This window comes from Myotis nattereri, assembly GCF_964212035.1.
Source record: "Myotis nattereri genome assembly, chromosome: 11".
NCBI lineage: Eukaryota > Metazoa > Chordata > Mammalia > Chiroptera > Vespertilionidae > Myotis > Myotis nattereri.
This window is the reverse complement of record NC_138086.1, coordinates 27625936-27698024: the sequence shown is the minus strand read 5'-3', so window position 1 is coordinate 27698024 and position 72089 is coordinate 27625936.

Genomic DNA, 72089 nt, shown 5'->3' with positions numbered 1-72089 from the left:
AAGAAAGATAATTTGAAGGAAAAGTAGATTATGGAAAGCCTTTAAAATATGTAACTAAATTTCTTTTTTTTAAAAAAATAAAATAAAAACTGCTTAAGTTGAAGAGGAGAAAACATGACCAGTGACCTAAATATTTAATAGCAATAAATAGCATTGGTGAGGCATGTGCTTGAGGAAGCAGGAAAAAATGATATCCAAAGAACGCAAGGGTACAAATGGCCACAGAGTTAATCTTGCAAATGGAAGGAAAGGAGTTAAGGATGAGAGAAGATTCAATTCATTTTGGAGAGTTCAAGGAACAGGGTGTTTAGTAAACCTCCTAAAGGTTATCTATTGAGTCTGAGGAAGGCAGGGTTTGGCAAAGAACTCCAGGAACAATGGAGATTAAGAACTCTATGTCAGGGAAAACCACTTAAAGTCAGAAACTGTAATAACTATCAACAACTTCAACTGAGCGGGCATCGAGTCATCTCATAGACCAGAATCTTTAACTGGATTTCAGTTTCAAATCAACCATCCTCATTGCCTGAATCATGGTCTGTCTCTGGATTTAGTCCAAGCTTGACCCAATCTTCCAACCATGAGTTGTTTTAAGTATCTTCCCTTTGACAACCCCAAACCCCAGTGTGGGTTCATAAACCCACTCCCAATGTTTAGTAAGTTTCTAAATTCTCCAAGAGTAAGCTTTCCCATCATGGTAAAAACACCTGCTCAGCAGATCCATTTCAAGAATTAAATGAAATAATATTCACAGAGGGATTTAAACCAATACTCTCAGTTCATAAGTAAAAGCATAAAATTGTCTCTGGCTAGGGTGAAAGCAGGAGTGGGAAGGGAATTACTTTTACAGTTTGTAAAATTGTTGAAGGTACAATAGCTCTGTTTGAACTGTTGTTTGACTATGTTCTGTTATTTAGAAAGTACATTCTTGAATTTCTTAAGCTCACAGCAATCACATAGATTTTCTCTACTTATTCCATACGACAACAAATCACGAAGTCAAAACCTTGCATTCAAGTAAACACCACTTTTTTACTCTGTACAAGTTTATAACACATTTGGTAATAATTGTTTCCTGTTCACTAACATTAGTCAGAAATGAATCCCCAGTTGCCAGACAGTGGCAGTGTGCATATTGGGAAGGGGGCATGTGCTATGTATTATGTGTTCTGTTTACAAATCCTGTTATACAGAACAAATAGCCTTGGACTATTTGATTAACTACTAGTACACTTTTGAAGGATGAGAAATAGTAAATGGCCTTATGAATGATGACTCAAATGCTCTGCATTTCTAGGTTATATGATGAAAAACAAATAAATGGGAAAAGGGAGGATTGTGAACCTAAAATAATGTTCATGGGACAATTTAATGACCAAATTAAACAAACCTACCAAGTGAAATAGGCCTCAGACCCCCAATTATCAATTTATCTAAGTGAGGGGTTCACTCTCATATTTGGGTGACACTGAGTGAGCTGGGCAGCTGAACGAATCACACAGACCACCTACTTGAATAGCTTTAGCTGCCAGTGGCTGGTCCTATTGTTTTTTCCTCCTGAGTCACTGTATGTGTGTGTTTTCTTTTTTAATGTAGGAACTTAGGGGCACTCTATGGGAGAGGTTTTTATTTTGAATTTGTTTCATGCCCAAAACAACATGCTTAATTATCCAAGATGGTATCTTCCTTGGGATTTCTGGCGTCTGAACAGCAGACACATCCCCACTGCACCCACTCCATTTCCCAAGCAGACCTGTGTGTATTGAAACCACCGTGTTGGTCTGAAGTCCTGCAAAGACAGGGTTTCTGAGGCTAACTTATCTGCACCCTCATCCAGGAGAGGGTTTGCCCCCCCTGAGATTGATTACTGTCCTCCAGCAGTGCGACTCCAACGACTCTTTCAATTCTAAACGTGGCTAGGATTCTAATTTCATTTCTCTTAGGATCCATAGAATGCTGATTGGGAGGTTGAGATGGCTTCACTGACTTCTGCCTTACGTCAGTGTTTTCCCAACTGCTCTATCTCTTTTGCGAGCATACTATCTGGGCTTTGTGTCAGCTGGCTTTCTGTGTCACTATTATCACTATTATCGTGACGCCCACCCCCAATATCCTGGTCTGGCTCAGCGTCCCTCTGTGACCCTTCATCCGTGCAAGCTTGACAATTAGATTCAAATTGCTATCTGCATCTCCATTTCAATCGCAATCTTGAAAACATACAGGCATGAACTAATTCCCTCAATCTAGCTCATATTTACCTACCAGCTCATTAAGAAGTGGCTTTAGCGTTAAAGCAAGAGCTCATATATTAGAGAAGGAAAACAATTTACTTGCAAGTTCATTTGGGCATTTTCTCCAACGTCAGAGCAAAGGTCTGTCCTTGGGATATAAGGGTGTTTTCTCGCCAGCCCTGGTCTCTCTGGCTGTCTGATTCCTCAATTAACTGAAACTTCTGTGCTGGTGATTTCATCCTGGACTTATTTAGTGGACAGGCTAGAAATAGTCATCCGGTGGCTTACGTGCTGGCTGTAGAGCATCACTTTAATTGCTGCCTGAGTATTCCTGCAAGAAGGGCTCTCTGGAGAGGGTGTGCTGGAGATGTATAACAATTTGCAAAGGGTAAGGAGGGGTATTTTGATGCTTTCCATTGGAGGCCCGGAATCTAAAACAAAATTACAAAAGCAGACACATATAAATCAGATCTTGTATTAGGCTCTGTGTTACGGAGCAGAATTCAGTGCCTGGGATTTCTGCCTAAAGTCTCAGTTAAACATGGTGTGTTTTTCTTTTTTTATTTAAAAACTTCATGAGATTTATGATATAGCTTGTTCTGCTTACAAAGTTTCCTCTGCCGGTGGACATCAGAAAAGTAAAATGTATTGTGAATTTTCTTTCTGATTTTCAAAATTAGAACATTATGAAAAGTAAACCTACCCTCCAAGAAAAAGATTTTGGAGAATCATTCCTACCTGACCAACAAGAACTACTGTCCTCTTTATTTGGCCATTCAACAGATAATTTTCTTTTAGTGGCCTTCAGGGGATAAAGTAATGAACAATATAGACTTGTTCCCTATTGTCAAAACCCTTACAATATAGTTGGAGATACCTGTGAACTTTTATTAGCATTGAAATTTTGTTGCATATCTTCCTGCATACATATGTGAGCACGCAATAAATACACTCACCTACATATGCATGCAAACTTTAAAGGTTTTAGATCAGATGGTAGACATCAATCCATTGTCTCCCTGGGGCCAGACAGAGGATGGAACAGGTAAGAGAAGCAGGTTGGGGGTAAGTGAACATGTGTGCAAGCTGCATGGCTGGTAGGCCTTGGACAGGTGCTACTTCACCATGCAGCTCCAACTGAGGTGGGAATGTGGACACAGAGTCGTCAGATATGCAGAAGTGTAAAGCTACACTGGAAATCTGGTTTTTGTGTGTATTCTCTCAATTTTTAAATGTTGGCTCAACATCATAAAATACTGAAAAGTGAGCAAAACACATCTGTGTATGGACAGATTTGGCCTGTAGACTCCCACTTTTATGACCTTTGGCATTGACTGTCTTAAAACATTTTCAAATAAAGATAAATATGGACATTTTTCTATGACATTAGATAATCTTCTAATGCGTAATTTTAATGGGTACTTTAGATTTAGTTTTGTGGCCATACTATAATTTAATTAAACAATCCTGATTTGTGACACAGGTCACTTCCAATTTTTCCCTCTAACAAACAATGGTGCAATGAACGTCCTTTTATATGTGAAACTAAAATTTATATGGACTATATTTTAGGATAATGTATGAATAAATTTAATATTTATTTTTTCCAAATAGTATAAAAAACAATTTACACTTTCTCCAAAAATTTGAAAATCTAATTGTATCATCTACTAAATATTTCTGTAAACATAGGTCTATCTGGGGGGCTTTCCATTCTATTTCTTGGTTTTATCTGTTTTATCCTTGTACCAGTAATATTATTTTCCCTATTGTAATTTTATAATATTTTCAGAGCCTCTAATTATGCATTTCCCCATTTACTAGTGTATTGTTTTCAATTATCTTTAATATATTTTCAACCTATTTTAATATAAACATCAGACTTTTGTAAGTCTCTTTATTCATATGGAATTTTTATTAAACTGTTATAAATTAGTGGGAAAAAATGAACAACTGCTTAGTAGTAAGTCTTCCCCTACAGAAATGTTTTCTACTCACTCAAGTTTTTTCTTTTGTCCCTCTTTGATGCCTTGTAGTTTTCTTCATATATATCTAACATGAAATTTTTATAGACCTGTGTTTATGTGTATATATTTCTATATAGTTTGCTAAGATTGACCTGACTTATTTTTAGTTGCCCAGCGAATATATTCTGTCACTGTGTTTATAATTGTGTTGTATACATATGTCCATACTTCATATGGACTAAAGAGGATATGTTAATAAAATGAAACTATTAATCTGAATTTGGCCACCTCTACATAATGTATATAGGATGTATTCATATATGCAAGCTATTATTTAACATCTGGCCACTTTCCATGTACAAATCGTTGATATTTTAGTTAAAGATTATGCTTATTAATTTACTCTAAATTATGCCCTGAATTTATCCTGTGTAGAACTGAGAGTTTTCCAAAATAATAAAAACAGCTTATAAATCTGCAAAGTGCCGCTTCCCAATTAAAAGAACTATTTCACTCTGTAAGTTAGCTGAGATAATACAGGATCTGGTCCCACTCATAAGTTGGTTTTATCACATAATTTAAGCTACTTATAAATAAAAAACATCATATCCAAAATATTTAATATATTTCTTTAATCACACAAAGTTGTAAAATAACCTAATAATTATGGCAAATATTTGAATAAAGACAATAAAGCAAAATGTGTGTCTTTGTTGGAAAGGAGCAAAGGCACTTTGGTGAATATCATATAACCAAATAAATACCTTTATATTGAAAAAGGAATTGATGTGACTTATCTAGTGTGGCCCAGGAAGATTGAAATAGTATTTTTAATTCAAACATATAGTATTAATTAGATTAAAATGCAAAAACAACTTGAAAATAACTTTGATACATAAAATAACCACTAAAGGTCAGTAAGCACAGACACAAAATACATTACTGACTCTTCTGAATCAGAACTGATGTTTGAGCTCTGACACTTTTGACTATAAAAATGGCAGGTTTATTTTTGTTTTCGAATGTCCCCACCTTCTCCCCAAGGCCTGTCACTCTGTGATGGGGAGGTCAGGGAAGGGGGTGGTGCCCGCAGCAGGTACACTCAGGGAGGCAGAGAGCATTTGAAATAACGAGGTCCTGATTTCACCTTTCATTATTGAGTCTCCTTGCATTGACATGGCATCTCAACAGCCACATGGAAGCAACCTTCAAACAAAACAGTGGAAACGTGGTCACACTGTTTTTTAGCACTGAGTACATGTGCTGATTGAGTGATTTTTAAAAAAGAATAGTTTATTGCTATTTAGGGAGAGAGAAGAAGGGAGAAGAGAGAAGCATGGATGTGAGAGAATGACGTCTATCAATCAGGGATTGAGCCCGCAACCCGGGCATGTGCCTTCACTGGGAATCAAACTAGTGACCTTTCGGTGCATGGGACGATGCCCATCCACTGAATCATACTCGCCAGGGTGTGACTGAATGAATTTTTCACTTTTCAGTTGGTGGTTGTGACGACTATGCAGATTGATTTTGTGAGTGCTTTTTTCTTTTGGAAAAAGAAATCGGGTATGGAAAGCATCTGGATCTGCATTTTCCCGCATCATACTTATTGCTCTCTGATTTGGGTTGTATTTTCTTGATCACTGAAATTTGAAATAAGAATTCTATGGCTGACGTATCTGAAAACATTTCTTTATTGATGAAATAGGATCAAAACCGTGCCCACCCCATCCTCATGTTCTTCTTAGAGTGGATTTATTTAGGTGACAGACAGAAAGCTACTGAGCTAGCGTTGGCTGCGTTCCCATGGATGGTCATCCCAAGCACTTCTCCAGGTGCCTGCCAAGGACTGTGGCTACATCTTCAAGGGAGTCTGTGCACATCCATGGGCTTACATTACACTCTACTCTCTTCAAGGAGCTAGTGCTGAGAAGAGCTAACATCCTAAAAAATGTATACAAAGAACAGGCCGGGTGTCATAGGTGATGCTATTGTTATCCCTCCTTTCAGAGATAAGGAAACTAAGGCACATAACGGTTAAGTAAGTGTCCCAGTGCCAGCAAGTGGTGCAGAAATTGGAAGCCAAGGGACTCTAAAGCAAAGCTCTTGCTCCTGATTATGTAAACGTCTCACTTGTAGGAGCATGGTATGCCTTTCTCTCTATCTCCTCTCTCCTGTGTGTGTGCTCTCTCTCTCTGTTTCTCTATCTCCCTATCTCTCTCTCTCTCTCTCTCTCTCTCTCTCTCTCTCTCTCTCTCTCTCTCTGACTCTGTCTCTCAATACAGTTATAATTCACATCTATAAATGAAAACATCACACAGTAAGCTACGCTCATGGTAAGCTCATCAATATCTCTCATAACTGTGATGGTTAATTTTATGTATCAACTGGATTAGGCAATAGTACCTGGTTACTTATTCAAATACAAATGTAGATGTTGCTAAGATGCTATTTCGTAGATGTGATTAACAGCTATGATCAGTTGAATTTAAGTAAAGGAGATTTGTCTCAAAAATGCATGTGGGCCTCACCCTATTAGTTGAAGCTATAGGAGCAAAACCTGAGGTTTCCTGAAGAAGAAGAAATTCAAAACTCCTGCAACTTCTGCCTGAGTTTCTAACCTGCTGGCCTGCTCTACAGACTTCAGACTGGCTAATGCCCACATCTGTAGGAGCCAATTCTTTAAAGCTAATCTCTTTAGATCAGTGGTTCTCAACCTTGGCTGTACATTAGAATCACCTGGAAATGTCCTTAAAATCCTGATTTCTGGGCCTCATCCTCCAGAAATTCTGTTTCTTTGTTACTAATGTTGTGGCCCCACCCCATAACAAAGAAACAGAATTTCCGGAGGATGAGGCCCAGAAATCAGGATTTTAAAAAGATTCCCAGGTGATTCTAATGTGCAGTCAAGGTTGAGAACCACTACTTTAGATAGGTGATGGATAGATAGATGATGATAGATGATGATAGATGGTGATAGATAGAAAGATAGAAAGATAGGCATCCAGTCAATCTTTATTATTTGTGGTATGTTCTATAAAGTCCAGGCAAACACTAAATTAGTGAATACTGAACCACTGCTCCTAGTTGACCTACAATGTCTGGTTCCTGCAAGCCTCTTTTGTCCACTAACTAATATATAACTTTATTTTATGTATGTGTGTTTCTGTTTAAAGACATCTTATTTAACATATATTATTGATTCATTAACATTGAACTCACAGCCAACATCCCTATAGCTCAGGCCTGAATGAATGATGCTTACCTCACGCACATATTTTCTCCATAGGACACATCACAGCTTTCTTGTGCTTAGGAACACTAGACAGCACTAGGCTTGGGGACCATTTTAAACATCAAAAAAAAAAAAAAAACCCACACCCAATAAACCAATAAAAAAGCACCAAATGTGAAAAACATGGCATTAAATGGCCCACAAAAAGGACACAAGAAGGCAGAGCATCACCTTGTTTAACCTGGGAACATATATGTCAGGTGACTCACATTGTCAATGCTCCATGCATATCTGGAAATGACCATGAAGGCACAAGTATTCATTTGGGAGTTCCCAACACATTTTAGCAAGTAGATGAATTCACACAAAAAAACCCCACACAATATCAATTATATGTACATAGCCATATATCCTCTTAGTTCTATTTCTCTGGAAAATCCTGATTAATACAGTGACCATATCAACACGACTCCAAATAAATTTGCATTTTTTTTAGTTATGAATAAGCAAATTCAGACAGAAAATGAAATTAAAATCTTGTGACTGATGTCAATGGCATCATTGAAAATTGATTGTGCGTGCAATTCTATCAGGTTGACATGGTGGAGGAAGAGCTCACATCAGAGAATAAGAAAATCAAGCAAAGACTGTTAATCTGTGTAAATATCTTTGAAAAAAATATACCCCCTTCTTGACCTCTTGAAAGATAACCCAAGCCTGGCAACATCCTTAAATGGAATAATTATGATACTCATCTCAACAATTTGTTGTAAAAATGAAATATGATCATGACAATGTGGTAGGGAGCAGTCTCAAATTTAGAGGTCAAATAGTGCAGTGCATGTACGTTCTGTGGTGTTGGAAATGCAAAATAGAGTCTGGGAAAGGTGGAAGTAGGTGACTGAAAGTCAGAAAGAAGCGAAGTTATGGAATACTTATGTGTCTTTTTTAGGAAACTCAGGCTTTAAGCTATAGTGGACGGAGATCCAATAACATTTCTAAAAGAGAAAGCACACGGATGAACTTGTATTTGAAGTAGGTCTTTGAAACTGTTGGGCAGGAGTGTGGCTTTGAACGGCCTGGAGTAGGAGCAGGGAGACCAGAGCCTAGATCACAATGACCCACAGCAAATAGCAGACCTCGGGCAGGAATGATAGGGATGGGAACGAGCTGCTGGATTTGAAAATGTGAGATTGAATGTGGGGGATGAAGGGGCAGGAGTCAAAGATAACATCCACATTTCTATTTTCAGTGTGAACGCTAAATGCAGACGCACTTGAGCTCCTCCCTGAAGGCCATGAGACCATGGGAGACATCGCTGATGCACATTTTTCACTGAGAGCTTGCAGGACAAGACAGATTTTACTCTTACCAAGTACACTGCTTCTCAATTAGGCATCCAGCTTTGTATAAGTTTGTTTTTATCACGTATTACACTGAGATAGAAAGAGCCCGTAGGTCTTGATGACCTAAGTTTGAATTCCACTTCCCCCATTCATCATTGTGTGACCTTGAATAAGTAGCTAGTTTAACCTTCATCTCTTTAATATTAAATCAAAATAAAGATCAATTAAATAGGAGGAGATACATAAAGGCAAGATGTAAAAAATAAAATATCATTAAGTCCTTAAAATTAATTTACTCCAGAATGGAGTGTTCCCTCACCTGTGTATAACTAAACGTGTAAAATATAGAGTCAGTAAAGTGGTCAAGAGAATCAGGTCTCAAATAAGACTAATGAAGTTCAGATCCTGACTATAATTTCCGACCTGTGTGATTTCCAAAAAGTTACATAACCTCTCCATGTCTTAATTGTCTCTTCTATAAAGTGAGAAAATGGTATCAAACTCTTAGATTTAAGTCCCTTAAACTTAAGGTGCACTGATTAAGTGTTATTATTTTGAATATATAAATGTGTGTCTCTCTCCATATGTAAAACATGTACGTATATAGATATATATTTGGCTGAACCATACAAAATTGTCAATATTCGACCATATTTAGAGAGTAAATGGCAATGACATATAGTTCGATTATATATATGTACTAGAGGCGTGGTGCACAAAATTCATGCCTGGGGGGGCATCCCCTAACAATCTGGAACAGCTGCCTCCTAACTGCTCGCCTGCCTGCCTAACCACCTCTGCCTTGGCCCCCACTGCTGTGGCTTTGTCCAGAATGACATCAGGAATGACATCTGGAAGATTGTTCGGCTATCCGGTCTAATTAGCATATTATGCTTTTATTATATTATAGATACTTAGTTACTTTATCATCTCTCTTTTGCTGGTCTGCTCAGGCAAGCATAGGCTTCAGGACAGAGTTGATTTGAGGCAGACATTACCATTGGGTTCTTATTCACACCTATGTAACCTTGGACAATCTCTCTAAATCTCAATTACCTCCTTTACAAAATGAAGACACTTCAAAAGTGTTTTATGTTAAATGAGATAATGCATGTAGAATATATAGAATATAGCCTAGCAGATGGTGGGCACTCAAAAAATGTTAACTACTAGTACACAAATTGTTAATTTTTCACTTAAATTCCATTTTCTACAGATGATCATGTTATATATTGTCATGCGACTTATTGCCTTGCCTTCCCTTCCCTCCTCTACCTTCCCTGACCTCACCTTCTTTTTCTTCTGTCTCCTTCCCCTTTCCCCCTTCCCTTCAATTTCCTTTCTTCTTCCATGAGAGACCACGTTGACTGACTACATCTGAACGTGTGTTTTTTTTTTGCATAGATCTGTTTATCAAAGAACCCTTCCTAGAAGATGATACATTGTATTATGGGGGGAGATATCTGTGTCTTTATTTTTGTAAGTATGATTTACATATACAATAATCCTTCTCATTCTAGAAGGAAAAAATACTAATACAATAGTAACCTATGCACCCTTATTTTTTCCCCTACCTATTTGCTTGTAAAAAAAAAAAAAAAGCAATAAAATAAAAGTATTTGAACTCTTGGGATCTATAGAGTGTGATACACAGTGCCTGAAGGAGAGAAGGACTTAATTGAAGTCTGAATGTGTTTAAGAGAATACTGAAGTGGCCCCAGAGAGAGCCATTTGGTTATGAATAAAAAGAAGGAATGCAAATTTAAGAGGCGACCTGGAAATAGTCATCACAGCACTAACTGATGTGCCCTTGCCTTTGCGCAGTTCATTCATTTGCCCTACCCCCGTCCACTGGCACGCTGTGTGTCACTGTGAGTGCAGTGGCAAATGTACCCCCTTGAGGGGCTTAGCGGGTTTGCATCTTCAATGGCTAGGACCATGCGAGGTAAGCCTCAGATGTGCAATAAATGGTGTGAAGTTATTAAAATGAATAAAAGGGGGACTGGCCATTGTTTTGAGAGAAATTGTCTCCAGGCAAACCTTCTGTCCCCGAGTTCTGAATGGCAAGGGCAAGTCCCTGGTTTCAGAATGTGCAAAGGCCACAATGGGTAAGCCACAGTGCAGCCCCCCAAGGTGAAGAAAGAAGCAAGAGAGGGCTCCTCTGAATGGTGTCTACAGCAAATGAAAGAAGTTCTTAGTGTGGCTTACTGCCGTGCTAACACAAGCCCCTGAAGCTACTCTAGAGGGGACTGTGAACCTGGTCTTTAGGGAAAAGAGAAAGAAGAAAAAGAAACAGAACAACAACAACAACAAATAAAACCAAGTACCTGTAGACAATAAGAAATTGTGTCAAGGACATTGAAGGTACATTTTCTCAAGTAAAAGGGCAAACCTTTTTTGTTGGGTTTATTCTGGTTTTGTGTATTTTTGTTTGTTTTGCTCAATATACGTAATTTTTTGCTCAATTTCACATAATATTATGGATAGAATTAAGTTAATAAATGAATAAAGTAATGAATGTACTAATAGACAAATTTAGTTCAATATAGGATGATGTTATACTTCATATACAATGACAGTGATTTTAAACAGACATAAAACTTCTATTCACTTTATAATCAATTGCAAAGGTTCCTATGGATAAGGGTGTCCTAGATACATTTTATTCTATTTTATTTTTTAAAATATTTTTATTGATTTTTTACAGAGAGGAAGGGAGAGGGATAGAGAGTTAGACACTTCAATGAGAGAGAAACATCAATCAGCTGTCTGCCTCCTGCACACTCCCCACTGGGGATGTGCCCACAACCAAGGTACATGTCCTTGACCGGAATTGAACCTGGGACCCTTCAGTCCGCAGGCCGATGCTCCATCCACTGAGCCAAACCGGTCAGGGCGGCCCAGATACATTTTATGTTGTTACGCAAGTTTTCCTTATTGAAACTACTCAAGAACAGACCTGCCCCAAGGATTAAGGAAAACATTATTTGACATTTTCTGAGCTGAATATCCCTGGACATTCACACCACATTTTTAACAAGATAAACATTGTCAAAATTATAATCAGGCAAATCATGGAAAGGCAAAAATAGCTGATTCTACTTGGCTAAACATATATTAATGGATGAACCAAAGACATGAGAAAAAAGGAGTCCTGTGTCTGGCTGGAGTTGAACAGTTTACAATAAATTGAGCTAGCCTGCCAGAATGACTTTGCAAATGGGTAAATAGACTGTGCTTTCCTTCTATATTAAAGAGAGGTTGTAGCTTAGAATCTATTGATAATAGGATTGAGCCTATATGCACATTTTTATGGAATTAGGGGATATAAAAGTCGAAGTATAAAGAATTTAGTCTTTGAGGGGAAAATGGATTACCTAGACAAATTTAATGGGTAGGATATTTAATAGTTATTTAAAAGGAAACTGCCAAAATGGGGAAGTGCTTGGTATTTCCACAAACATAGCTTCAACTTAAACAATACTTATGCAGTCCGTTCAGAGCCTGCTGAAAAGAATGACCCCTCTCCATAGTCATCACTCCCTAATTATGACTCATAAATCAGTTGATTATATTTCTATGTACTTCTGGAATGGTGGGGTGGGGGGGAGAAAGGCACTTAGTATAGTTATTAAGGATTCATCCATTTATATCAAAAAGAAAAAGTGAGGTCATCTATTCTCAAGATCCCATCCCCCCCAACCTTATGTTAAATAATATTTATGTGATATGTATGTTACCTAATCCTATGTAATAGCAATAGAAAAACTATTAGAATATTTTCTTTGTCTTACTCACTGGTTAAAAAATTACCTCAGTGTGAAAGCCAGTCTTTGCCAAATGAATATGGAAAATATCAATGCAACCATACATGTCCTTCATCCAAAGAAGTTTGCAGAGAAACTGAGTTCCATGTAACTTAGCAAATCTACCTAATATTGGCCCTCTCAGTGGAATGCTACATTGGGAACTTAAGGAAATACTTCCATTATCATAAGTCCTGAATATAAGATAAACAAAGTTAGACTTCATTGGAACTGTCTCTAAGATGCTGATCTAGGTCCTTTTTTGAAAACATCCTCAGAAGACTGAAATGTAATCTTGTCTTAGGATAGTACAAACTCCATTGGTTTCTTCAATGTCATGACTTAGGATATTGCAGTCATCAGAAGTGCCTTTCCAACTTAATTCTAGCAATCTCTAAAATCCTAGTAGCTCATCAAAAATAAAATGGTTGAAACACACGTTCTAACAGCTGCAGATTCCTTCTCAACGCTGCCTGCTGCAAATCTGAAATCAGGGTTTCCAGCACTACCATGATGCTGGACCAGCCTTTACAAAGTTGGTTTTATACAACGCTAGTTCCATGAGTTAAGAGATGTTCTGTGGAATAAAGCATTTCATTGTCAAATAAGGTTGGCAAACATTGTAGCCTCAGTTCCTTTGCTGAGTCACTGTTTACACTGGTACATAAAAACTGCTGCAGTAAAGAAACCATTAACTTAGATTATTTCAATAGTTCTCAAAACTATCTGAGCAGAGAACATTTGTTCTCACAGGATATGTATTAATATATTGTAAAAAAAAAAAAGTCCTATGGAACACTCTTTGGGAATATTGTGCTACATGAATCAATAAATGGATGGACATTTGAGTTGAAATAATTGAAGTCCGAGATAGTCCGGTAATTATTTTACCTCCTTGCATGGGCCTCTACTGTTCCTGTTCCCTGGAATCACAGTCTGCCATTAGCAGCCCATCCACTGCCTGCCCTGTCCCCATGTTGGATGAAGCCTTTCAAACTCCAGCTTAAAAGTAATTTCCTGTGAGAAGCCTTTGCTGATACCTCAAGACCACACGGGGTGTCCCTCCCCTGATAGTCTTCAATACTGTGAACCAGCTCTATATTAGCACTTACAACTATCTTACTTCTTTTTTATTTGAAGAAATTGGCTGTGCCTTGTTCCCTATTGTAAAGCTAGTGCCTCTCATAAGACCCAGTGTATGGGAAATGGTAAGCAAATGTTTGCTAAATGAATGAACAGGAAAAACAAACAAACAAAAAGGCTCAGGGAAGTGTGTCTTGAGAGGTTTGGCTGATCAGAAAAAAACATAACAAGATCCTAATGAGAAACATTTCCGGAACCAGAGGAAACCAACGCTTCCCTTGGCCAGTGGGAATCTATCCCAGAAAGAATGGCTATCATGTCACCATTAAACTAATAAAATTGGTTCAAGGGACATTGGACAAGAAAGCCCTTGGGATGCTTTCTTCATGAATTGCTTACTAATCTGCCTCAGAGGGAAGCCATGTGGCCAGCATCGCTGGATTCCAAAGCAAGCAGATGTTCTGTCTCCCACAATGAGGCTGAGCTACTTAACATTTTTTTTTGAAACATAAGAGCCAATAGTTATATACATAGTACAATAGGAATTGTATGCATTTTCATAGAAAAGCAACTGCACCATTTACATAGTCAATAGACTGCAACATTTCCAGAAACAAAACTCTACAAACGGATTTAAGAAAAGGAAGGTCCTTGAGGGAGAGAGACTATTGCTCGTGGCTGCACTGAGAGAATTAGGGGCATTGTTCCAGGGACCAGGTTGGTTTGGGCCGGGTTTTGAGAACCATCTCTGCAGCAGGAACAAGGGTTTCTCTAAATGAGCGGAAGCGGCACCTGAGTAGGCTTCATGCTCTGAGTAAAAGGGAAACCAGCGGCTCGCATATGGACCTCCTCTGTCATCACTAATGTTCAGCACCTGGAAATCTCAGACCTGGACATGACAATAGAGTCCGAAGTAGTTATGCAGCTTTTCTGCTCCCTTCATTTTGTCTTAAAAATAACAAACTTGATGCTGAGATTTAGAGGCCAGACGGGGCCTGGTTCACAAACCTGCTTGCTCATGTGCTACCTGTGTTTCTTAGGCAAACTGCCTGGCCACTTCCTTCCTCAGTTTACAAATATGAAAAATAGGGATGATAATAACACATCTGCATCATCAAGTGTGATCAGGATTAAACTAGTCATTAAGTGTCTGGTGCTTATAATAATAAGTACTCACTAAGTGTTAGCTATTATTAATTTCCTTAGTGTTGATAATGTTAATATTTTACCATTCACAGAGCAGGAATATCTGTTGCTCCCTCTCCTATTCAAAAACTTCTAAGGTATTCTCAAATCTAAACTGCTAACCTTGAAATATTCTATCTCATATAATACTTTTTATTCCACTATTCTTTGATACTCAGTCTAGAGTTCCATCTGGAGATTTCCTAAGTATACCCAAAACATACTTAGTCCTTAGTTGATCTTGAGGCATTGTATATATGCTTCTCTTTTCATAATACATTTTTTCTTCTTCCTAGCTAGCCAATTTCTAACCATTCTTCAGGGTCTAGTTCCAGTGCAACTTCATTGGAAAGGTCGTTCTCCTGTCTCTATAAACATGATACTTTATTTTCTGAAGCAGACAAAACAACGCTGTGTCACACACAGGTACTGATGTTTATTCCATATAGAAATATCTCAATACATTCATCTTGAAAATATGAATCTTGAAATTATTCTGAAGAGTGCTAGAATTTTCTGATCTGTCCACTCAACCTCCCTACTCTATTTTCTTGTGTTGTTTCTGTCAGCTGGCTCTTGTATGATGGACACCAATCTTACATGCTTTTTTCCTAAACACTGTACCAATTTGCAAAGATGTGGCCAATAGGAAGAGGTAAAATAAGTGGAAGTATCATAGCACACTTAATAAAGTAGCAAATACACGCCCTTTGATGTTACAGACCTTGTTTGATCGCGTGAACAATGACATCTTAATATTTGGGAATGCCAATGTGATTATCTTCTTGTTAGATTTTATTTTGTTTCATTGGGACACTGCAGATTAGTTTTTCCAAACCGTAGAAATAAAATCTTACTTTCTGATTTCTTCCCCATCTTCTGGGCACATAATTACTAATTAGTTCATTTCTTCTTCCTTTCCCTCTCCTCATCCTTTTCTACTGGAATCTGTAGTAAAGAATTTATGTATTTCTCCAATTAGAAATATTTTATTTGAGGAAAGGGCTGGGGACTATGTCAAAACCCATTTGCCTTCTTTTTCAGAGTAAAGGAGGGGGGGCAGTTTTTTTTTTATGTGGGAGTCAAATGACTCTCACAAGCAGGGAACAAGAAATTGAGTTCTAAGTCCTTTAGGAAAACTGCTTTCTTATAGAGTGCTATATGTACCACTTCTCTGGTATCTCAACTTACATCCTGACAGCTTCTGCAGAGTAATCTTCAATTACTCCTCACTCCAATGAGCTTTCAAGTACTTATTTTTGAAACTGCATAGTTTAGCAACTAATTATACATAGTCTTACATTGTTGAGTCCCGTGTTGTAAGCCAGAAACCTGGAAACCATCCTTAAATCTTCCCATATTTAAATATTTAACTGCCTGAGGTACTATTTGTTTTAGAACCTGTGTATTATTCATCCCCTTTGCATTTTTACCATCACTATGTCTTAGTCGAGAGTCTCATCAGTTCTCATCCTTAAAGGCCATCCTGACTTCAGGCTTATTCATTCAAATATATTCTCTACTCTGACCTCTCACAGGTCTTTCTACTTACAAACTTAAATATGTCAATCTGCTGTTGAAAATTACTCCGTGGAGAATAAAATCCCAACATGGAAGGGCCTATAAGACCTTTTATGCAATAGCTTCTGTCTGATGGGCGAGCCTCATCTCAAGGGGGCACTGTAGTCCCCCACACTACACACCCATCTGAAGAACATTCTACAGAACACGGATTCACTGCAATTATCATAATAAGACAGATGCACTCAAGCCCATGTGTTTTTATGTATTCTGTTTCTTTTACTGAATGTCTCACTGCGTACATTTTTCCTCCAACTCTTGGCTAATATGTTCCCTCCTGAAATTGAGTCTCCTCTGACCTTTCCATGAAACTTAGTTGTGTTTCCCTCTGTCTACAATACACTTTATATGTTTCCATTCTAGCATAATTCTTGCTGTGCAACAGTGTTTGCAATTCTATGTTCTCAATTAGAACATGGGTTCAAGCATTATATTTTTTCTTCTTAGCACAGAGTCAAGGACACAGAAGGTGCGGTTCCATAACTATTTATAGGCTCAATTAATATCATATCATCTGTTTTAAAATCTATTGACCTGAAAACAAAAACCGTGATAACCCGCTCAGTGCCAAAAGCAGTGTTGAGAAGCTTACTAAATACATTATGGTAATTAGACTCATTTATTCAGGTGATATAAACATAATATATACTAAGCACTGTTACCAATTATTAATTTCATTTTATTTCTTATTTTTATTATGGGATCTCCTACACAAAATATTAATAAAAACATGAGACTGCAGCCAGAGATAGCAAGATTGGCAATATATAGCAAGGAAAGTAGTCAACTATTTTCCATTCTGAGAATCAGAAAGTAGTATAATACTGATTATAAATTATGTGTTTCATGTTAGACTACTCAATTATTGTCATGTTTTTTCCCCTATTATCTACAGTAGAATCAATCCTCTAAATCACCTGGCTCTTCAGAAGAAAAGGCAGACCATCAAATAGGTATCACCATCATCACTAACATTACCAATAATGCTAATGCCACCACCATCACAACCATCATTACCTACCAACACCATCATCACCTCCACCACCATCATCACAACCATCATTACCTACCACCATCATGACCACTGCACCTTCATCAACAATGCAAATGATGGTCACAAGCATATGTTAAAGTCCAGCCTAATTCATTCAAAGCTGAGCTTTCATTGAGCAGAATTATCAGCGACAATTTTTTTCTTTTTTCTTTCACAAGAAAAATCTGAGAAAATGCTAAAGGGAATAGAATCACTGACCTGGAAAAGGAGATTTCTTGGCAATCAACAGGCCATTATGTCACTGACAGAAGGAGATAGAATAAATAATGGAAGCGCCCCAGGCTATTGTTTCTGGAAACAAGATATATAAAGTCATAGGCTCTGTTATTCTCCAAGTTGGACAAAACAAGGCAGAGATTCAAAGATGGAGGACAGATGAGACAGGCTTACAATGAACCCAGAGAACTTCCCCCAAGGTGGAAGATAGAAGAGGCGTTTAAGAAATAAATAAGGGTTTTACTCTCACATAAAGAAAATAAATCATCTGGTTTTGTTTTGTCTGTAAGTGAATTTCTGTGCTTCTGAAAGATGGCCTTTACTGAACTTTAAGAGAGAAGCCAGGATGAAAAAAAGAGTCATGCTGACATTCCACCAAGTGCCTGCATTTCTGTTCCTCCAAGCTCAGTGTGCATAATGCCCAAATACCAGATCAATCAGAAACAAGACAGTCAAACCATTTTGCCCTTTTTAGAATCATGTAAACAAAAGGAACAGTTTTCAGGTAGCTAAACAGAAAGTTCAGAGATTTTACCACCATCTCCTCCTTTTGGAGATTAACGAATGCAAGTAGTGAACGCAAAATAAAAGGCAAAAACTATCCTGTAGTTTGTAAGGAACACAAAATTCTTTTAGTTTGTCCTTTGCTTCTAATGAGGAACTTGACCGAAGTTGTGAGCAAAATAGAGGAATCATCAATTTTTAAAAAATAAATAAGTCTGTCCTCTTCCTTTATATGTTGTATTTCCTGGGTCTTTTTATAACTATTTTAAAATAATATTTTCCCCACAGTCCTTCAGCATCTGCTGGAGTTCTCCACCAAAATCACTGAAGTGATGTGGTCTAAACTATGGCATACTCAAAGAGTTCTGGAATGGGGCAGGGTCAGTCTAAGTTCTCCTCTGGGTTGGCTACTCTCTGTGACTTTGGGGCAAACATTTAGCATCTGTGGTCTTCCATCCCATCATCTAGAATATGATCTCTGAGATCCGGTCCTAATTATGATGTTTTCAGTTTCTATGTTGGCAGATTTCAGCAATTGTCTTGAGAATTATTTCATTCAAGATTCAACCTATTTTTTTTTCAGTGCTTGAGATTGGCAGACACTGGACTATATTTAGTATTAACCAAGGGGATGGAGAAGAGTAATTAATTTATTTCACTCAAGTTTTCCAATTATTTTCCTAGGATGTTTCGAAATTTGAGGAAATTCAAAGGACATTGTCTTTACCTTCTCTCTTTGTTTTGTAATGAATCCTGGAGGGAAAATGGTGATTCTGAGTTTATGGCACAAGCAAAACCTCTGGTGAGGGTGGTAAGTGAGGCAGTCTAAGTGTGTAAAACTATTTTTAAAAAGGGTGAAAAGCGGAAGGGCCTTTTTTCCTCAGAGGTATTGACATGGAAGTTGAAGGGAGACTAAAACATTTTCAGAATTAGGTCACTTGGTAGAGAATTATATTTACCTCGTTAGCACAAAGTAGGTTGTCATTAAATGTTGTTGAATAAAAGCAGGACTGAAGGTGAATCAAATCAAAAAACATTTTTTGGAGACCTATATGCTCAGTACGAAGAAGTCTAAGACATGATCTCTGCACTCAACAAGAATTATGATGTAGTTGTAGAATAATTTCAGCTCCCTGCCATGTAGTCATGTGAAAATTAAACAAAATATAGAATAGAAATATTTAAGACAGTGGTTCTCAACCTGTGGGTCGCGAGCCCTTTAGGGGTTGAACAACCCTTCCACAGGGGTCTCCTAAGACCATGGGAAAACACATATATAATTACATATTGTTTTTGTGATTAATCACTATGCTTTAATTATGTTCAATTTGTAACAATGAAAATACATCCTGCATATCAGATATTTACATTACGATTCATAACAGTAGCAAAATTACAGTTATGAAGTAGCAATGAAAATAATTTTATGGTTGGGGGTCACCACAACATGAGGAACTGTATTAAAGGGTCGCAGCATTAGGAAGATTGAGAACCACTGTTTTAAGAGAATAATAGAAGAAATATAATAAGCCAAAGATTGGTAGGGTTTAAAAAATAAAGAATGTATATCCTGTAAGGGAGACATGAGAGCAGAAATAGTGTCCTGACAAGCTAATAAACAAATTTAGTTGGAGTTATGTAAAGGATACAAAAATAAAGCTAGAAATATGATTGAGGACAAGACTATAAAGACACAGTTTGTTATAGACTGAATGTTTGTGGCCCCACCTCCCAAATTCATGTCGAAGCCCTTGTCCTCAAGTGATGGTATTTAAGATGGGAACTTTGGAGGTAATTGGGGTTAGATTAGGTCATGAGGGTGGATCCCTCATGATGGGATTAGTGCCCTTATAAGAAAAGACACCAGCAGATATCTTGCTCTCTCTTTCTCCCTGCCACATGAGGACACAGTGAGAAAGGAGAAGGAAGCTGTTTGCAAGCTGGGAAGAGACTGCTCATCAGTAACCAAATCAGCTGGCACCGTGATCTTAGATCTCCCAGCCTCCAGGACTGTGAGAAAAAATAAATTTATATTGTTTAAGCCACTCAGTCTATAAGATTTTGTTATGGCAGCCCAAGTTGACTAATGTATACTTCATCCCATATTTAGTGGGAAACTTTGGTTTTGAGACAGTGGTTTGGGGAAAATAAGTAAGAATTGAAGTAGCATTGTAAAAGATTAAAGTGCTGAAGGGTGCATGTTAATTTATGGGAAACCAGGAGGACCAAAATAGAAGGAAGGTAGCAGTGGCAGCACCCAGTTAGAAGGCTCTTGGAAGAATGAAGTGTCACGCTGTGATATTCGTGAGTACCAGGAACTGAAAGAAAGCGCTGAGCAGAGGATACGCATGTGGCCAAGGCCTGGTCAAAAGAACACATCAAACCTTGTAGGTGGTTTAGGGAGGAAGTTTTGAAATCAATTGGGGAATCTGAGGTGAGATGCTTTCTGGTCTAGTGGTGAGCAAGGCACAGGGTGAAAATTGGTTAAGCAGTGGCTCCAGAATTTGAAAGCACAATGATATCAGAGTTTAAGGCAAGGAAGCAACCAGGCAGATCATCAGGAGTCAGAGGGATCCAGATAAGCAAAGCAAACTGTAATCTAAGAATAGATGGGACATATGGAACCCAAAGAAGCAGACAACTGGGATTAAAGGTGGAGGAGGTACTACTAGGTAAATAAATGTCTTATACCTCAGGCTTTGTCTTAACAGTTCTAGTGCGGGGAAACTTGCAGCTAGGAAAACAGCTCATGCTAGTTTGGTGCATGTCTCATTATTAATAAATTCATGTTTATGCTAAAATGAAGTCTGCCACCTCATAATTTAAATAATTGATCTTAGGTCTGTTTTCCACAGATATTTAAGATATATTAACTTTTACATAACATCCCCTCAAATAATTCAAGATCACTACCCCTGCCTTTTCTAAGCAAAATAATTTCCTTCAAACATTCTTAGTATAACTTAGTTTCTATATTATTACTTGTAGTACTGAATATAATATTACAATAGGCTCCAATGAGTGGAATTATGAGTGCTCTTTCCCTGAACACAGTATTTTTATTAATACTCATATGATCACATAACACAATTGATGTTACTGGTTTATGTTAGTGGATATTCAATCAAGATAGAGCAGTGAACATAATGTTTACCCTTCTTATCCCTCAAACTCCAATGGTGTGACATAAGTGTGTGTGCGTGTGTGTGTGTGTGTGTGTGTGTGTGTGTGTGTGAGAGAGAGAGAGAGAGAGAGAGAGAGAGAGAGAGAGAGAGAAGAAAACCCATAGCAGAGCTACAAAGCTATCAATAGTTCCAGCATTTTACAAAATTTTTAAATTACATCATGAAAGAAGAGAAACCCTGGGATACGTGTAGAGCATATGTGTAGTTGCAGGGACTCTTGACTTATAGCATGGGCACAGGAATTAAAAAGGCACCAAGGAACAGCAGGTGAGGTGGTGAGAGACAAGAATTTAATAGAAATTATAGAAATAGAGAACAGAAATATTGTAGGGGAGAAAATAATAAAAGAAAAAATATTCCTAGATCTAAATAAAGTTCCAGTTTTCAAGTTGGAAGGGTCTTATGTGCGTTAAGAATGACGTATTTGCAGTTAACTTATAAAATACCCAGCTTTTGTTTACATGAATTATTAAGCCAGAATTACTTTCCTCTACTTGGATAGGCAGTATTTTGAACCCTTTTAAAATGTGTTTGGTTTAATTTGTTTATTTTTCCATAATATCAAGATCTTTTTGAACTCTGACTCCAATATGACACCAATTCCATTTCCCTTCCATATTGACATTATTTATAAATCTCCTAATCAAGTCTAATTTGTCATCAATGCAATGATTAATGCTAATAAGCAAAATCTTACCACACTCTAAGTTAACCTTTGAAGTCCCTTCAGGAAGTAATTCATTCATCTTCTCTGAACAAAACTGGTCAATATTAACTTATTAAGGCATTTTTTTTATTCAAATATTATTCCAACATTACCAATGTTATTATTTTGTGTGTTTTTTTCTATGTGCTTCACATTCCAACTTATATATGGAATGCTTCAATACATAAACTCATTGTAATAATGGCCTCCATAGCTGACCAGTTTCAGCAGACCACACTGTGAAATCAACTCAGAAGGAAACTGGTTTTAATTCATTTTTGTATCTTTAGGAGCTTCTCTTTCTTCTTCATCCTGACTGTTTTAATTATACTGTTCTCATTTTATTTTTTGGACCCTTCCATCTTTTTTGAGCTATTTTTCTTTTAGAGTATCTGCCATTTTTACTTATGTCTCTTCTTTTGCTTTGAGATTTTCTTTGCAAACTGTAATTATTATTATGCACAAGAAAATGACATGGCCATTCTGTCTAACAATTTCTTTTTGCTTTTATTTCACCTATCAATTTGATATTGTCAATGAGAAACAAATGCATAGAAACAATCCTTTCTCTATTTCCTCATCAAGCACTGATGACAAAGTGGGAGTAGTTAACAAATTTATGAATAATGCAAATATGAGAAAAATAAATTATGGAATTGACAATAAAATAAGACATTTCTTTTTAGATAGTTTTCTTTGGCAAAAATTTACTCCTAACCAATATGTAGGTGTTTTAATTTCCTCACCTTTAATATACATTATTCCTGTATCAGCTTGAATACTTAGATTAAGAAAGCAATTTGATGAGGCAATCTGTATAAATCTCTCTGAACACCATTGCTTCTGTTTCCCTATTAATTTGTTAGGATTAAAAGCTCATCACAATGCTTCTCTGAATTAATTTAAATATTTCTAAATTTTAATAATGTTTTGGAAATATAATTGTCATAAAACATATTAGTTTCAGGTGCATAGTATAGTAATTCAATATTTGTAAATATTTTGACATAATTCTTTTTAAAAAAATGTTTTATTGATTTCAGAGAGGAAGGAAGAGGGAGAGAGAGATAGAAACATCAATGATGAGAGAGAATCATTGATAAGTTTCCTCCCGCACACCCCTTACCGGGGATTGAGCCCACATAACCGGGCATGTACCCTGACTGGGAATGGAACCCTGATGCTCAACCAACTAAGCCACACCAGCTGGGCAAATTTACTTTGTTTTTTCAGTAGATACTCTTAGGGAAAAATTATTTGGTTAGCTACATTTTTGACCAACATATGGCTCAGCAGTAAATAACCAAACTTTCAGAACAAATTTGAGGTACCTCTGTCACATTAAGTGGAGATGTCAGCAGACAATTATATATGCATGCTGGAGATCATAAAAGGGTCTTGACTAAAGATGTAAATTTAAGGTTCAAGAGAGAAAAACTTGTTTATGATCGAGATGTTCAAGATGATGCCCGATCAATTCTCAGCTCAGTTTCTACTATGTTCATTGCTTGTTTTATTCCATAGTCACAGAAGCACTGCAATAGCTTCATATTTTGTGAGGTGCCATTCACATAGCTGACCTATATTGTTCTGATTTAATATGTTTCAATTTTGTTAATCGTACACATAAAAGATCCCCAATATAAAGTGTCATATCCTGAATGCCTCTTATAAACACACTTACTAGTTTAACCTAACATTTTACTACGGTTTCTTTCTGATTAGCACTAGCCATTATATATTAGAAAGAAAATAAAATTCTTAATCCCTAGAGTGCTGGGGAGCGCGATCATGCTCCTCCTGTCTTTCGCCAAAAGTGCCAGGAGCGCTATTGCGCTCCTCCTGCAGTGTCACTATTAATGCTAGTAGTTCACTCTTTATTGACAGATGGTACCTCAGTGCAGATTACTTATGATGCCGAATATTTGTAGTTCTAAAATTGACCACTGCCATTTATCTGCCTAATTTTTTACAGGTACTACGATTTTATGAAGTTTACTCAGATTTTGTAGCCCTAAAGCTTCGAAATGGCGTCCAGTTCTAAGTCTGCTCTTATTAGTGATGATGATATTGCTAAATATGTCAATTCTTGCTGTGAAGATGACGATTTTGTGGAAGATATTGGAGAAGGGTGTCCCTCTATTTTAACATTATAGGTATTTTTCAAAATTTTTTTTCTACTAGTATTTTATAATACAATCAGCAAACAATATATGTCAAAGATAAAAACAAATGTAGTAAAGGTTTCCTTAAGTTTTTGAATATGTAACTTCATTTACTTGCGATTCATAATCTTTTTCCTAAACTGTTGTAAAATCAGCAAAAATGCCTGGCAATTTTAGCATAGTTCCTAGGATATTGGTTGGTACCAAAGGGTTAAAATAAAAGACATGTAAGAATTAAAATTGGTTGAATTTAGTTTTCTAGAAAATTAATGTTATGTAATACTTCATTTACTTGTAAAAGAGACTACAATGATACTCTACTTACAAAGATGAAATAATAAGATATGCATTCATGAAAAAATTAGATGACAGATTTCGTACTCAAAATCCAATGATGTGTTAAAAGTCTTTTTCTAGAAAATTATTTTTGCTTTTTCTCTCTTTCACTAAAGGTAGTCATTTTGTACTTAATAAAGAGGGGAAAATCACATTGTTGTAAGATTGAATGTAGTTATGATCTATTTTAAAATTCCAGCCAAACCAGTTGAAAGATATTAAAAATAAATTACCATCATGCAATTGTGCTGCCACCAAAAAATAAGGGGGGAATGGCAGATGAAAAGCACAATTGATGAGGTGCCATTTGTTACCCAGAACATGGTTCCTGACAAATCATAAACTGTATAATTAAGACAATAGAAACATGCACATTAAGATATTGTCTACTATTTATCACATGAGGATGGATACTATTTGTTGTATCGTGCCTTCACCAAAAAAAATAAACTATTTTAGTTCTCAAAAAAAAAAAAAAGAAAGAATGTTCTGCACATAAAATCTATTTCTATTTCATCAGGACCAAATGTCATATGGACTCAACCAAATGGTGCGGTCTGTAAATGGAAAGTACAATGAGAAGAGAGAAGTGCCACCCAAAGGAAGAGGCTGTTTCTGTTATAACATCTGGAGCCAAGCCAGAAACTTTGATCAACTTCTGCTGTAGCAAGAGTCTGTCCAGGCCTATTTATAGGCTGGTGGTTCTCAACTCCAGAAGCACACTGGAATCCTCGGGTGAGTGATTCTCATGTGAAGTCAGGGCCGAGATCCCTGGTTGGCTAAATCAGGCCCCAGGTGGGAACAGATGAAGCATAGCTTCTCTGTCTAAACCAGATTAGTGGAAATGTGCGTCTTGAATACAGAAAAAACAAGACCATACCTGAAAATATATGGAATGCCATATATTTAAAAAGGTGAAGGAAGCATACTACTTTCTTCAACTTTTAGCCTTGAAAACAAGACATCTGAGATCCTAGAGCATGCAGATCTTGTAGGTAGATTTACTTCCTCCTGAGTTCCCGTGGACACCTTTTTTTCTGGCAAAGTACCCATAACCCTCTGCCAGGCAACCAATAGTTTACTACTTTGCTCCCCCTAAAATGTCAGTTCTTTCAGGGAAGGGAGATGTCTTCCTTAACTGCTCCTCATAGCTGGTCAACTTGCCTGGTACTTGTATTATAAATAAAGTTCAATAAATGTATTAATTAATGAAAATATAAAGGAACTAGAGGCCCGGTGCATGAAATTTGTGCAGGGGGGTGGGGAGTGTCCCTCAGCCCAGCCTGCACCCTCTCCAATCTGGGACCCCTTGGGGATATCCGACTTCCGGCTTAGGCCCGATCTCTTTGGGATCGGGCCTAAGCCGGCAGTCGGACATTCCTCTCACAATCTGGGAATGCTGGCTCCTAACTGTTCGCCTGCCTACCTGCCTGATTGCCCCTAACCACTCTTCCTGCCAGCCTGATAGCCCCATAACTGCTCCCCTGGTGGCCTGATTGATGCCTAACTGCTCCCCTGCCAGCATGATCATACCCAATTGCCCTCCCCTGTGGGGCTGAGGGGACTGGGGAACTCCAGCTGGATGAGGCAGGGCTGAGGGGATTGGGTGCTGCCATCTTGTGGCTGTGGGCACCGCCATCTTGTGAGGGCATGGCAGTCAATTAGCATATCCCTCTTTATTGGCTGTGGGTGCTGCCATCTTGTGAGGGCATGATGGTCAATTAGCATACCCCCTCTTTATTAGATAGGATGAGTAAGCACTCAGAAAATGGCATCTCCATTATTTTGGCTATTCTTATTTAATCTTTTATTTATTTTTTCTTCTGGTCTAAACTTCCTACAGTCTTTCCTTCTGTTTAATTTTTGTTTTGTTCCTCTTGAACTATGTGCAAAAGGATCCATTTTGCACAATGTTTTGCCTTAAAAGTCATTCTCTCCCAACTTCTGCTTCCCTCACTCATTCTTCTATATAACATCACAAATCCAGTTGTATTAAGTTTTGACAGCACTCTCTTTTTGTAAATATTACAATAAGTGCTCAGTCATAACTGTATCAAACCTGTATTGCAGTTTTTATCTTCAATTTACCTGCAAGTAGATACATTCTTTGGAAGCAAGGACTATACCTTTTATCCACCATACTTACTACACAATAGAGCACACTTTAAGCCCTTACCAAATATTTGTTGGCTTTCAGGGGTTCAGTTATTTTTATGTGAGTGAACTCTGAGTCACTTTGAGGCGGTTTCCCAGTAGTACAGAGAGTACTTTCCACAAATGTATATTTTCATTAGACCTTTACAGGCTCTTGTAATGGGGATGCTGCCATTTATGCCCAATACAATGCCATTCTCTAGCAGGGGAAGATATTTTTTAAACGTGTACTGTTTTTTGCAAACCAATTCTAAGTAAGTAATATTCTCACTCTTTCTAAAAATCGTATTTCTCCATTAACTTTGAATTGAAAGGATGTTTTCATGTTTGAATCTGAAAGCCTAACAGATGATCTCAGAGACCATTTAGGTTTACTTAATATTTTTCTCTTCTTCCCTCCCCCTATCCCTCTATGCTCTATGTCCCATTTAGTGGACAACAACGTTGTTACTCTAGAGTTGTAAAAATTTGGCTCTGTGACCCTCAGTGTAGGCTATTTGAGGCCCTCCAATTGGTCCATTACCTTTACAGATATCTGGAAAAGGTTGCTAAGAAACTATTTTTATGTTCTTGCCCTGGACCCTGAACCTCTCCTGGGATAGGCACATGTGTCTCATGGACAGTGATGACCCCAGTCTTGGTGCTTGTCTTTGCCTCATTCACCTTCCTCTTTGCAGCTGTCCTCTCCTTGCCTCTGCCCTCCGCATCTAAGTGGCCAGCCTTTCTTCTCTGTGCTCCTTTCCATTTACTGCTCTTCATATTCCTTCCCTTCATCTTCCTTTTCCGGACACCTGCTGCTACCTCTTTCCCCTAGCAAAGTATATCTAGATATCTGAGTTTAAAAGAAAAATTTGAGAACTTACTCAACAATACATTTATGTAACTTATAAATAAATAGGCATACATATACTACTATCTTATTCTTTAGATTAAAATATACCCCATGGTAGAAATTTAAAAGAATGAGGGGGAAAAAACTGTATCTTAAAATATTACATTTTTATTTGTTAATGAAACAGAAACTTTTTTTTGCCTTCATTAAAAATGTACAATTAAGCCCTAGTCCCATGGTCGGCAAACCGCGGCTCGCGAGCCACATGCGGCTCTTTGGCCCCTTCAGTGTGGCTCTTCCACAAAATACCACGTGCAGGCATGCACGTACAGTGCGACTGAAACTTCATGGCCCATGCGCAGAAGTCAGTATTTTGTGGAAGAGCTGGTATTTTGTGGAAGAGCCACACTAAAGGGGCCAAAGAGCCGCATGTGGCTCGCAAGCCGTGGTTTGCTGCGCTGCAGTTTGCCGACCGCTGCCCTAGTTGGTTTGGCTCAGTGGATAGAGTGTTGGTCTGTGGACTAAAGGGTCCCAGCCTTGATTCTGGTCAAGGGTAAGTACCTCAATTGCAGGCTCCTCCCCGGCCCAGGCCCGGACCCTGTTGGGGCACGCGCAGAAGGCAACCAATTGATGTGTCTCACTCACTCTCTCACATCGATGTTTCTCGCTCTCCCACTCTCTCTAAAAATCATTGGAAAAATACCCTCAGGTGAGGATTTTTTAAAAAGTACAATTAAAAATATTTTTAGTGGGAACAACTTGTTTGGAGACACATTATGGTAAAAGTATCTTGGGGTAATGTTTTAAAATATGGTAACTTGAAGGTTTGGTTCTAAGCTCAGTATATTTCTATACTTGTGAGATTGATTTATTGAGTCTAACAAAGTGAGCTATAAACATGAGCTTGTAAATATTTTCTTAACCACTGGCTTCAACCAGGCTTGGTCACATGGCTCTTTATCGCTATCTTAGGGAAATCCCAGCATTTTTATTTACTATAACAGTCAACTCCACTTTAAGATGTTCCCCATCACCAGCAGGGATTAGTCCTCTAGTTCCTGAGAGGGGCCAGATCCTTTTCTATTTGACACCTCCTCCTACTCCAGCACCTTGAACTGAGTGAGTGGGGTGTTCCGGTCATGCAACATCCTCTTCCTCCTTGACCAGAGTCTTTCTCCTCTGGTGTTAGGAGTAGGGAGAAGGAAAGAGGAAGGGAAGGGATCCTTTTGCACAGTTTTTTTCCATTTTCATAATATTAAGGAGGTCCTTGCACAGCAAATAAATATACTCATTATCTTTCTCTAATTTATGTTTTTGTCAGATTGCTTGACTCTAATACTTTTGGTTCCTTTGCACGAGTATCAAATCAGTAGACCAGTAATCAGTCAATGACTTGGAAATCAGAACCTCCTGAGTATTTTGCCAATAATGAAACTACCTGGCTCCTTAAAGAATAGAGCTATTTTATAGGAAAAACCACAATGACAGGTTTTTGTGTTGATAACAGTGGACTGCCTCCAAACGATATGCTAGACAAGACACATAAATAGCCAATCAAGGCCCTGGCTTCCTGCCCAGTTGAGTTCCTGACCTATGGTTCTGCCAACCCAGCACAACTTGAAGTGGAATTTTGGCACTTAATCTGCCAAGATGGTTGCCAGCCAGGCCAAGTTACCTAGTTCTTCCATTAGGTGCTCCTGAGGAAACTTGGAAGAAGGAGAGCTTTCTGGCTTGCCTGAGCACTGGGTCCCAGGACTAACCTCACCTCATCTGCAATGTATGTAGCAAGAGAGGTCATCGTTTTACAGCTTGCACACATCCTCTGGTAAAGTGGGTGTAATAACAGCAAAAACAAAAGAGAAAACTTTCCTGTGTCCCCATTCCCTCTCTCTGTTCTCTGTTGGCATTGATTTGTTACTTCAGTTTACATTAAACAACACTCCTGGCAACTGACTACATAGCCACAGGCAAAGGGATAAGAGTTGAGACTCTGTGTATTTATTTAATAATGAAGTATAACATGAAGAGTCTCTAAAAATGGAAAAAAAAAAGAAGTATACTAGTAATTTTCAAAACCTCTGGGCAGAGGGGAAGTAGAAATGTGGATAGAGGCTTCCTATCTCCTTTTGCAACTGATAAACTCCTCATAGATCTTTTATTTTTTAAAATCTTCACCCAAGCATATGTTCTTATTGATTTTAGGGAGAAATAAAGGAAAAGAGAGAGAGAGAAACATCAATGTGAGAGAGGAACAATGATGGGTTGCCTTCCAATCTTGCCCTAAACAGGGATCAAACCCACAACCTAGGTATGTGCCCTGACTGGGCATCAAACCTGAACCCTTTTGGTGTATGGGATGGGACTCCAACCAACTGAGTCATCAGGCCAGGGCCACATATATCATTTTATATATTGTGTCCTGTAATGGAGGATTCAGAAACCAGATCTATTTCCATTCTGGGCTTCCTGTTACTATCTATACCCATTAATCTTAGGTCAGAATAGAGCAAACAGCTTTTCCAGATGACTAAGAGTTGGCATTTCCCTTAAACAGTACATTTATATTAAGGATCATCTAGAAAACAGTTCAAACAAAAAATAAATAGAACATTAAAAAAACCTCATACAAACCAATAAAGAATCAAAACAAAAAGGCCACTGACTAACAACGCTTTCTCCTTCTTCTCTCGTAAAGGCCATATGCTACAGTCTGCCAGCCCAGAATCCTGAAATAGACGCCATCCTTTCCTGAGCTCACCCTCCCTGTTCAAAATTCTTTTTAAATTCTACTCTCTATGATGACAGTTATAGTTATAGTATCTCTCTTTCCCACCAAAAATCTACATAGGGGGACTGAGAATCTAAACTTTTTTTTTCTAGTGGAATAAAGATGAGAGAAGGTGCTTAAATAAATATCAGTTGATGCATTATCCCCAATTTCTTCAAGTAAAAGAAAATATATAACAAGGAAACTAAAATAAAAATTCATTAGCTATGCAGACCACATGTACTTCGTGTTCAGATGGTGATTTATAACACTGCATAGTAACATATGTTGAAAGTGCCAAGTTGAAATTCAGGAATCAAGAGAACAGGTCTTCATTAATTATTACAACTTGGTTTTATGATAGCATTAAAAACAACAACTAGCATCCAGTGGCATAGAGAATTCCCCAAATATCACTGTTTCAAGAGAAGTTAACTCAAAATTATGCAAAACTAACTGCTCACATCAAAGACCACGCTTTCTAGGACTCCAACAGCTTGATCGGGTCAAATGTGCCTCTTCAGCACATAGAAAAGAAAGGCCAGGCAATGGGGGAAACAAGAGAAATTAGGGGAAATCTGTAATACTCTCAAGAAGGAAGATAAAAAAGAAAAGGAAAAGGCGAAGACACTCCTCATGGGAATGAAAGTGTAAAACCAAACAGTGCTCCATGATGGCTGTGGAGATACAACTCACAGGTGGAATTTGATAAATGAATTCTGCTACTGAAATTGACGTTGCTATTGGGGAAATACTAAGGAGTCAAGGAGGTAAGAGTCTGAGGTCAGGAATATTCCCAAGGAAGTAAATATGTACCCAGTCGAAACATCAAGAGGATAGTTACTAAAAGTGCCACTTTCATTCATTATTATTTGAATGGCAACACAATTTATAAAAACTGAATTAATCAATGCATTGCTCTGACTGGAATGTCAAATAGCTAGTGAAGGAAACAATCAGGACACATTTTAGAGTTCAGTCATGAGAAATTGAGAGTAAAGATGAATTTTTTTTTCTCAAAAAGGAGTTGCCCAATGTTTAACACACACACACACACACAAATATTTAAAACTCTTTTAAGGCTAAATGGAAAGTGGGGCTACTGGAGCAATAAGGGAAACTGGAAAATGGTTTATCCTGGGGTTCCTCTATCTGTGAGAATAATTAGCATCCAAGTAAATGAAAAGGATAATAGAGATCAAGATTTGCTCCATTTAAATCAACGTGCTATAAAGAGGACCAAACCATTGAAGCCCCTGGTGAGAAATTTTATTAGTGAGAAGGGAGTCTAGATAAAGTGTCTCTTTCTACAAATACATAACTTCAACTACCCATCTATGCTTGAATCCTAGACCTTCTATTCTGAGCCACAGGCTCCATATCCGTCACCTACAACACAGAACTATGAACAGACTGTTGAACCTTAGAGAGAAGGGAGAGGAGGGTGGGAAAGAAGAGATCATCCAATGAACTTATATGCATATATGCATAACCCATAGACACAGACAATGAGGGGGGTGAGGGCATAGGGGAATGGGAGTGGGAGAGGAGGAAGGGAGAGGGCTAGAAGAGGTTAATGGGAGAAAAAGGAGGACCTATGTAATACTTTCAACAATAAAGATTAAAAGAAAAAAAAAGAAAGCTTAGTTTAAAGGAACTAAGAAAGCAAAGTGCAGTTCCTGAAATACAGTACCAGCAGGGGCATTAATGTCCTTAGGCCTAAAGCAGAAGAGAAGTAAGAGATTCCTGGAGCCAGGATGCAACGCTGTGATAAAGGATGCCTAACAGACCTTCAGTCTTCAGTAGAGGGACACAGCAAACTGTAGTGACTTGGCCAAAGAGAGATGATGTAATAAATACCCTAATCTAACTCTCCTCTTATCTTCTGACTAGAGGCCCGATGTATGAAATTTGTGCAAGAGTAGGCCTTCCTTCCCCCGGATGCTGGCACTGGCTTCCCTCCAGCACCCGGGACCTGGGCTTCCCTCTCAGCCCCAGCTTCATCTGGAAGCACGTCCGGTCTAATTAGCATATTATGCTTTTATTATTATAGATCATATTCTGGTGCCTCCCATTGGTTGAATCCAACTGGCAGCTGAAGGGGAAGAGAGCCCATAAACATCGTCCATATAGGTCAGCTTCCTGGGCACTAAGCATAATGAAAGAGAGGAGGATGCAATATATCCAGCACAACTGCCTTTTCAAAAGTATTTTCTGTTTTTTTCTATATTCTGGTCTTTCTGTTATTGGTAGTTCCATGAATTCATTGTTCATGGGGTAAAAAATAATGTAGCTCCATGAATTCATTGTTCATAGGGTAAAAAATAATCAGAAAGGGAATCCATTGAAAATGAAGAGGAAAATGTGTGAGAGCTAGTCAAAAGAAATAAAGTAAGTTGAATTAATAAATATAGAAGATAATATACAAGTCCAAGGGACCTTATGGAAAAACAGGTAATATGGAGGCAGAAGTTGGCAGAATTGTGGATTGATTTACATTCTTTTGACTTTAGAAGTAAGATGAACAATAAACAAGAGAGAGGATGGTGAAAGTTTGTGATTTCACACAAAGCCAACCATGTGTTCCTGGTTATTTGCTCAGACAATAGATTACCGACTTTTAACAATGACATTGTGGGGTTAAAATACATATGTGTGTGTGATAAAGTAAAGACTAGGAGGGACAAATTGGTTGTCCTTGGATCATTTCCTCCTCCATTTTGGTAGCTTATCAAGGTGCCACCCGCAGTCTGTGTTACTATAAAGAAAGAACAGAGTTTTGACTGACATAAGTAGCTGAACTCTGGAGGCTCTTCCTACCTTCCATAGGCCATTGCTCAACCAAGATTCACTTCCTGTTACATAGCTGACTAGTTCAGCTTTAGCCCAAGCTCTCCTCTCCTCATCATGGTGAGAGGATGGAAGTGACATTGGACAGGAAAATAACACAACACACGTGCCTCTCTGAGGCAGTATCCTGTTGCTTCGATAAGTCTTCCTGCCTCCACTATCAGTCGGCAGTGTTGATGGACCCACGCAGAGGGAAAAATAGGGTACAGTGCTGAGCCAACAGGCAGTACCTCTCTGACGCTGTGTGCCTTCCCTGGCTTGCTTAATCTTCCTGAAAAAACTGGCTCATTCTTTAAAGCATGCAATGCCTGCTCTGTCATAGAATTGAAACTTTATGGCTTATATGTCTCTTTCTGCCATTGCCTATGAGCTCTCTGAGAGCAAGAATCATATTTTTACTACCTGTCAGATGAATGCATATGATAGGTAGTCAATAAATGTTGAATGAAATATCGTTCCTGGGGCACAATTAAATGTCCTTTATGATGTGAGATTTTACCAAATAGGGGTTCGTAAGGATATGTAACATAAGCCACTCAAGATATTTGTGATCTTGGAGAATCCCAGAAAACAAAGGCACCAGCACAGCTACCTCCCTGTTGAATAGCATTTTGTTAAGCTGCCATAGAGAATAACCACTCTAGGAGGTCTCTGCAAGGTTCATTTGTTAATCCCACAAAGTCAGTGGCATTGATATCCATAACTAACCTAGGCGGGGAATTAAAATTTTGTTTTGTTTTGTAATCCTCACCCAAGGATATCTTTTCCATTGATTCTTAGAGAGATTAGAAGGGAGCGAGGGTGGAGAGTGAGAGAGAGAAACATTGATGTGGGAGAGACACTGATTGTTTGCCTTCCACACTCACCCCTACCCGGGTCATGGATCAAACCTGCAACCCAGCTACCTGCCCTGGGAATCAAATCTGGGACCCTTCTGAACAACTAAATTAAAATATTACTTTTATAAGAGTATTTTGCACTCTGTAGTGCTAGAACATGGTAGAGTTACAAATATTATATTTATATTGTTGTACTAGAAACAAAGAACTATTTGTCTTGTTGAATGTATTCAAAGGTTCACTAGAATTGTTCACCCTTTTCACATCCTCACAAGCCCTCCCATCTACTTATGCCTTTGTATGGCAATCAGTCCCCAGCCATAGGGTTCATCTCATAGAACACAGGGTGGGACCAACCAATGATCAGTGCTCTGCTCTCACCCACCCTGAAGATCTATGGATTCCATCCAGTGTTTAAGGGGCTAAGAAGCCAGATCCTGTGCAGCTGAAAGGGGGGTAATCTGAGCTGCATACCAACAGCTCCAGGGATATGGTTTCCTCCTCAATCTGAGAGTCACTAAAAAAGGAGGAGAAATAAAAGAGCAAGAAGGAAAGATGAGGAGGCAGAACCTGGGGAACTGACAGCTGAAGGAAAGGCAAAGGATGCAGGGAGACCACAGGATGACCTTTCAGTAGAAAAATCTGATTCTCTTCAGTTCACATCAGTACATTGTTTAAAGAAAGTGATTCACTGTTTAAAATGATGAATCCAGGGTGAGAAGGATCAAGAGAATGAATGAATCAATAAATGAGTAAATTCACTGAATTATTGCACTTGTACAGAATTCTTCCATTTCAGATCTTAAGTTATTATTTGAAGATATCAATAGGAAATGACCAAAAAAAATCACTTTCCTTTGTCTGCTCATATGCCAGTCCGAACTCCCTGTTACCTCATATGTAATTTGAGGGGGAAGAATGATGAACTATCAAGTGTGTTATAAATACTATGAAACAAAGGAGACATAAGCTACAGTCATAAAACCTCCTAAATAAGACCAGCCAGCCAGCCTCTTGAGCAAGTCCCATTTTATTATTTTTGGCACCAACTGTCATTCCTCTAATGTCTATAATCTGTCTTACACAAGGATTCAAAGCATATCTACATTGACCACCACTTTCTCCAGACTGAGGGCTCTGTGCTACTGGTTGCTTTACAACAGATTCCATGTATCATCAAAATTGACAGAGTTCCCTTGCAATTGATGTAACTGGCGCAGTTTGTTTCACTTCTGTTGGATAAATAAAGCTGAAGTAACAAGAACCACCCGAGCTGGATATTGCACATGGGTCCCTGCAAATAGCATAATATAAAGCACTAGACTAATTTGGTCCTAGTCCAGGCTTTTCTACCAACTTACTGTGTGACTTTGTGTACCTTGCTTCATCTTCTTGATGCAAACTCAACATTTCTATAAAATGAAAGCATCTCAATAGCAAAGGGCAATAAATCCAATTTTTTTAAAAAAAGAGCAAAATTATTTGGAGACATTTCAAAGATGAGGAAATATCAATGACCAATAAACATATAAAGAGATTCTCAGCCTCATTAGCAATCAGAGATATGCAAGTCACAGCAGATGTGAGATATCATTTCACTCACACTACAAAGAAATATCACAATAACAGGTGATGAAAAGAATGTGATCCTTTCCACATCACTGGAGAAATTTTCCCTTATGGAAAACTAGTGACCCTAGTGCACAGATTTGTGCACATTGAACAGGACGTAATTAGAAGGTAGCCGGCGGGGTGGGACTGGGTGAGACAGGTGGGACATGCCCTGAAATCAACCTCCCAAGTTCCCTCCCGTACATCTGTGGAGTGAGTGGGGTCCCTTAGGCAGGTGGGGTCCCTCGGGCTGGCCTGCGGAGATCGGGCCAAAACCGGCTCTCCAGCATCCCCCAAAGGGTCCCAGGGTAAGAGAGGGCACTCTGCAAAGTTGCTTTCCTACATGGTGTGGAACACAAACGCAAGTGTGCAGTAAACCAGATTCTGGGCTGATAGTGTCCCAGCAACAACATAACCCATGGCCAAAGGTGAAATCGTGAGGCCCCGCGAGGAATTGGGCTCCCTCCTCTCTGGTTTTGGGGTGTGTCACCCAAGAACTGCAGCTGCCAAGTCACTCACTGCAGCTGGGCAACTCCTGCATTGAGTGTCTGTCCCCTGGTGGTCAGTGTGCATCATAGCAACCAGTCAGACAGTGGGAGGGACACTTAGCATATTAGTCTTTTATATATATAGATAATTCAGTCTTCCCTTATAAAGGTGAATATTTCTATTTTCTGCATCCAGTCATTCCTCATACTATAGTTTATACTATAGAAACATGATTACCTTTAAAGTTAATGAAGAAATGAGTAATTCATTTATAGAAACATGAATACATTTAAAGTTCATAAATAAACGAGTAATTTATTTGTAGGAATTCAAGGGTATAAAAAAAGAAAAGACTCAGAAATGAATACGTTAATATATGTATGTGTAGTTTTATATGTTTATTTCAGACTGTTGACGAACATCTCACTTGATCATTTAAAAAGTCAACTAGTGTTAGACAAAGTTGATATTATTGCTATTTTTTGAGATAAAGAATCAGACTTAGAAATGAACTAACTTACATAGAGTAAGTGTGGGTTTGTAGTTTTCTACTAAGCACTTGCTGGCATTAATAACCTTGGAAGAATTATTTCACTGCTATGAAGTTCTGTGTCTTTAGCTCTTAAAAAATGAGGATCATTATGTCTACATTCTGGAGATTTTATGAATATTAAATGAGATGATTTATCTGGAGTGCAATAAATATTAGTTTCTGACTTCTTTACTTTCTCTAATACAGGCTATTTTGCAATGAACCATAGACAATAAATGCCATTCTGCTGGGGACACCATCCAGAGTCTCTTTGTGACTAACAGACACATCTTCAAATCACTGTTCCCGTTGGCTAATTCTACCCTGCTACTTGTTCTTGATGTCCTTCATTGTTGCCCCAAATCATAGCCCCATGGGTCTCTGTCCTCTTCCATCCCACCTTTGTTGCCTTCAAAGTCTGCCCTCCCTTCCCTGCTCTACAATCTCTATAAATCCACTGTAAACTGACATGCCTTTCCTTCCAGTCCCCAGGAGTACTGAGTTATCCATTGGAGACTGCTCATTTTCTCACTGTCTCTGCACCACAGGGCCTTTTCACTTCCTTTTTCTATTTTTTTCTTTTTAAATTCTCACTTGGGGATCTTTTCCCATTGATATTTAGAGAGAGGGAAAGACAGAGAGAAATATCGATGTGAGAGAAACACATAGATTGGTTACCTTCTGCACAAGCTGGGGAGGAGCCTGCAACCAAAGTATGTGCCCTTGACCAAAATCGAACCTTGAGCCTTTTGGTCTGCAGGCTGACAACTCTATCCACTGAGCAAACTGGTCAGGCTCTTTTCACTTCTTTTAATTGTTCAAACTTTCTTTTTAACCAAGTAAAAACTTGCCATTCTTGCCATTTAGTCCCATCTCCTCTGCCACTTAGCCAAAATCCATGCTCAACCAATTACTTTTCCAGAAGAATTTGGCTCTTGATTCATACTACTTTTCTGTATTTCTTATCCCACTAACTGCGTTGGTGATTCCAATGTCCACACAGTAGAGCCACTGAACATCCTAGACTAACATTGTCTTGATCTCTTCAACTCCATTTGCCCTAACTTCCACTCGATTTCAGTGATCGCCTCCCACTGACACAGGTCTGACCTTATTATAACTCAGAATTATTCCATTTTTGACATTTAAATTTTAATATTCTATTATCTGACTCCATGTTCATATTCTTGCTTGCTACTTTTTTTCACCCCCCATGTATTATCTTCTTAACTGCAGAAAGACCCCCTACTAGGTACTCTACTTTCCTTCTAGAAATAAATAAAAACTGAAAAAGTTCAGTTTTCTCTTTTTTGCCCTAACCTCCTTTTCTCCTTTCCATTCCATCTAGACAATATTTCATGGTCAATTACTTTACCCGTTGGTTGACCTGGATCACTTGCTCCTTGTGCTTCTGTGAAATCATTCTTGTGAACTGTTTCATTGCTTCAATGGCTGGTCAATTGCCTCGTACTGCAGAGAATCGACCAGCCATGAGGACTGGGACCGTGATTAACACAAGATCCCAGCTTCATCAGGGTCCTTCTTAGTCATCTCTCCAAGCTCCCTCAACAGCTATTTCAAACCTTCACTACTCTTTCCAAGTTGCCCCAACTCTCTCAATGGTCTCATCTCCTATAGAAATTAAGGCTATCAAGAGAGAAAGCCATAATCATCTGCTCTGCCACCTACTGGCTTTTCTCCAGTTGCATACCTAATATTTTCCCTCACTTTGTGGAACACAACCTCTCTCAGCTGCATTTAACCACACCGCCAGGCTCCCCAAGGTCCTTGATCTCTGTTACTTGATCTGTAAGTTGTAAATGATAATAATATTCTTGGGGAAATTATTTTCTTTAAAGATGCAGAGCTTCTCAGCAGCAATCCAAGACAGGAAGAACCCTATCTGGTATACAAGTTCATGACATAACTGAAAACACCTTCTGGGCAGATGCCCAAACCAGCAATGACGAAAGAGCTATAATGAATTTTCATGGAGAAGACTATGTTGTTACTTAAGTTAATAAAAATCCATAATAATCATTTTACTGCATGTCTACACTAACCTTTGTCATAATCAAAGTAGAAAAAACCCCCAAATACCTCAATTACCATACCATTTATTTTCTGAATTTCACATTACAGCTACTTGTGACATTATTTCTACTGTTCTAATACTCCCCATCCCTACATCTTTAGAAAGTGGGAGAACTTAAATAATAGAGGCACACATTTTTGTGTGGGCTTAATCTGTCTCTTTTTATGTTTTCCTTTCTCAGCCATTTCTGTACTTGAAAAAACACACCAAAAAGCGCGCACAAACACACACACACACACACACACACACACACACACACCAACAAACCCTCATTCTAAACTGCCTTAAAGTTGTTCAGATACTTATTGGCCTTAGAATAAGACAGGCAAAATCCTTCCTTAATCTATTGAGACAATAATGATCTGCTTGAGTTCATCATTGGTAATGAGAAAGAGAAATCATTTGACCAGCATAAAATACGGAATTTTAAAAATTAAATTTATTGGGGTAACATTGGTTAAAAGTTTCAGGTGCTCAATTCTATAATATATCATCTGTGTTGCACTGTGTGTTTAACACCCCAAATTGAATGTCCTTCCATCACCATATATTTGACCCCTTTTTACCCTTTTACTACTGAACCCCTTCTTCCTACTGTTGTCTGTGTCTATGAGTTTTTGTTTGTTTGTTTGTTTGTTTGTCTTCTTCATTCATTTGTTGCTTTTAGTATAAAATGGAGGATTTTCTTTGGGCAGAAATTTCAATAGAATGAATTCAGCAATTAAACCTACTACCACGAGCAAACAGTCCACTTTGGATTATAACCATAATGATTCTATCAATTGCCATCCTCTGTGTCTGTAACTGAGAACCTGTAAGCTGGTAGAGTGAACCAGATGGGCTCTACATAGTCGGCAAGTGGCCCTGGAGGGGTCTCACCTTCCTTCTTGGAGAAAAATGCTTCCTCCAGAAAGACCTTCATACCTTCTTTCTGCCTTTAATAACAGATCAGTGGAGAGAGAGAGAGAGAGAGAGAGAGAGAGAGAGAGAGAGAGAGAGAGGAAGGGAGAAGGAGAAAGAAACATCAATGTGAAAGGGAGACATCCATCAGCTGACTCCTGCACGGCCCCGACTGGGGATCTAGCCCTCAACCCTGACATGTGCCCTGACCAAGACTCAAACTGGAAAAGTTTCAGGGCACAGGACGATGCCCAACAAACTGAGCCACACTGGCCAGGGATTGTTATACCTCTACAGATTCAAGTGGTCTATAAATGCGTGGCATGATTCTACTTGTAATAATTTTGAATATAATACAGCACAGAAAATAGAGGTCCAAGCTAAAACATATACTCTGATATGGGAGTAGATAAAAACAAAACAAAACAAACAAGTTCAGTTTTCTCCTCCGTGTTTTCAGTCACAAGAAATCCAATAACAGTAGTCCAGTTTATTGTCACATAAATATACATGTGCTGAAAATAAAATTATATTTTCTGAAACATAACAACTAATACTAGTAAGAACTTTTTAGACTGTAAACTTTTTGAGGGAGGAGCTATGTCCTATGTATCTTTGCATCTCCCACTGCTGCAAAATGCCTGACTTGTAGGCACTCCATAAGTGCTTTTCAAATTAATACACAAATGATTCAATATCATTTAATCTACTTGTATCTTGTGTTTTGATGTTTTTCCGATGTCAAAGTCCCTGAAGTTCTTTTGATTATATTTAGATCGAAATACTTTGCTTTGATATGTTTCACTTTATTTTCAGAATATTTTATAAGCATTGTATAACTTGATTTATAGAATGATCCTTGAGATAGGTTGCTATTCCCATTCACCAGTTGAAAGCAAATGATTTTAAGAATTAAATAATTTGCATAATGTAGATTTAGCTAGGAGCAAAACTGGGGCAAGAATCTCTGCCTCTAAGTTCCCAGTTTAGTTCTTTCCATTTCAACATAGAGTACTGCTATTTTTCATCCTGCAGAATGCAATCTATGCAGGATCAGAAGAATTGAGTTGAGTCTTGCAGGTCTTTCAGATCAATAACCATACACCATTCTGTCATGGTGTTCAAATCCTTTGATTTTCTATCTAGCTGAATCTTGGATTACTGGGAGCATAATCTTTAACAGTTATTTAACCTTTTTGATTTTTGTTTTCTTCTTTACTAACAAAAGAATAACAATATCTACCTAATGGAGTTGTGAGAATTAGCTGAGATACGGTAAGAAATTCTTAACATTTAGGCACACACGTAGTAAATATACTATAAATGATTGCTGAAATGTAATAGTTAAGATTAGAAAAATAAGGCAACACAATCTCTATCTCAGACATTGACCTGAGAAAGTCTCCCAAGATATTTTCCATACTATACATTCCCCCCTTTCTGTTAGTTGACCTCTCTCTCACCCAACCTTCCATAGCCACTCACACTCCATTTCTTGCACTTTCTATCTTACGCATCATTCACTTAAGGCTTCTCTCTGTGTGCTTATCTGCACCTGGATATCCAGATCTACAGGTAACTCTCAATGCATAGCCCACTTAGAGGCCTGGAAGGTGTAGCTGCTTCTCTACCAGCTTTCTTCATTCCCTACTGACAGAGGTCCTGTTTCTATGGAGGCCCGTGTTGGCCCCATTACGGTAGCCATGCAGGGAAGTGCACATAGACATAGCTGAGAGTCCGTATTTCTGCCACAGAGCTATCATTATTCTCGATTGGTTCTGCGTTTATGTTTGCATGTGCCCAAATATCCCCTTTTGTGTATATGGGAAAGTGGTGTCTAACTGTATTAAACTCCCTGAAAGAAGTCTATTAGCCAGTGTTCTGTGTGTGTTCATGAGTAAGCACATTCCCTCCTTTGTGGCATTTAGTTTGAGACACTTCGTGTTCTCTCTGAGTTTATGGACCATCTTAGTCGCTGTTCCATTCTCCTGCTGAGTTCTGATGAGATCATCAGACACCGTATCAATGTGAAACTATCCTACCTTCAAATGCCTCCATTCCTGGGTATTTGCAAGAACCTCTTTTTCTCACTCTCAAATGTTTCCAGATGATAACACCAATGAGAGACTCACCCATTCAGGAACAGACTTTTGATCAATGAATTATTAGTTTGATGTCTATTACCTAATAGGAACAGCATGTATCACAGATGCATAAACCAACAGAACTGAAGAGTGCATATTATAACACAGAGCATCTTAGGTTGCATTAGCAAAAGAAACAGAAATGCTATTCCAGTGACAGAAAGTTTTGTTGCTATTGTGCTCTTTCTTTTCAGTTTTGGGGAGAAAACAGCCATTGTAAGCTAAATTGTTTCCACCAGAAGTCAAGGAAACAAATCAGGCAGCTGCACTATATCAGGGATGGTTGCAGGCACAGATAGAATAGAAGGAGCACATGAGAAGGGATAAGTCTAGGGGTGAAAGATTGATTCCCTCTGGCTTCAGAGACAAACTCAGTAATGGCTACATGTCACCAGGAACCAGAGGACAGCTAAAAATAAGAAAGATCCCTGATGATGGGTGTGTCCCTGAAATGGGCTGGGCTGCACTGCAGAACAGGCCGCTTCGTGGCTATCTGTCCCAGGAGCTGAAGACAGAGCCCCCGTATGAGCTGGGTCCAGTGACCTCTAAGTTCCCTTCCAACCCTCAAAGGCTATGATTAAAATGGAAAAGTGAATACATCACACCCCTAGCGGGGAGGGAAGACTCTGACAGTACGAGGTTATAGACAATGATGTGAAAGGCAAAGAGATTTTGAAGGGAGAAATTTTTTTAAAAAAGAAAAGAACTGAATAATAATAAAAAATATTCTCCAGTGCATTGTCTGTGGCTACCCCGATGAGTGCCGGCAAACCAGCAAAGCGTGAGAAAAATCAAAGAGATGAAGAGGTTTGGGGAAGAACAAAATTATTTCTCTGCATTCCTCTTCAGCACTGAGGATGAAGGGCAGACAGCCTGCCCTGGGGTCATTCTTCCCCATCAGGGAAGGTAGCCTCTGTCCAGGAGTGAGGAGTCACAGGAAAGGGTAAAGGGACATGAGAACGAAAAGTGCCAGCCATCACAGAGAAAAGATGTGAGTTCTGAAAGAAGGAGGCCTCCCGACAAAATATGTGATTTACCTTTCAAAATAGACATCTGGAAAATTGAGTCCTGGGGGGCTGCCCTGTCTCACTGAGTTTGGTAATAGGGCTGACACTGGTCCTCTGGGACCCCTGACTAGGAGCTCTTCCCAAGGGTGGAGGGTGGTGAGCTCCTGGAAGCTGCCAGGGCACAAAAGCCTGCTTTTCCCATCGCACGAAGCCAGAGTTAAGAAACGTTTGCATGGTCTGCATGGATGGGGATCTTCTCATGGAAGTTTCCAGCTCCATCAGAAGTCGGTGAGATGATTGTGGGTCTTGATGAGAGCAATACAGCAGATCATAAACACTGTCTTCTTAAAATGTCATTATTCTATTACATTAAAATGTAAAGACCTACACTAGGTGTTCAAGAGAAAGACTGTTACTAAGACTAGATCAGTGATGGTGGACCTTTTGAGCTCAGAGTGTCAGCATTTTGAAAAACCCTAACTTAACTCTGGTGCCGTGTCACATATAGAAATTTTTTGATATTTGCAACCATAGTAAAACAAAGACTTATATTTTTGATATTTATTTTATATATTTAAATGCCATTTAACAAAGAAAAATCAACCAAAAAAGTGAGTTTGTGTGTCACCTCTGACACACATGTCATAGATTTGCCATCACTGGACTAGATGAACCCCTTGTGCCCCCACCTTCTCTACAGATAGGATTCAATCTCAAAGCTGAAGAGGTATTTTCAATTCAGTATTTCAACAAAACCTTACAAGCATCCTATATAATAAAAGGGTAATATGCAAATTGACCCTAACAGCAGAACGACCAGGAACGACCGGTCACTATGACATGCATTGACCACCAGGGGCAGACGCTCAATGCAGGAGCTGCTCCCTGGTGGCCAGTGCGTTGCCACAGGAGGAGCTCCACTCAGCCACAAGCCAGACTGATGGCTGCTAGCGCAGTGGCAACGGCAAGAGCCTCTCCTGCCTCCTCGGCAGCGTTAAGGATGTCTGACTGACGGCTTAGGCCTGATCCCCCGGGAAGCAGGCCTAACCTGGCAGGTGGACATCCCCTGTGGGGTCCTGGACTTCTAGAGGGTGCAAGCTGGGCTGAGGGACTCCCCTGAGTGCTCAAATTTTTGTGCACCAGGCCTCTAGACAAAATATAAAATTACAACAGTCCCTAATTAGGCCTAGAAAACTCAGGCTCAAAGAGGTGTTCTTAGTAGCCCAAGGCCACACAGCTAGACATAGGGAGGGCCAAGGTGTCAACCCTGGGCTGTTTGCCTCCAGAACTGGTGGCAAACTCTCCTCTGGAATCTAGGAATGTATTTTGGCAACTCTGCAGAAGCATTCTCCACCACCAGGACACCTCTTCGTCCTTACACGGCGGTTAAAGTTAACAATGACAAGCCATTAAAACAAAAACAAAAACCTTAGTGACTGTAAGTTGACAGGAACTTTACTTGAATTTGATCGGAGTTACATTTATATGTTTTCAGCAAATGAGGCGAGACATATTTATAGTTTCAAAGAGAATGCTCAGAAGATACTTGTAACAGGTCATTAAAAAGATAAACATTTCAAGCCATGAAAAAACATAGGGGAAATGTAAATGCATATACTAACTGAGAGAAGCCAACCTGGAAAGACTACCTGCTGTGTGATTCCAACTATACAGCATTCTAGAAAAGGCAAAACTGTGGAGATAGGAGTGTGTGGTTTCCTGGGATGGGGACAGAGAGATGGATGGATAGGCAGAGTAGGGAGGATTTGCGGGGCAGTGACAACACTCTAGAGGACTCTGTAATGGTGGATACATGTCATTATTTGTTTTTCCAAACCCATAGAATATACAAAAGTGAACTCTAATGTAAACTATGGACTTTTGGGTGATCATGATGTGTCCGTGTAGGTTCAGTTGCAGCTAATGTACCACTCTGTAGGGGGATGTTGATAATGGGGGGGAACACTGTGTGTAAAAGGGGAGGAGGAATAGGAGAAATCTCTGAATCTTCCTCCCAATTTTGCTGTGAACATCAAACTCCCCTACAAAATGTCAAATCTTTAAAATTAGGGAGAGGGGAGTGGGGAGATAAACCTCTCTGGGTTGAGTGGATGAAATATTTGTGGAAAACCTACCATATTGTCCAGGACATGACACTTTGTTTTGCTACAGTTATCGTCATTGTTTTGATTATCATTTTTTAAAAAAAATTATTGATTTCAGAGAGAGGAAGGAAGAGGGAGATAGAAACATTGATCAGCTGCCTCCTGCATGCCACTTACTGGGGATCAAGCCCAAAGTCTCAGCATGTGCCCTGACCAGGAACCAGCAACCTCCAGGTGCATGGGACAACACTCAACCAACTGAGCCACACTGAGTGGGCTGTTTGAATGTCTTATCATGCACCCTCTACTCTTACTCAGCTGTAGTTTCTTTAGAAGTCATGTGACTTCTCAGTAGTTCATTTTAGTCTTACAATAATGATGGGGCAGAACTACAGTATGTTTGAGGCACCTTTTGGTTTTAAAAGAAAATGATTCTGGAGTTGGTTGCAACTGGATCATAAATGATTTTGAAGGTCAAGTTAAGACATCTGGACTTTATCCTGTTTACCATAGAAGAAACACTGAAGGGTTTTAAGATGGAGGCTGATATAATAGTGGTAGTATTTTTGGAAGTTTTCATCTCATAACAGTATGCAAAATAAATTGTACTAAGAAAAGCTTAGTGGTATGAAGATGAGAGGTTAATGAAGAAATCTCAGGGCCTGAACAGATACTTAGATGACCTAGAGCCTGGTCCTAGAATCTTTATGTAGGACAATACAATTAGCAGAGCAAGGTCAAGCCCCTGTTGTACTTGACAGTCCTTCAAATGTTAGAGGATGCTATGTGTCTACTTGGTGCCTGCTTGTCCAGGTTAAACTTCCTCAGTGGTGTCATCTGATCCTCAAATGAACATTACTTAACAGGTAAAGGTATTTCAAAGTCAATAAATATAATTTATTGCTTATGGGTTGTGTCATATAACCTTTCTAATTCATAGCTTTTTCATATGCAGTATGAACATAATAGTACCTAACTCCCAGGGTTTTTGAAAGGATTACATAAAAATGCTTCAGTTCATGGTTTGGAGTTTAATAAATGTTCAATAAATAGTGATGTGTGACTATCTTAATGCCATCCTACTTGCTTCCTCTGGAAATATTGCAGATTGTAAGTGTGTTTGTTAGTTTGTGATGCAGAATTAATAGTAATAATCATAACGGTTACCTGACTCTGTGCCAGGTTCCCTTTTGAGCACCTGGGCTATGCTATTAAGCCTCATAATCACTCTATGGCCATGTGCTATTGTTCACTTAGTTTCACAGTTGAAGAAACTAAGACACAAGACGATTAAGTAACTTTCCCAAAGTCACACACCAGAAGGCAGTCACAAAACCAGGATTTAAGCAAGCAATCCAACTCCAGGGTCTATGCCCTTAACCACTAAGTATGAATTCCTCTCAAGAAGTGGTCTGTCAAAGGGAGGGGTGCTGTGAACTGCTTCTTGCTAAGGTCACTGCCTAAGATTGTGTTCATGGCTTTATAGCATCTGAACCACACCACATCTGTATTGATTTTGCCATCAAATTAAGTGACTCTTTAAAAAAAAAAAAAAACACCAAAAAAAAAAACCCACAACAACTAGTGTCTGCTTCCTGATTGGTTTATTTTTCAAACCCTAATGTAAAGCATTGTTCTTATTATCTTAAATATCATCTAATTAGTTTTGGCTCATTATTTGATTCAATGTTGCTTTGATTTCTGATTCTAAATAGTAAAGTAATCCTGTTCAGCTATTATTATCTACAATATAATAAATGAATTTTTTCTGGGCTTTATTTGAGCTATTAATAAACATATTACAAAGCATAAGAACTAAGAATAGAACAAAACCCCTCTAGGGACCCCATTCCCAGGCAAACATTGATCTCAGTCAACAGACACTGGATAGAGCTGTATAACTGGACATGAACTCATTTAAATAAATCTTACATTTCACAATGCTTCATTTTTATTGCAAGTACAGTTTCTCCTGTGAAACTTCATCAAATGTCAATTTAAAATACACTAAAATGTGAGTTTTATGTTTTTTCACTGCACTAGTTATGTGACCTTTCCTTAAATCATTTCGTTTAAATGATACTCTGTCTCCTCATTTGAGAAATATAGATGGTAAGTCCCGCTGTACTTATTTTAATTATTTTTGTTAGAGTCAAATTAAAGAACAACTAGCATTATTTATTTGATCTTTGAATCCCATAATTTTACCTTAAAGAGAAAAATAGCATAACATTTACATAGAATACTAACATATAAAAAGTCCTTTTGCATATTTATTTTTCACTTACTCTTCACAGCAACCTTAGTCAGATAGAGGAAATATTACACTTACTTTACAAATTTAAAAAAGAAATCAAAGCTTAAGAGGTTGATTTCCCAAATGTACAGAACCTGAAATGGGCACAACTTGAACCTGGGCTCAAGTCTGTTTAACTCAAGTACATACTATTGTTATTAAAACCAGTAAAGCCCCGATTAAAATGATAAGCTGAAGAGGCTCTACACCTGAGTAAGTGCATAAAAGAAGAGTTAAAATGGTCATTATTTTTTTTCTAACAAAACTACTTCTCTCAGAGGGAAAGAGTCCTGGGGTTTGTATTGCCCAGGAAGAGGACCTGGGCCACTTATCCTTTCTGCTGCTGCTCCCTCATGGGGACAAGTAGGTTGATGTTGGGGTGGCTAAGTGGAGGTGAAATTAGGCATGTGAAAAGAGACCAGCAAAGAAGTTTCCCTAGACTAAAATGATCATCTCTAGTGACCCTGCCTCTTAGAATTGGGATTATTTAAACATTAAACTGCTTCACGAGTGCTCCTATTTTAAACTTTCTGAGGCATGAGGCAAAGGCCCGATAACAAGGCTACTCCTCGGGAGAAGCCACCTTCCAAGCCATGGACTATTCCAGAGTGGTGTGCGGAGAGAGTATTCAGATCCTGACAGAAGAGGAAGCAAGGGCCAGGCCACCTAACTCCACCCGGCTGGCCATTTCCCACCTCCTACAATGCCTTCCATTCCCCTTTCATCAAGAGTGAGGTCCAGTAGGCCTGTGTGGCTCAGTGGCTGAGCATCAGCCTATGAGCCAGGAGGTCATGGTTCCATTCCTGGTCAGGGCACATGCCTGGATTGTGGGCTCAATTTCGAGTGTGGGACCTGCTGGCTCGATTCCCAATGTGGGAGGTGTAAGGCAGCTGATCAATGATTCTGTCTCATCATTGATGTCTCTCTCTCTCTCTCTCTCTCTCTCTCTCTCTCTCTCTCTCTCTCCCACCCCCTTCCTCCCTGAAAATTATAAACTAAAAAAAAAAAAAAAAAAAAAAGAGTGAAGTCCAGTGACCCAGCAGCATTCATGGCCCTGCCCATGACTACGCTGATGCTTTGCATGCACCATCATGAAGCCAGCAGGCTCCACTCCTCTTTATTTTTAGGACAAACTCTCACCTAAAGAACAACCACAGAAGACCCTCACCCATTGTGCTTCATGAAAGAAGTGCCATTATTGACCATGTTTTTGGTGATGGAAGACAACTTGGACTCTATTTCCCCTTCCTAAGTAATATGCAATGGCTATGTTTGAGGTCAGAAGTGTGATTTCAAGACCTCATTTTCTATTTTTTTTTTAATTCAACTCATGTATTTACGACAATCAAAAGAAACTTCTCCATTTAGATAAGTGCATAAGGCTCATTTTCTCATCAACTTACTTGAAAACCTAATTAGACTCATCCAGATGTTGTATTTAACACCAATAGATGTGGCAGGCAGTTGGATTTTGACAATAACACAAATGTCAATTCAGACTGCTCAGACTCTACCCAGGGGTCTGGAGTCTAATGCAATCACAATCATTGCTTCATCTCTTATTTTTAGCTTATTAGGTAGAAAGGGTGACTCGGGGGTGAATGTACTATAATATAGTGAATCTGCAGGCCAGATAGAGCTTAGAAAAATTGTTGACATTAAAAAAATATATATATTGAGAAAAAATAGTTTCACTAAATTCTGAAATTAATTTTTGCATTCAGTTTGGTTTCTTGTTCATCTCTAGGAATTAAAAGAGAGAAAAAAGGAATTTTTATTAGAGCCAAAATTCTCCCTAACTCTAAAGTTATTCTAACTATCCTGAGTCTGTATGTTTAAGTCAATGAGAATGATAATTTCATTTATGTGGCCATTAAAAATGGAGCATTCTTTAGATCCCTGAATAAATCAGAAAAAAAATCAAAATCTATCTATGTTTTTCCAGACAAAAACCTCTGCTTTTAGGCCAGACAGAAAAGCTGAAGAATATTAGTATTCAGAAGGTAACAAGGTGCAGTGTTTTCCTAGTTTAAATCACGGGGCTTATGAGAAACTCTATTCATGTTGACTGGTTTGCTGAAAGTGGTTTGATCTTGGGACTTGAAGGCATGTGTGACCTCAATCTGTTTGAGCTAGAGTAGATTATAAGAGAGAAGTTATACAAAGTCTCCAGTTATACCCAGACTCCTCGATTTAGAGTCTTTTTAACTTATAACAAAAGCAAATAGAGACATAACGAGGTAATATGAAAGAAAATGCTAAATGTACTATCACAACCTATGTAAAATGTTGCAGGTATTTAAAATTTTTGAAAATAATAGTTGATTTTGTTCCTGATTGCAAGGTAGCACAAGGTAACTGTAGAAAATTTAGAAAAAATGCATACAAAGAGAATGATAATTGTAGTTAAGTTTATATTACTTCAGTTCTTTATTTTGATATAGAGAACTGAAGTAACACACACACACACAGAGAAAAGGCTCATAAATGATTTATCTATGACTGATCTGTACTCTGCGATGGCTGATTTATAGTTTAAATTATGTAATTCATTTTAAAGCAATTTCTACATTAATATTCAGCAAACCTATTAGTAGGTGTCTATTAATCACCTATAACATCCAGCCACAGTACAATGTATTGTAACATTTGTAGCTTCCAGCTTTGTTCCTGACTATGAGAAATTCAGAGATTGAGTGACATTTAAAATGTTCTCTTTCTCTAGTTGTCTCCATTAAAGTTCATAAATATATTTGTCTAAAGTATGTCTAAGCAAAGACACCATTAGGCTCATCAACAATAGCATTTCATCACTTATTTGACATTAGGGGAGTACATGGCATTGGAAAGGGATATTATTTCACATATGTTGGTATATTGGACAACAATCATTTGTATCATGTGGCTACATTGAGATAAAAAATCCTCACCCAATTCAAACATAGATTTGAATCTTGAGAACAAGTTTTCTGTCAAGAGTTCAGAATGAGACACCAGTATGAAGGTACAATATACGCCTAAACACCACCCTCCCGGTGGTAGTAGAGGGAGTGTCATTGGTAAGGCACCAACAGAGGGAGCAACCATAGTGTAAGTTTAAAGTAAATATCACTGAGGGTTAACAGTGGAGACTCTGGCCTTGGGTTAGGTCCATTCTGCTTTCTCAGGGAAGATGGGTTTCCAGAGGTCTAATGTATAGGTGAGGAGGAAGTTAGCTATTCCCTGTCCTAATCTAGCCAAGTCTCTCATCTTCTCCAAGAATATGAACACTTTTTGATAAAAGTAAGAATCGATGCTGTGAGCTCAAAGATGACTCCCTGCTTCCAATGTAACCTAAGCTAATAAAAACACGCGAGAATAGTAGGATATCGTTATCTAAGCAGCCAGTACAGTGTGGAACAGCTCCCAAAAGGACTTCAGATTCAATGGGCACAGCTGTTCCCTAAGAGGACAATTCAGAGTTCAAGACAGTCAATGTGTTAATCTTGGTCCCTAATTCCTAAGTTACATAGCACAGAGGAAAAATGCATGATCACTAAGCCAGTGACGTCCGACAACAATGATGATGTCTCCAATCAGAATTGTGGGTAACTAATGTCAGTGGTGGCTCCAGTGTTGACCCAACAATGGCTTTTCCGTTCTTCCTATTAAGGGACTCAGGAGACTAGTCTCCTAGTTTTCATAGTACCCATTTGGGACTTTTGTTTTATTTCTGAGTGTTTTTGTTTTGTTTTTTTACTTTTAATGTTATTATGAATAAATTATTTTCTTAATTTCATTTCAGATTTTTCATTGCCAGGGTATAGAAGTACAGGGTTTTTTTTGTGTGTGCATTAATCTTATATCCTGCCACCTTGCTGAAGTCAATTATTAAATCTAATAGTTTTTTCAGGGATTCTTTAAGCTTTCCTATATAAGGATTATATCATTCCTAAATAAAGGTCATTTTACTTCTTTTACAATTGAATACCCTTTTATCTCTTGCCTAATTGCCCTTGCCAAAATTTCTCATACAATATTGGATAGAAGTGAACATCCTTGTCTTATTACTGATCTTAGGGGAAAACATTTAATCTTTCACAATTAAGTTTAATGTTCCTGTGGTTTTTTTCCATGGTTGCCTTTTATTGGGTTAAGGGTGTTGCTCAGAATTCCTACTTTGTTAAGTGTTTTGTTTTGTATTTAATCTTGATGGCATGTGGGATTTTGTAAAATGTGGGTTTTTTTTTTTCCTTTTTATTGAGATGATTGTGTGTTTTTAGTGTATTTTATCGTTTTGATGTGGTATATTATATGTTTTGATCGTTCAAATGTTAAATCAGTCTTGTAATCCTGAGTCAAATCTCACTTGATTAATATGTGTGGTCATTTTTAATGTTATTGGATTCCACTGGATTCCACTGTTAGTATTTTGTGAAGAATTTCTTATATTTTTTTTTCATAAGAGATATTGGTCTATAGTTTTGTTGTGATGTGTTTGCCTGGTTTTGATGTCAGGAAAATACTGAGGCCTGAGCCTGGACTTTCTCTGCAGGACGTTTTAAAATGACTAAGTCGCCGAAACCGGTTTGGCTCAGTGGATAGAGCGTCAGCCTGCGGACTGAGAGGTCCGGGTTCGATTCCGGTCAAGGGCATGTACCTGGGTTGCGGGCACATCCCCAGTGGGGGATGTGCAGGAGGCAGCTGATCGATGTTTCTCTCTCATCGATGTTTCTAACTCTCTCTATCTCTCTCCCTTCCTCTCTGTGAAAAATCAATAAAATATATTTTAAAAAAATAATAATAAAAAAAAATAAAATGACTAAGTCAATCTCTTTATTTGTTACACAGGATGTCTATTCAAAAATTTTATTTGAGTCAGTTTCACTAGTTTGTGTGTTTCTAGGATTTTGACTTTTTATCTATGATATCTAACTTATTAACATACAATTGTTTATAGTATTCCTTTATAGTCCTTCTTATTTCTACAACATCAATAATGTAAATTTTAAAGCAACTTGTAATTATTTTATCAAATGCAACCTCTATAGATTACCAACACATAAAATTGATTTAAAAAAAGGAATCTCCTCCAAAAATCTCAGCAGCTTGGTCCCCTGGTCCTCTGTGCGGGCTCCCAGGCAACCTTAGGAAAGCCCTCTGATGCTGCAGAACACACTCTGAAAGTCTGGTATGTAGGGTTAGGCATTATAAGTTTGTTTTTTGTTTGTTTCTGGTCAGCCAACTGAAATTTAGGTGTATCCACTATATTCTGTTTTGGGATCTAGATGTCTGGACTTGAAATGTATTTTTCAGTCGCTTCTCTGGAAGTGGAAATTGAAGCAAGACATCTAAGTGGTTCAGAAAAGAAATGAAGTTGTCAAAGGATCAGGTCAAGGAGGCAAGTCTGGACAATGGAAGTCAGGTTTGCCAAGTCAAAGGGGAGACACGGCAGTGTCTAGGAGGGTACAACATTACAGAGCAAACAGGAAATAATTTCCCAAAGATCTTAGTGCAATGTGGTGGTTTGTATGATTTACAAGCCACTGTCACCAATCGTAATTATCTGTGCCCTTAGGATGCGCCTCACTCGGCCTCCTCACTCACAGGACCCAAATGCATCTTCATAGCTCCGGGAGATTTTCACCATTTCTATTTGCTGCCTTAAGCTTCTCCTGCTGCTTTGATGCTTGGAGCTTGCCACTTTCGGATTCAAAGTCTTTACCACTTAACTGCTATACTTAGTGCATTATCTCTCCCTGGGTTTCGGCTGTCCCTGCTGTGCATTTGCTGGAACAAAAATCCCTTTCTGTCTTTGTGTCCAAAGTGGTTCAACTGAATAGAAGGCTAAAGTGCCATCACGTCTCCACATACTTCAATTCTCTTATCATAAAAGACACATTTTTTTAATGTTTTTCTGTTATCTATACTCACTGCCAAATAGGTTCTGAAGATGTTTATAAACACGAACCACACACATTCCTAAGCCACTGAAACTAAGAATGAATTGGAATGATCCTAGTAATGTAAGTAAAGAGGTAATTGTATAAGAAAACTTATGATAAGATAATGCCAGTGCCTGAACACCCCATTAAATCCCAAGACTCCTTCAGATAAAGCAAACTGGGAATATTGCAAGAAAACCTTTCTGGCCATTACTTTTTACTGAGTAACCAATGAAATTTTTAATTGCAGAATTCAAATAGCAGCCAAAAATATCTCCTAGGGAAATGTTTCTTAAATTTTAATGTGCAAACAAATCAGGTGAAAATCCTATTAAAATGTAGATTATTTTTTCCAAAGGTTCAGGGCCCGAACATCTGCATTTCCAACCAGATCCCAGATGAAGTTGAAGCACAGTAAGATCCTTTTGAAGCCTTTACTTCTAGCACAACCATATGGCAACTCAGCAGAGGACACAACAAAAAATTTTTAAGTAGAAAAAGGAAATTATAGTCCTAAAGTTAAAGATGACAAAAAGAAAGCAACTAGCAAATAATCTGGAATTTTAATTACTGAATTAATAATGTTCTTTCTCACTCAAAATGGATTTAAGACACTTCACATACATTTAATATAAGATTTTCTGGAATGGCTAGTACAAAAAAGAATAGACAATAGAAATGCCACTTAATCATATAATCTCACACAAATAAGTTACAGCTCTACCTATCAGCCAGAGTAGTAGATGAAAAGGAAAGTACAGTGTAATTTGAGAGTTTAAACCAATTTAAGTATCTTCTAGATCAGTGATTCTCAACCTTCCTAATGCTGTGACCCTTTAATATAGTTCCTCATGTTGTGGTGACCTCCAATTTCATTGTTACAAATTGAACATAATTAAAGCATAGTGATTAATCACAAAAACAATATGTAATGATATATGTGTTTTCCGATGGTCTTAGGCGACCCCTGTGAAAGGGTCATTCGACCCCCAAATGGGTCGCGACCCACAGGTTGAGAACTGCTGTTCTAGATTGACAAAATTCTCAATTAGCTAGCATATTAAGTTTTGTGACTTAATGGAAGGAGTCACTATTTGTTGAATAAAATAATAAATATATCAATGCAAAATATGAAACATATAGTTCAGAAAATCTATAGATCAGATACTCTAGTATTGTATTCTTTTAGATCTATGTTAAACAAACAGAAATAACTTTTTTAAGAAATTAAATTTAGCTAGATTATCACTACTACTGGTGCCCACTCTTTATCACCAATCTTTATTTCTTTGTTCTAATTGTTTCTCAGACATAACATATATTAAGCCTTCTTTTTAAAATGCAATCTGTCAATCTATGTCAATTAATGTAACATTCAGTCCATTTATATTTAGTACTAGAAAGCCAGTGCATGAATTCGTGCATGGGTGGGGTGCCTCGGCCTGGCTGGCGACTGGGGCCGATCAAGAGGAGGCTGGCCGGCCAGGGTGAGGGACCACAGGAGGTTGGCTGTGGGAGCGCACTGACCACCAGGGGGCAGCTCCTGAATTGAGCATCTGCCCCCTGGTGGTCAGTGTGTGTCATAGCAACCGGTCATTCAGTCTGTTAGGCTTTTATATATATAGATAATGACTAACAGACTTGAAATTAATCCTCCCATTTAATATGATTATTCTCCTTTGTGCCTTCTTTGCCCTCTTTCCTATTTTCTTATTTTTGCTGGCTTGACAAATATTTTATTCATTATATTTATGCCCTTGTTAACTTTGAGGTTCATTACATCCCTCTAATTATTAATCTTTTTGCTCAATAAACAGACATATTTTTCCACTATTGTTTAAAAACAGAATACTAAGTATTACACTCTTCCTACAATTAGCTGTGTTTCTAGTTCCACAATTGCTTTCATAGTCCACATAAATAATTTCTTCTCTATATGATTCAGAGTTTCCTTATTCAATTAACCCAAAGTTTATCATGCCCCATCCAGTTGAAAGCTCTGGTCTGGGAGAGATAAGACTCAGAGTGGCAAAAAGGAGGGAGGAAATAAGGGGACTAGAAATAGCAGAAGTGGTCAAAAGTGGGAATCCCTCTTGTTTCCAGGGCCTGAACTTCTTGAAAGAGGCTGCCCTGGAACCTGGCAGAGGTGAGGTGGTGGCTACTATATATATCTTTATCTCCCCAAGCTTCCTTATAAAACATGAGTGGGTCTAGGCCAGCCATGGGCAAACTACGGCCCATGGGCCGGATTCGGCCCGTTTGAAATGAATAAAACTAAAAAAAAAAAAAGACCGTACCCTTTTATGTAATGATGTTTACTTTGAATTTATATTAGTTCACACAAACACTCCATCCATGCTTTTGTTCCGGCCCTCCGGTCCAGTTTAAGAACCTATTGTGGCCCTTGAGTCAAAAAGTTTGCCCACCCCTGGTAGGCAGAATATATAACCTCAGCTGAACAGCTATGTCTATAAACATTGAGAGACAAGATATGCATTTCTTCTTGCTCTATTCAGAGAAATGTATTGTGCCTTTGGAGGCAAAGAATGCATTCCAAAGTTTTTGATTTGGTTCAAAATAAGTTTGGAACCTCCATACTGCTTTCCATGTTAGCCGTACCAATTTACATTCCCACCAGAAGTGCACAAGGCTTTCCTTTCCTCCACATGCTCACCAACACTTGTTTTCTCTTGTCTTTGTGATAATAGCCATTCTAACAGGTGATACCTCATTGTGGTTTTGATTTTCATCTCAGCAAAGCTGAAAACATTAAATTGTCTTAATTCAATTTGTAAATTTGAAGTTGTTTCCACAGAACAAGTTGATGGGGGAAAATGTGAATTGATGAAGTTTCTATACCTCTACCTATTAACCCTGGAAAAAAAGATATGGTCTTGTGCTATATAATACGAAATATAATTTTGGTATTAGTCCAAGTTCCTGGCATAAGAACTTCTAATTGTTCTAATAAGGCAACTCTTGGCAGGTCCCTAAATAGCTTCAGCAGGGGGCTGGGACCCAGAAAGCCCAATGTTGATGAGAAGCTTAGACCTTTTAGCCTTACCCCCAACCTCCAGGGAGAAGAGAGGGACTGGAGATTGAGTTGATAAGCAATCATGACTATGTTATGAAAACTCCATGAAAAAAATGCTGAATGACAGATATTGGGAAGCTTCTGGGTTGATGAATGCATCCACATGCTAGGGGGGTGGCATCCCTCAGCTCTTCAGGGACAGAAGCTCCTGTGGTTGGGATTCCCATGGATCCCGCCCTGTGTAGCTCTTCTTTTGACGGTTCCTTTGTATCCTTTATAATATGATGTATAATAAACCAGTAATAGTAAGTGTTTCCCTGAGTTCTGTGAGTCACTATAGTAAATTACTGAACCAGAGAAGGGGTCATGGGAACCCCTCCTATTCAGTAACAACACTGTATACGGTGGGGGGCTAACCCAGAACTTTGTCAATCTAGAACAGGGTGGGGAACCTTTCTTCTGCCATGGCCCATTTGGATATTTATAACATCAGTCGAGGACTATATAAAATTATCAACTTAAAAATTAGCCGGCTATGTTTGGTCAAACATTTAATTAACTCACCCCTAATGCCTTGGCTGAGCCAAACCAAAGGATTTCTGCAGGCTGGACATTCCACATCCTTGATCTAGACCAGTGGTTCTCAACCTTCCTAATGCCGTGACCCTTTAATACAGTTCCTCATGTTGTGGTGACCCCCAACCATAAAATTATTTTTGTTGCTACTTCATAACTATAATTTTGCTACTGTTTTGAATCGTAATATAAATATCTGATATGCAGGATGTATTTTCATTGTTATAAATTGAACATAATTAAAGCATAGTGATTAATCACAAAAACAATATGTAATTATGTATGTTTTCCAATGGTCTTAGGAGACGCCTGTGAAAGGGTCGTTCGACCCCCAAAGGGGTCATGACCCACAGGTTGAAACCACTGATCTAGACTCTCAAATCACTTTAGCCCACTGGTCAGAAATACAGGAGGCCCAGGACTTGGGATTGGCATCTGAAATGGGAATAAGTCCCGTGAGACTGAGCCCTTCACCTGTGGGGTCTGCACTAACTCTGGGTAGTAGTGTCAGAACTGAAGTGAATTGTAGGACACCCAGTTGCTATCCGGAGAGTTGGAGAATTGATTGGCGTGGGGAAAAACCCACACATATTTGATGCCAGAAGTGTTGGGGTAAAACCAGGTCATAAAGGAGAAAAAGGTGTTTTTCACCCCATCCTGTGTTTCATGCACATAATAGGATCTAAGAGGAGGGAAAGCTCTTTTTCTCGTGTCCTGGATCAGACACAACTAAAAATTAATATCAACATTTACTGTGTTTTACTCCCTCAAGAAATACATCCACATACATCTGTAGTTTGTCCTCACAGCAGCCCTTTGAGATAGGTGCTATTTTTGTTTCCCTTTCCATTTCAAGTTACATAATCTTATTCTCAAAGGTTAAATGCTTTACCCCTGAAACAGAAGCCAGTAAGTGGTTTAGTTGGCATTCAAACAAAATATCTGATTCAAAACCATGGTCTCTTTCCAATATATAACCCTGTCAAGAACGGGAGAGCTGCAGCCCCTTTGCTCTAAAGTCTTAAAAAATGATGAGTGAATTCTTCTCTGCAGAATATTTACCAAATAATCTCATTGAGAAAGAAATAGCAGCTGGAATAGCCACACTGCTAACTCAATCAGTTCTATTATTTACAATGAATACAAGTAAAATGGGTGAATATCAAAACCATTGTTTCCTCTGATGTTTTGAAGCATTAGGAAGCATGTGACTTTGCTCTAGGATCAACATAGTATAGCATGTGCAAACCTCCCCCTCGCCATCCAGGAAATAGTCACTACAAGCTATTGAGTATCTACCACTTTCCAGTCTCTGTGCTAGATACATTACATATTTTATTTGTTTTAAAACACAACAAAGAAAACGTTATTTTCTTTCCACTAAAATATTATTTATTTTCTATTAAAATATTATTATTTTTCAACCTGCTCATGGGAACCATGAAGTTCAGAGAGGTTAATTAAATTTCCCAAGGTCACACAGTCAGCAAGCTGGAATTTGTTTCCGGGTCTCACCACTATAGTAACTTAGAGCAACTTTTTCTTTCTCCTCCTCCTGTCCCGTCTCCTTCTTTTGACTAAGGTTTTCTTTTTCTCCCACATTTGTTTTTCCCTTTCCTGGTCTGCTTTGTGCAAAGTTCTGTCCCGCAATACCATAGAATAAGAAACAGTTTTGTTTCTGGGGAAAGCTTGGGGATATGAAATGTAAAGCCTGATTTCTACTCAGAGTAATGACAACCCTATATATTATAGACCAGTGATGGCGAACCTATGACACGCGTGTCAGAGGTGACACACAAACTCATTTTTTTGGTTGATTTTTCTTTGTTAAATAGCTTTTAAATATATAAAATAAATATCAAAAATATAAGTCTGTTTTACTATGGTTGCAAATATCAAAAAATTTCTATATGTGACACGGCACCAGAGTTAAGTTAGGGTTTTTCAAAATGCTGACACGCTGAGCTCAAAAGGTTCGCCATCACTGCTATAGACACTCTAGGCCTATCAGAGAAAGCTCCCAAATTTATAATTCTCTTTTCAGGGTCTATATCCTACTTTTTAGGAGTAACCAAGTTAAAGTAAGATTTAACTGTCTGCACAGAACTGAAGAATTTCTACTCTTACACCTCTATTTAAATTTCTACTAATGATGACAATCACAATGAGATTGTTCCTGATTTCTCTGAGGAACAGAACTCTATTGATCGTGTTTCCACATGGAGCCCAAAGAGCTTGTCACTAGAGTAAAAGCATTATTTTGGAAATGTTGCCCACAGGTGTGGCATTGTAGGCTTATTTATATGATATACTTATAGTATACTATAACTTATTTATATGATATACTTATTTATTACACTATAATTCTATACTATAACTTATTTATATTCTATACTTATTTATTATACTATAATTTGTATATTCTGGCATAAATAGTATTTCCTCTAGGTCTTAATGTTTCCTTAAGGAGTTTTTTAAAGAATATATTGCCCTCAATAATATTTAGCTTCCTTTTTAAAGCTGTGTTATCTCAGATCCATCAACTTATGGTGCTACTTTTGGAGCTAAAAGAAATATTAGCAATGACTTGTTCAAGGTCAGAGAGTCACACACTTTGCTAGTAGCAAGTACACCTGGGAGTGTAACCCCGGTGCTTTAGCTCCTGGTCCAGAGCACCTTCTGTCCATCACCCTTTTCTCTGTCTCCACTAGAAGTAAAATAACAATAATGGTAATATGTATAACAACTTAGTATTATATGTACAAATAACAATTTTGTGTGCTTACTGTGTATGTAGGTACACAGTAAGAGTTAAGATATTGTGTCTTATTTACTCCTCACTACAACACTGTAAATTGGGTGCTTTATTATTCTCGTTTTACTGATGAAGTAGTTGATAAACTTGCTCAGCATTATACTCCTGAATAGATCCAGGCCTTCTGACATTAGAAGCTGCACTCCTGTTACTCTATTAGCGTAGTCAACGGTGTGAGCCAGTCAGTGATTTTAAGGCCAACAGAAAATGTGTATTGTTGTCACTTGGATGGTAGAGACTACAGCATGGGGACCCACTAAATATGCTAGTTTAGGCGGCATGGCTTGGTTTTCTAAGTTTATCCCTGGATATAAATAGAATTTCATTAATTATGTCTCCATCCATCTGACAGCTGCAGCAGAAACACCATGAGGAGGCATTGCAAATGCAATAACTGCCTTGTTCCTGAATGCTCACAGCGGAGTACAGACTAAAGTCTACAGAGGAACAGAGACACTTACAACAGGCTCCCTGGACTTCATTCTCTCCTGTGAATAGCTCATTTCTTTCATACCACCCATTCCAATCACCTCCTTTGAAATGTTTCATGCTACAACTTTCATAAGCGATTTGAACTCCACTACCTCATTTTAAGAGGCATGGAATAATGGGCTCCTTATTTAATCTATTTACCTTAATATCTGGTTAGAAGAACCTAAATTCACAAAGTTATAAATTGATATGAGGGATAGAAAGCATAAATTTCCACACTGGGATAAAGAGTGCTCAATTTTCTTTTCCAAATACTGGCACCAAAGTGTATATGACTTTATGGGTCCAAGAGCATGAATCTATTCCTGCCTGACACATGGTAGGTGCTCAGAAATAAGTCTTGAACAGATTGATTTGAGTTGAATTATAAGAAGGGGCTAGAAGAATCAGATCAAAGTCTGGAATTAGAATCTAAAAATTGCAGGCAAGTTCCTACCAGGAGGCAGATAGAAGGTGTATCTGGATCTGGCAGGACATCAGGAAAGGTATTAGGTCACAATAATGAAATGGCCAATGTCAGGAATGCAATCAAGAGAGGAAAACGAGCCCTGACTGGTTTGGCTCAGTGGATAGAGCATTGGCCTGAAGACTGAAGGGTCCCGGATTTGACTCCAGTCAAGGGCATATACCTTGGTTGCACGCTGAATTCCTAGCCCTGGTTGGGACTCTTGTGGGAGGCAACAAATCAATGTTTCTCTCTCTCTATCTCTCCCCCTCTCACTCTCTCTAAAACTCAATGGAAAAATATCCTAGGGTGAAGATTAATAACAACAAAAACACACACACATACAGAGAGAGAGAGAGAGAGAGAGAGAGAGAGAGAGAGAGAGAGAGATGAAACGAAGATGCAATGAGCCAAAGATAAGGATGCAAAGAAAGTGAAGCAAGAGATACCTTAGATAAAAAGTCTCGAGTGTTTTTGAAGATACGGGAAGTGATTAGCTTCCAAACACCCAATGGAGGGACCCTGTCATACTTATAGATGTTAGAGGGTCATGAAAGGTTATACATCAAAACACCCCACTTTTTATTATGGATCTACTAACTGAAATCTTGAAGCTTTCAGATTATTCCACTTTGGAGGAAAAAATAAAACAGTCACCCAGGAACATACTCATTGGGAAGTTAAACCTCCTTTTACTTGTCACTTAATTGTTCTGTGACTCTGAGAATGTTATACAACTTTACTGAGCCTGATATTCCTCTGAGGAATATGGGGCTAATAACACTGAGTAGTTATACATAATTTATGAGGAACACCTAGATCAACTAGCTAAGATATAAAAGAAAAAAAGACTTGAATTTGTATTTTACCAGAAACCCAGTATCTGACACAGCTATGATAAAGTTAACATAAACACAGACTTCATTAAAAGAACTATGGGGTTCAGATAATGAGAAATAGTAGTCTCTTGTAACCTTCATTGCTCAGAACACATGCAGATCGTTATGTTCCACTCCACATGCCACATTTTAAGAGGGACATTAACAAATTGATATGAATTAGCTACTTGAAGGAAAGGACTATGTCTTATGTATCTTTCTATCACTTGTAGCAAGCACCACAATATCCTATATTTAGTAAAAGCTTGATCAAAGCTTGCTGAATGGATGACTGAATGGATCATTATAAAACCATGACACAGTAGGTATGAGTACAGAAGATGGTTTTGGAGAAGAATAAGCGAAATTTTTAAAATTGAAAATGTATTTTTCAATTATATTCAATATTATTTTGTATTCATTTCAGGTGGACAGCCATAGTGGTTAGACAATTATACACTTTACAATGTGTCCCCCCTGATATTTCCAGTACCCACCTGGCACCATATGTACTTATTATAATATTGTTGACTATGTTCCCTATGCCGTACTTTAAAACCCAAATAAGTGAAATATTTATATTTTCTCAAATACTCTGCTAGTCCGGAAGACTAAATTATGACAAATGATGAAAGCTATGAAAAACAAAATTTGGCTTGCCAATAAAAAGGGGCTTCATAATAATTAGCACTGTCTAGGTTGGAAAGAGGGCAAAGGGGAAACTACATTGGAGGTGTCAAGCCAGATGTGAACACCTACAGGTCACAGGTGGCAGAGGGAATTTCCACACCTTGTAGGGAGTCTGCCAACATAAGTATTTGTGCTAATTCCCTTAATAAATTGGTGATGTTATGATAACTGATGCCAACATGTAAGAGTCATTTGCAACACAAGTATAAATATCATTAGTGTCCATGGTATATGCTCTTTGATATATTGTCACAAAAGTCTTATGTACTTTTGGGAGTTCCTTAATGCAATGCATGTCTCCTTGTGCTGAGTCTGCATTCATGAACAATTCTTCTTAAGAAGCCAGTTATCGCTCAGTGCCTACCATTGGCTGAATGAGGTTAAATAACTGGTTAGACTGAAACAACTCATCAATTGCTTGACTGAGAAGGAATTTTTGCATCTGACTAATCCAGTTTGTGTAAACAGAGCAAAGAGAACATTCCTGGGACAATGTTCATGCCTTACACAGTCCATGCCATACCTATTGGGATCTCCATTATTTAAAATCTGCCTTGGAAATTTCACATCTTTACCGATCATAGTAGAAGAAAATAGTAACTTGCTTGAGTGTTATTATTATTATTACTACTAGAGGCCTGATGCATGGAATTCGTGCCTGGGGCTTGGCCTTCACAGCCCCTCACAGCCTCGCCGGCCCTTGCAGCCCCGGCTTTGTCTGGAAGGTCCTCTGGACAGTCATTCTGCTGTTTGGTCTAATTAGCACATTAGCTCTTTATTATATAGGATTATTTTATCATTCATGACCACTTTGTTTATAAGAAGCTTTACTATTTTTTCTATGGTTGCCAGGTGTGTGGATAGACCCCTTAAAGGAAACATCTTACATAAAATATTAAAAGATTTGCAATAATGATCTAAAAACCCTCTGCAACACTAAACGCACAAAATGGTATTGTAATTAAAATTTATTTAAGACTTAATATTTTCTAGACATTTAACATGTGATAGTTCATTTAATCTCTTGATCATAACAGCACTCATATGCACATCCAATTGTAATCCAAAGTCAAAAGATAAGTAAAGTGAGGCTCAAGATTTGGCAAGTATACGAGAGTCACTTTATCTCATCTCTTTGTAAAGTGTGTTTTTCTCTGAAAACAAAACAAAACAAAACAAAGCAGTCTTCTCTCAGGCTGTACCTCAGCATAAAATGCAAGGAAAGAAAAAATAGCAACTCAATGTATAGGTCTTTGGAAATAAAATCAGAGTGCCAGTAAAACTCTTTAATTCCTCCCAGTTGCAGAGGAGGGAGTCAAGAACTGCAGTCCAGAGAAATGACATCAAATTCAACAATTAAAAGACAAATTGCCATTATCCAAGCCTGTCAAAAGGTGTAATGAGGAGTAGCCAGGATGCAGAGGGAACCTGAACATGATTGTGTAGAGTTCAAGGGCAGGAGTGTGAAGAAACTGTAGATGAAGAGTGTGTAGGTGGAGAAAGGGTGAAAAGACATAAACTGGGATAATAAGCCAAGGCAGAATATCCCACAGGAAGTTGAATGTTATGTAAAGGAGCTTTGGCTTTTTACTAAAAAGAACATCATTAAGCCAGTAGACATATTTTCATTGTCAAGTGATCATAGTAGTTACTTTGTGGAGAAGAGCAGGTAGCCTGGTAAAAAATATTCTTACAATAATCTAGAAGAAATAGGATGTGAGACTGAAGTAAGGTCATGGCAGTGAAAACACAGAGATATTTGAGAAGTAAAATTGTGTTTAATTCACAGGATTTCTCTGATCAATGAGATATGTTGTTTGAAAGAAAGCAGAGTCAAGGGTGACACCAAAGTTTCTGCTTGAGCAAATAAGATTTAAGAACTTATAGTTCAGGTAACAATGCTGCCTATGGAAACAAGGCCCTGAGCAAATCTCAGGACCCAGTTGAGGCTGGAAACCATGACTTCGTAGTGGCCCCAACCTGCATGGAGGTGACATTTCTATAGTACCATTGGGGGGCAGAATGCAGCATTAGAGAAGGCAGATTTTATTTTTTTTTAGAAAATGGGATTTTCTGCATGTGTGTGACTGATTTGAATTAATGACAAGAGTATTAAAGTGATGGGTTGTGGAATTTAAACAATTTAGAGAACAAAGGGAAGAGTGAAGGAAGCTGACAATACAGTTAAGTTAGAGGGGCAGCATTGCTAAAGGTCCCTATAATATTGGCCAGTGCACATAATTGGAATAAGAGAGCTATAAAAACAGGAAGTTGTAGACAGAGTGGAATGTTTGAGTGCAGGATTTTAAGGGGTGATGGGACTGCTCCAGATGATAACAGTCTTGTAGTTTTGGGTGACTGGAATGGGAGAAGGCAAATCTCATTGAAAACAATGAGGAGAAGGGACTGAGAGAATAAGTTACTAGATGAGTGGACTTTAAAGCCATCCAGGTTGACCAGAAGACTTGAAGTGGAGATAAAAAGTGTGGACCAGATATTGAAACTTCCTTGAAGGACACAGGATAGCCTCAAGGTTGGTAGATAAGAGAAATGAGAAGAGGGAGAGTAGGTGTAGTAGCAGCATGAGTTCCAGGGAGCAGGCTTTTATACACCACAGTGTAGACGTCATTCTGGAATCATTTACCAGGAGATTGGAGGATTCTAATATCCACATCTAGATCCTGAGGTCCTTGGGCTATGAAAAAGCAAGCACACTTAATTTGAGATGATTGTAGGAAAGTGGTGCCTTCAAGGTATAGAAGGGTACCAGTTGAGATCAGGAGGTATTCACGAAAGTTTGGCATGAGTGGGTAGATGAGGCGTTTGTGCTGAAGAAGAGGTAACATGGAGTATCATGTGTCTGAGAGCACAGGGAAAGCTGAGTCAGGAAAAGGCATTTCAGCATGGGCTTTGAGAAACAACGATAGGGGTCTAAGGTATGATGGGTTGAAGGTGACTGCAATTTTTCTCCCAAAATGATTAATATGCAAATCTAGTTTACATATGCTCCAGGTTTAGGGCATGAAGGGAGTGTGTCTTAGTCTATAAGGGCAAAAGATACCTCAACACATCCCCCAGAAAACGTTGCAAGCTTAAGTTTCAAAATGCTGTAGAACCTCACAGAGGGGTCAGTATTAATTTGCTATGTGGAGCTGATGACCTCCACTCACCATCGTGATTAGGCACACACTGTAGTCTCAAGCTCTGCACCTGGATGTGAGGTCTCACTTAAAGTTTGAATCACGTGCCACATTGGTGGTCAACCATTTCATCACTTAGTCATTCGCCCCAATTTATTTCACTAATAGTTATAAAAGGAAGAAACCGAGCTGCAGAAGGTTTCAGTATCTTAGCTATGGGTCCACAGTTACTTGGCTAAGAGTACACATTGACAGCAACTGACAAGGGCCTGATTCTATATGAAGAGATGGGGAATAATCCGTCACAAAATACACAGCCATCAGAATAGATCCTTTAGCTCTAGGAGAGGGTCCCACGTGTGTCGGAATCCCCGGTGCTTACCTACATTGCATTCACTGACCCATAAATATGTCAGAAGCATTTGAAAAGCCAGTTATTGAGGAGCACTCATGAGTTATCTAGACAAACAAGAAATCCAAATACTGATGACAACTGTGACTGAAGTAGGTCACAATAGAGCTACAAGGACCAAAGTAGTAAGAATGGAAGTGGGCAACAGGTCAAGAAACTCTTAGTCCAGCTAGAAACAAAGAAAGAGCTTTCTGGAAAAGTGAAGCAGCAGACACAGGGCTGTGCAACACTGTGGCCCACTGGGGGAATTGTATATAGTTTCATAAGATTACAGAATTAAGGGTGAGGAGAGAGGAAGAACAAACTGGAGAGGTAAGAAGAGACATGAATTTGAAGAACTTATTAGAATATGGACTTAGCCTATAGGTAATGGAGATTATTGAAGGATTCTAAGCAGGAATACTTGAGATTTCTAGTAATGACTTTTAATTAAGATAAACCATACGCATTAGAGCCTTAAAATATATGGAGATGTATAGCATTTAAAGAATTACTTCTATCCAATTGCAAGTTTTAATAAAAGCATCTTGATCCTAATATAAACTAATTTAAAAACTTTAAGGGAGAACACTACCATTGCGTGGAAATTCACTTACAGAAACATCTTCTCCCCCAGGTGTTGGATGAATGATTGTTTTCATACAGTGCTTTGGAGTGAGAACAGGCAAAATCAATGGTTACGGCATGGCCTAGGGGTCTTCAAAAGGCTGTGCACTCAGCATAATATAGAGGAAATGGCCTACTGTTTCCTGCCACATTGCACTTTAAAAATAGCTAGCTACACAAAAGTTATAAGTGTTAATTTCCTGGGAGAAGTATTTGGACCATCAGTAATAGCTATTTCTCCAGATACACCCAGAGTTCCACTTTGTTAAGAAGCCATTCAGCATAAGTTTCTCATATTCATATCTCATTATGCATTGACATTAGAGGACCTCAGCGTGTGGTTCTCCCCAAGAGGAACCACTAACAGAAGCTATCCATCACTGAGAGAAAGCGGCAATGACGTGGGCTGCAAATGTTTCCTAGGATACCCTTCCCATGGGCATCTGCTTTCAGTTGTGAGTTTCCCACTGGCCAGGAATGAAGCACAAGCTCATAAAGGTCCCACAGAAAGATATGCCACTGAGCTGCTGGAAATGTTTCTATGACACAAGCCTTGAGAATCAACAATCTTGCTGACAACATTGAAAGTGTCACTTCAAATGATTATAAACCTACTTTCTGAGCATGAAAGTTTGAGGATAACAACAGTGAAAGTTTGAGGGTAACAACAGGAGTATGAATCCTAAAAAGGTAGTATATATGCACATATGCATAACCCATGGACACAGACAATAGTGCGGTAAAGGCTGGGGGGGGGGGTAGGGGGGGTGAAGGGAGTCAATTGGGGAAACAAGGGGCCATCTGTAATACTTTCAAAATAAAGATAAAATTTTTAAAAAGCAAAAATAGGTATATGTCAAATCTTAGAATTTCAGTATAAATTTAAAATTCTGTAATCTAAATTTTTACTGTTTTAATATTAAAAAGAATAAAACAAATTACTTGTTGTTAGTAGCCAGCAATTTATAGGTAAACATTACCATCCAATATCTGTATGTCCAATAGAGGGCATAATGCATGAAGTGAAGTAGTGAATTTCAACTTCCTGTCTCTCCTGAGGTGATAGTATTATTGTCTAATTCATTTGCTCGATAAACTCTTCCGAGGAACTGAGGACATAAAGCTTTCAGGTGAACAGTGACCAGCTTCAGTGCTTTATATCCTGGTTGGAAAGACAAGACATTTTGTTCCACAGGTACATGTTGGATCTTTGTTTCCTGCACCCTTCATTCAATTTCCTCACTTCTTAAAAGCTTTTTTCTTTCTCAGCAGAAATCAGTTATTCTACAACAAAGGCCTCTTGTGTTATATGTCTCCTTTTATGGATTTTCAAGTTGATTACTTCTGCTCCATGATGGATTATCCATTGGGTAGATTAGGCATACGTTTAAGGCCCCAGGAAAACCATCCAAAATATCCATGGCCAATATGACACCACCTACCTTTTTAAGGCTCCATCTTACCTACTACTCCTTCCTTAAGACTAACAAATATGATCTTATTCATGAACTTAGTTATTCTGAAGGGAGAAAGGTTCTAAATGGAAAGATGGGCTGCATTTTTTTTTTAAATCTAACATCTCAACTTTTCCTAAACTGGTCCTGTATTTCTAGGAAAATCACAACATTTATTCATATATTGGGGTTTATGATTAAGATTGTACATTAGGTCTGGTGAAAGCTGTCAGCAATCTACCACCCATGCCTGTTTATCCCATTCTCTCCTTGAAAGGTAGTAAATGTGCGTAGAACAGCTCTGAGGGCGTAGTAACCATGGAAGACACAGCCAACTAATCTCTCCCGACCCCTTCATGATTCTGAGCCTGTGCACAGCCAGCAACCAGCCTTCCCTTTTTCAATGAGTCAGGCAGTAATACATTCTCACATTATGAACCCACAGGAGGTGAAGAGATACAAAGTTTATTATTCACACATTATTCCCTATGTCGGGTCATGGGAAAGGATAAGGAAATTAAGTATATGGTGACCAATTTTGAATGGAGAAAAGATTTGAACATCCAAGGAAGAAAGAGAGGAGAAAGGAGATGTAAGGAAAGAGGAAGATAAGCAGATAGTAAGTGTACAAGCCTAAAAAAATATTGAAGAGAACAAAGAAAAATGAGGAAAGTTAAAAATAGTGAATGTGATTTAGTTGTATGTAGACACAATCATGCCTTATTTTTAAATTGGTAATAAAACTATTCTGAAAAGGACTTGGTGAGATTTTATAATAAACTAAAAAACATGTTCTAAAACAGGGGTGGGCAAACGTTTTGACTCGAGGGCCACAATGGGTTCTAAACTGGACCGGAGGGCCGGAACAAAAGCATGGATGGAGTGTTTGTGTGAACTAATATAAATTCAAAGTAAACATCATTACATAAAAGGGTTCGGTCTTTTTTTTTTTTAGTTTTATTCATTTCAAACAGGCCGGATCCGGCCCGCGGGCTGTAGTTTGCCCACAGCTGTTCTAGAACCATCAATACAAGGATTAAGGAAATAAGAGTCATCAAAAAGAAAGAAAAATATCTAACAAAGGAAACTTCTAAAATGGAAATCAAAATAACCTCTAAACTTGAACTTCCGAACAGCTAAAGAACTGTATACATGTATACATCTATTGAGAGAGAGAGAATACAATAAAATTAATTGTCAATTTCTCTTAATCATGAATTGTAAAGGGAATTTAGCTTTTCTCTTTATATGGAGATATTCATATAAAAAGTAAAGGGTATTTTAAATGGTTGTTTTCAAAAACACAGGTACATTATATGCTGTAGTATTCAATACTAGAGGCCCAGTGCATGAAAATTCATGTACTGGAGGCAGGGTCCCTCAGCCCGACCTGCCCCCTCTCACCGTTCAGGAGCCCTCAGGGGCTGGAGGTGACCCCACGATCAGGGGAAGGCAACGCCCCATCACACCTCTGCTGCCGCCATTGCTGTTAGTGCAAGCCTCGGCCGGCCCTGGTTACCTGCACCTCTGGCAGCCCTGGGGGGCTGGGGGACTGAGGGTACTGGAGGTCTCCAGAGGCAGGCACACAGAGCAGCCAGCATGCCTGCCACCCCGGCAGAGCTGAGGGGACTGTGCACCACCATCTTGTGGCTGTGGGTGCCGCCATCTTTGAGGGCAGGGCAGTCAATTAGCATATTCCCTCCTTATTGGCTGTGGGGGCCACCATCTTTGCAATGGTGTGAGGGTTAATTAGCATATTCCGTCTTTATTAGATAGGATAAAGAAAGGTTTTAAAGAATGAGCATTTAAGGAGAAAGGGCATAAGTAAATAAAAAAGTAAAATGGAAGGAAAGATAAACTTTAAAGTCAAATGTGAATAGAGAGATATATAGAAAAATATGAAAAAACATGTTGTGTAAAACATGAAAATCTAACAATACCTATTCAAAGAAAAGAACAAAAAGAGAAGAGGCATAAAATAAATCTTCAATTGAACTAAGTAATATGGTCTTCAGAATCCACATAATGAGTGCACCTTATACTATGATGAGATCATTTAAATACTTTAAAAGAAAAAATATTTTCCATCAATGAACTCCAAAACAGACTGGTTAAAGGGTGAACACTTATTTATAGAGAATAGTATAGTCTCTAAAGTGAGGATTAGAAAAACAGAGACATATAAGCATAACCAACGGACACAGACACTAAGGGGATGAGGGCAAAAGGGGAGGGGTGGGGGGGAGGAATGGGAGGATAAGGACACCTATGTAATACCTTAATCAACCAAGAAAATAAATAAATAAATAAATAAATAAATAAATAAATAAATAAAGTCCTTTGTCTTTAAAAAAAAGTAAACAGATGAAGAAATACAAGCAAGAAGACTGGTAAAATGTGTTATTTTCTTTCTAAGAAAAAAATTTGATTTTAATGTGATGCAGCAATTTCTCATTTGTGATACTAACAAAGGTAGAGCAGATTTAACTTACATGCTTACACAGCTCCCAATAATAAGAATTCTGATATGAAAACCAAGATGGCAGCAGTAGCGAGGGTGTAAAAGGAAAGTTAGAACAACATAGGTACCAATGAAAGGTCCCTATTCCGGATGAAGTAGTGAGAATTATGCAGTACTGCTTCCTGTAAATAGGCCCTACCATTGAGTTAGATCACCACTGCTCTATTATTTGTAAATAATTACTCTATTAATTCAAAAACAATATACAAGCACCTATAATGGGCCAAGGCTTGGAGACAGACAGAGTATATAAAAAAGAATGTGGCACAGTCATTAAGATAGATGTAATTCCTCCTGACTTCCATTTCTAAGGAAAAAAGTGTGATTTTCTACAGTTTGGTGTCATGCTGTACTTATTCACTGGGCTGGTCATTGGCAGTGTGCAAGAGAATCCTGTCACAAAGAATAATCATAGGCATTTCTCTGCCAGCCTTTCTCCCTGCATTCCTGAGAATTTTGCATATCACTACCAACATAATCCTCTCTCTTAATTCAGTTATGACGAGGAGTTGGAACTTGTTAATGTATGTGGATATAAAGAAGACATTACAGTTGAATATTATGAGATGCCTCAATCTCCCTTAAAGAAAAACATTTTCCTGTCTTTCAAAATTCCTGGAATTTCTTAATAATATAGGGGACCTGGAGTTGGATCAATATGCCCAAATTACTGATCACTTCAATTTAAAACCTATCACTCAATACAGGGAAGGTAAATTAGTCACGTCGATGATTCATTATAGTCTTCACGCTTTAGAATTGAACAGACTTTTCTTAGTGAATTATTCAGTAAATTAATCTTACGGTGTGCATGCACAGCCTTAATTAATTAATCCCGCTGAACCTGAGATCGATGATGCATGGATGTACTTGGTGACTTTAAGCAAGTAGTATTACTTTACTGAGGCATTTCTCCTTGTATTTTGCTTTCCCTGAATCATCAAAATGAGCCTGGCAGTAGCTATGCATCTCTCTTCCCAAATACATCTCTTTTCTCCCAATGTACATTTCTTACAGGGATGACTTGAGCATTATGGTAGAAGTCTGTAAGCTAATGATGATAACTCTTAAAAGGTCACAAGTCATATTCTGGATATAGAGTGGACACTTTGGTGGGTGCATTAATCCACCCCTCTCGGATATCACTTAGGATCTCAATCCTTTCTATTCCAGAAAGATACAAACAGCCATCTAAAAGCCCTAAAAAGTACCCAAGAACTTAATGTGTCCTTTACTCAGCACAGTCAACTTCATTCTACTAACAAATATTCGGATATAACTTACACTTCCCCAAACCTATCATTTGCATTATCTCATTTGTTCCCCTATAATAGTTCTATGTGAGAGATAAGATAGATTTTATTAATATTTGTATTTTACAGTTGAGGAAATGGAGGCTCAAAATCCCACTGCTTATTAGAGCTATTCAATATCTATCAAGGTAGCAGTTGAGCAGCCAACAGCATCTTTGGTATAACTGTGTCTTGTTTTCCTTATGTGTTTTAAAGGGGCTTATTCTAATACCTCTTGTGGGCTGCTCCTACATGATCCTCCTTTCAGAAGTGGGGGAGGTGGAGGCATTTGAATGGGGACCCATGGAGAAAGCTCTCTGGCACCTTCCAAAGAGCCCTGTTCTGTCTTTCTGAAAGAATCAGGGTGACAGTGTTTATTCTTTACCAATCACTACAATGTGCAATAACTAATGAAAGCTCTAATTGTTTTCTTCCACTTGTTTTATCCTTTCTTTGTGTGAATCCTTTGCAATCAACTGGAGGGTAGCTCAGTCTGAGGTTGCTAATTCAGTGATTGTGTAATCAATTGAGAAAAATTGCATGAACCAGGAAAAGGGATGAATAACTGGAACAATAATGAACTAAAAGG